Source organism: Oreochromis niloticus, linkage group LG3 (genome assembly GCF_001858045.2).
Source record: "Oreochromis niloticus isolate F11D_XX linkage group LG3, O_niloticus_UMD_NMBU, whole genome shotgun sequence".
Taxonomy (NCBI): Eukaryota; Metazoa; Chordata; class Actinopteri; order Cichliformes; family Cichlidae; genus Oreochromis; species Oreochromis niloticus.
The window spans coordinates 46,081,917-46,153,727 of record NC_031967.2 but is presented as its reverse complement, the minus strand read 5'-3'; the positions used below and the strand labels follow the sequence as shown (position 1 = coordinate 46,153,727).

Genomic DNA, 71,811 nt, shown 5'->3' with positions numbered 1-71,811 from the left:
TAACACAAAGTTAATTATTACAGAAAATAATGGTTTCTCCTATTCCAATGAATTTGGGCTTTGAGGCTGTAATTTTTAAAACCTCAATCCATTACTACTAATGCAGTTTGAGGAATCTACACATTAAAATGTTGATTGACTTATCTTCAAAATCAAAGTTTTGACCTCATGTTTCAGATGCATGATACAAAAACCAAACAAGAAAATTACAACAATAAACACACATGGAACTGATCAATTTTTTTTTGATGGGTTTTGAAGTGTTTGTACTTGTTGAACAGTCAGTTGCTTTAAACTGTGTGTTGTTGTTTTTTTTTGTTTGTTTTTTTCAATCCCATCAAATCAAAGATATCCACATCCATTTTGGCCTGATATTTATATAAAATCTGTACCAATAAAACACACATGCACACATGTACATACAGTTTATACCTTCTCCAGAATACTGTATGTACTATGGCCACAGGTTTTCATCATGGTGCTGATCAAGCACCAGTTTTGTTGTGCTGTTACACACACAGCACGCTCATTTGTTTCAATTCGTCAGTTACCACAAGACAACTTACCAGTGTGTACATAATAAGCTAATACTCCTGTGTGCTATAGACTATAGAGTATGCTGTGCAACCTATTTACTGGTTTTTGTGCACCAGTCTGCGTCTCGCAAATAATTTGTGCCGTTCCTACAGCTCCGCACCACACAGATCAGGTTGCAAAAAATGCACGTGCTCTTTGCGAGCTCGTTCCCGGCTCGTAACCAGCGTGCTCTGCTGTCAAGGGCGATCACTGGTTAATGGCAGTCATGTGACTGATGCAAGCCAGATCCTTTTATTTAGCAAAATTGTGATTAACAGTTAAATGTCATTGTTGAGGAGCACAGGCAGGACTCCACACACACACATACACACACATTAAAAAAACCCCAAAAACCCACCCCAAAATGCCTCAAGAAAGGGGCACTTGGGGCACTCATCAGGAAAGGGGCAGGTGCTCAATAACAGAAATAATAAGTGCCACGATCAATAAGGGAGGTACTGTTAAAAGGCGGGACTGATAGAATGTAGCCTGGAAGGCTGCTGGGTGGTCCTCAGCACTTAGGGCCCTGATACACTGCTCTCAACCTGTAGCAGGGTGGCCATTTTCTAGCGGGGTACACTGTTTGTATTTGTTTCCATGCCCCCATTTCTGCGGTGGCATGTGGTTCAAGTTGCATTAATCTTACCAAAGAAAAAAGAAATAAAAAGAAAAAAGAAAATATTGGAAAGCTTCATGTTTAAGTTTGATATCTTGAAATGTATTTATACACAATAACTGCCTAACATGTTATACTTCAGAATGTACCACATATCACAAAACACAAACTTTACACAATGTGACCTGGTGGCAAGCAGCGAAAAAGTATTTTGAACATCTGTGTTACAGTGCCACCATGTGGACAACCTGGAAATAATTACATTAGAAGAAAGCTCAAGACTCTTTAAGCTGCACTGACGGGACTCCGAATGAATCATCAACATCATTTCCTACTTTCTGCACTCAATATCAAACATTATCATTAGAGGTAGAAATAAAAATCAACATCTAAGAAATTAGTTTTTTCACAGTGACTCCAGTAATGGCTTTATTTATTTAAACAAGTGAACAACAACTTTCACTACCAATGTAACAGTAGTCAAACATAACATAACATATAACACATATGTATGATCCATTAACATCTACAGATTAACATGTCAGAAAACATTCTAGCTTACATGTTCCCAGTTCCTATAAACCAGTACAAAGTACAAATAAAGTAAATTTGTTTTTGTTTGCCTTCCTGCTGTACAGTAAAGGCAGTTACATCTTCTCTCATTTAACAAATGTAACAAGGCTTTTAATGTGAAACATTTGTGGGATTTGGTAACATAACAGGTCACATACTTTGGCAGTCATATATAAAAAATAAAATAAAATAAAATAAACAACGGAGACGCTGGATACATTAAAACCTGCAAATAATTCCAAAAAACACCTTTTGAACAAGTTTGTTCATTCAAAGTAATTTCAAGGGATGACCTCATGATAAAACACCATCAGTAGCTCAAAACTTTCATCAAAGCAAATCACATTTTGGTTTAATTCATATATTTTACTGTGGAGCTGCCATTTCATTTGACAAAAAACTGTCCAATTAAAGCCTTGAGAGATGTGTCTGCAACATTGATGGTATAACAGAATGATGCAGTTTCTGGCTCAAAAAATGAAGCCAGTGTGTAAATGCTTTGAACCTGCATTTTGTCTGAAGGCCACCAGATGGCAGCAGCTGTAACTATGAAAACACTTCTATAGAGGTCGGTGGAAAATGGCTCTTTGATACGACCTTTGTAAACACTTTAATGCTGAGTTCATGGGCTCATTTACACATTTTGAGCTATATTGTCATTTTTTAAAGAGCCTATTTCATTAATCATGTTCATTATATGTTTCAAAAAGGAGGATTGCCCATCCTTTATTCATTAGCTAACAACTTGTAAGTGACAAGTCATTAGTCCCTCTTTACCCCATCCAATTTTTGACAGTGAGTGAAAACACTAATGTTGCGTTTCGAAATAAAACCATAGATGATGTCAGAGTGGCTACCTCTAACTTTTATACTGTCAGTGGTGTCCAGAAAGATACTGCATTTATTTAATAAATGGAATTATTATAAAAATAAGTCAATATAGCTGAACTAGAGCCATGGTTAAGAGTGATTAAGATATTTATATTAAGATTTTTCTAAAATTATATTGGTTCCTGTTGGCCTTCATGACACATACCTTCTCCTACACTGTTTCTTTGAGGTCTGATTTCCCTCGGTGTGGGTCTTTTAGCAACGGGAGTTTCAGCTGGTCTTTGTTACATTTAATGATTTTCTCTTCTCATGATATTCTCATGATCAACATCAGGAGAATCCCGTGAAATGTAATGAGTTATCCAGGAGTGTTTTTCAGAGTTTTCTGTGTCTGCGCTAAATCACTGAAAGCTGAATGCATAACCAGGGGTCCGTTCTTCGTACCTCGCTAAGTAAGTTAGCTGGATTTGATTGTTGACGATTTCGCGTGATCTTGGATCATTCGGTTCTCCGAAGCTCATCCGGGACTTGCTGTCATAGCAACAGATCCGTAAGCGTAAACCTGCTTGGGAGCAGGCTTACTTTATGTAAACAGGATTAGATCGCGGCCACTCAGGTATGTCCGCTTCATTACGAAAGCAACAGCGATATTTCTCCACTGTTTTTCCATAAATAAATATTATCACTGTAACTAAAGATAATGCAGTATTTGATTCTTTTATTGATGTCATACAGATACATACAGGTCATTTCCTAAAAAAAAAAGGGAAATGTACTATTAATCATTCTATTTCATGTATTTGATTATTTCAGATGTAATTCATATTTTAGAGTAGTAATAGTAAATTACTTCGTGTAATCAAGATGAGAGACCACGGCTATAAAAGCGATAAATAATTAAATAATTTAAAAAAAAAGATTTTATATATATATATATATACATATATATATATATATATATATATATATCCCAACTTACTGTGCATGCTTCAGTCACCCCTTGCATGGGAACAGGTAAAAGTGATGGAGTGTTATGTGAAACTACACACAAAAAACCCACAATGTCAATAAATGTCACAGTACAAAAAGCATTTTAATTAAGGCAACAACCAAATATTTTACATTGTACAAATAGAATTATGAGCTCATTTACCAGTTATGAAGGTGCTGCTGCTACTGCACCCCGGCTGCTGGTCTAAGGAAGAGCTGCCCCCAGGGATGCCCTCAACAATGGGTCTGGTGGCATTCAACCCTAGGGCCAGCTCCTCTGCCGGGGTGTGACGAGGGGGTGCAGGACCACCACCTGTCTTTATCTGCTCTGCCCTTTTCTTGGTTGCTGTTATAAACAAACAGATTATTCCAGGGTCTCTTGTCATAGACTAAAAGCAATATAAGTGATAAATATTACCATTCTGTGGAATATTCTTATATTTCACTTTTACTTTTTCCCATGTTCTAGTGGGTCCTGTTGTGGCTCTAATGTGAAAGAGGATATAATGTAATATAATATAATATGATATAATATCATATAATATGATATAATGTAATATAATATAATAAATTACTTACGAGTTTAATTTGTCAGCAACTTTCTGCCAGCCCTCTCTCCTTGCTTTTGCAGCCTTTGCAGTGTTCCCCTGCGTTTTAATTAAACTCTGAAACTCCTGATATCCCTCAATCAAGAGTTCTTGGTCTGCTGCCGTGAAATACTGAGCGCGCTCCTTCGACATTTTCGCCGACCAATCACAGGGTTGCCAATCAATGTTTCTACTATCGATGCATAGCCCCTTTTAAGCCACCCAGTGATCTCACATTACTTCATCCAGCTATACTAATCGTCAACAACAGGTGTGTTCGGAGAACCGGATTAGCGAGCTCAAAGTTGGCGCGATGATTTGATCTTGGATGTGTCATTTGATCTTGGATGTAGTAAGCGAGGTACGAAGAACGGACCCCAGGTCTAACACAGGTTATATCCAGAGTATTGGTTTTAAATATACTCTGAGGTTTTCAATGATTCATACATATATATATATATATGTATATGTATGTATACCTCAGGCAGCAGAAACCCAAGAAAGAGGAGGAAGGCGAGGAACCATCATGGAAGGACAGGCCCCTGCACGGTATGTACCACCGGCAGATAGAGGAAGTGGCTGAAATCCAGAAATCCTACCAGTGGCTGGACAAAGCTGGACTGAAAGACAGCACAGAGGCACTAGTCATTGCAGCACAAGAACAAGCTCTGAGTACAAGATCCATAGAGGCTGGGGTCTATCACACCAGGCAAGACCCCAGGTGCAGGCTGTGTACAGATGCCCCAGAGACAATCTAGCACATAACAGCAGGGTGCAAGATGCTAGCAGGCAAGGCATACATGGAACGCCATAACCAAGTGGCCGGCATAGTGTACAGGAACATCTGTGCCGAATATGGCCTGGAAGTCCCAAGGTCAAAATGGGAGACGCCCCCAAGAGTGGTGGAGAATGACCGAGCTAAGATCCTGTGGGACTTCCAGATACAGAAGGACAAAATGGTGGTGGCTAACCAACGGGACACAGAGGTGGTAGACAAACAGAAGAAGACCGCTGTAGTGTTCCCAATGACAGCAACATCAGAAAGAAGGAACACGAGAAGCTGGAGAAATACCAAGGGCTCAGAGAAGAGCTGGAGAAGATGTGGAGGATGAAGGTGACGGTGGTCCCAGTGGTAATCGGAGCACTAGGTGCGGTGACTCCCAAGCTAGGCGAGTGGCTCCAGCAGATCCCGGGAACAACATCGGAGATCTCTGTCCAGAAGAGCGCAGTCCTGGGAACAGCTAAGATACTGCGCAGGACCCTCAAGCTCCCAGGCCTCTGGTAGAGGACCCGAGCTTGAAGGATTGACCACCCGCAGGGGCGAGTGGGGAAAGGTTTTTTTTGTTTTTATAGACTATGAACTAATAAATCACATCTGTAGGCTATTGATCATCAATAGCACCTATTTAATCAATAGAATAAATTCTATTTTGATCTGGCAACAAACTGAAATTTGCTTTAACTGCAGCAATATTATAATTTTTATGATTCTTGTACATCTTTAGCACGCATTTCTTTGATGATTTGAATGTCAGAAGTATCAAATGATGTGGCTAATGCTCCCTTTTATGTGAGCATGCACCGAGCTTGAAGCTGAAAGCCTAAGTTAACAAATAAAGTTGATAAGCACTGTAGTGAAACTCTTTATCACTCCCTAGTTCTGCTTTCATATCTTCTTACCGTCGCTCTGGTTTCCCCTTTTCATCTTATCCTTCTTGATCTTCAGGTTCATTTCTGTCTTGCTGTTTTTCTTTTGTGTGATGTTGGTTGTCTTTGTCTTTTTGTGTTTGGATCTCTGTCTCATTGTTCTCTCCTTTCATTCCTGTCTCTGATTGAAGTGTCCTCTGGTTTGCTTCTTTCTGTTGGTCTGTTTCAGGTTGTTTTGTCTTCTCTGGTGGAAACCCTGAACATGGGTTATTAAGTTGGGTCTTCTTTTTCTTTGACCTCTTTTTCTTGTTGTTTAGCTGCTTCATGTCCACATCACTCTCTGTTTCTCTTTCTTCCACAAACTGCTCTTCTTGTTCACTCTGTTGCTTCTGATCAAGGTTAAAATATATTCCCCATTCCATAGAACTTGATATTCCTGACATGAGCTCCTCTTTGTGTTTTTCTGATAGTGGTAAAAACTGAACTCCTAAATAATATTTTACTGATTCCATCATCTTCTCTCCTTCATCTTCACCTCCTTCAGCTTTCACTCTTCTTCCTGTCATTTCATTTTCTTCATCTGTCTCTTGATCTGTTGTAGACTGAGAATCTTTTTCAATATTTATAGATGGAATTATTCTCTCTTCTTCTGGCCTCTCCATATCCCCTATTAGCTCTTTTTCTATCACATGCTCATCTTGTGTTTCTTCTTCTTCTCTTCCTGTCAAGAGAATCTCACTTTCTCCTTTTTTGACTGCAACCTTGAATTCACTGTTGTCCCTTTTTGAGTAAATTACCTTTTGTTTTCTGTTCTGATCATTTCCATCCTCCATGCTTTTCTCATTTTTATCTGTTTCAATAAAAAAGCAGGTTAAACTCATTAGGTAATAAATGATGTTTTCTTTTCTCTTGTATAAGGCACAAATGGAAAAAAATATTACACAAAAACTACGACTCATGTGCAAGACTTGGTGCCATCTAGTGTCGAGGTTGCAAATTACCACTAACCTCAACTTAAGCATTTAGGACATTTACCTACAATGTCAGGTAAAAAAGTGAAACAAAATACAACAGGATGTTGTACTGATGTTGTAAACTACACTGTGTGTATATACCCTTCCTGAAGAGTTAAGAACAAGTACTACTTTTGTTATTATAACACAACACTGAACAGTTTCACAAACTGAACTCAGATTGGGACTTACTGAATTTGCGTTGTGTTCGTTTCCACACAATGAAGGCGGCAGCAAGAATCAGACAGAGGGCAACAGAGCCAATGACAGGGCCAATAACGCCGGTATTTACAGTTCGTTCGAAGCAATCACACATAAGGACACTTATGTCTGAAACAACAAAACATAGGACAACATGTCATTTATATAGAAATTACACTTCCAAATGTGATCAGACTTTTACAGACACTCATCGAGGGTATAAATGTTATCGTTGGGGGGTTTTTTCATTTCCCCAAAAAAATCATTAATTTTGACTTTATTTTCAATTTATACTTTTTGACCGGGTGAGGATTAGAGAAATTCTAAAAGTTAAAATTTTCCCTTTTTTTTCCCCAAGTGCTACTGTATGCTATTCTTTAAATTTATGTTTATTTCTATTTAAAAAAAAAAAAAAAAGAAGCTGACCACTGGTCTTTACAGGAAGTTGGCTGTAAAGGGAAACCTATAGACAACAACAGCAGAGCCTTCAACTGATGGAAGGATCATTTTGGGTTTTTTTTGTTTTTTGTTTTTATCAAATCTGAATGAGCTTTTTTTCTACTGACAATGTTCAATCAAAACATTACAAAAAAAGGTAAGTAGGCCAATTAAAAGGTACATAAAATAAATCACACTTACCATAGACAATGAGTTGAACAGTACAGTTTTTATCCAGTTCTGGAGAAAAGCACGTGTACATTCCCTCGTCAGACCACTTTACAGGGGAGATCTTTAGCCACATGAATCCATCTTTCATCTCATCAGTGAACAGAGATGTCCTGCCCTTGTAAGATGGATTTTGTAATTCAGGTCTCTCAGGCCATACATGGATGAATCTGGGGTCCAGGTCAGCTCTTGTCCACTCCACAGTCATGTTTGAAACATCACTGACTGGGCCCAGGTAACAGCGCAAAATGACGTCATCACCAATCTCTGCTCTTTCAAATGGACTAATGACCTCTGACTGACCTGAGAAGACAAAGGTTTAACTTTTATTTCACACAGAAAAGAACAACATACATCATGACTACAATGACTATGCCATGACATAATATATTCACAGTGAGTGCAGTGGATCCACTAGACTAAACTTGACTAATAAAGTCTTTTGTAGTGAGCCCATCATCACAGATAAGACACTCAATACAATAACTAGTTAAAATCAAATGTCAGGAAATGACATCAGCATCAGTGACAACTTGTACAGGAATCAAATAATCAATGCAGAGGTGTTCATGGAAGATGCTGTAATTTACTTTGAAATGAGAGTAACAGAATAAGGAGGCCCTCAGTGTGGAAACCACGAAGCATCTTGGAGTCCTGAAGAGAACAAAAAGAGGAGTTATTTAATATATCGCTCTCATAGAATATGAAACTTTATTTAAAAACCTTTTACAAGGACCTATATTCTCAAGGACCACAGTGTGTCAACAAGGTCAGAAGAAAAAATCATCTGGATTCTTGAGCCAGCTTTTCTGTGTTTTGGACCTTTTAATATTCTCACTCAAGCTCCAGGTTTTGGTTCTCAAATGTGGAGTAATCTTTGCTGCAGACTCAGCAGCTTTTTGGTATCAGATTTAAGGGTTTGTACTATGGTCAAAGTTAATTGCTAGATCCCGATGCACACTTCTTTTTATGATCTTCTTTATGAGTTTGTAATATGTAATACTGGACAACAGATTAATAGGACAGCAGTGCAGAGGGTTCAGAACTTGCCCCAGAATCCTCTGGTTTTAAATATTTCTTCAGCATTAAAGTGATCCAGTGACAGCTGTCAGTAATTCCACAGCAAACAATAACTGTTGAAAATTTATTCTGTAAACTTTATTTTTCAAATTGTAAACAAATACAGTTTAAAACAGCGGTTTGGTTGCTGCCACACTGCAACTCGGTTTAAAGCAGCAACTGAAGTGCCCATCAAAGTGACCAATCTGATTTGCCCGGGCAGGATTTCTCTGAGCACACAGAGCTGTGAGAAGACCAGCAGCACCAGTAAAAGCAGATACTGGCACGTGTGTGATGGCGTATTTGTGCGTGTAGCTACTGAGTTCTATGCACACAGAATTTATTTACGCCTGTGAAATGAAATTATTTGCCCAAATTATGTTGGGGTTTTTATGTGCGACTTATGACATAAAAATAATCCTATATTGGTTTCTCTGTGTTTAATATTCAGATTCTTACTTTTATTGGTTTGATTATTTCTTGTATAGTTGGTAATCTCTTTCTTGTTTTGGTTATGCTTCCCTTATGTTCCCCAATGTCCTCTTGTCTAGTCTTCATCTGTTAATGAATCCATGTTTTGTTCCTTTTCTGTTCCTTTACTCAAACCTCTGTTATGTCTCGCCTGTGTGAAGTAATTTTCATGTTGTTGCTTCCCCCCCCTTTTTCCTTGTGTCAAATTTGTAAGGACCTTTCCTGCTCTGTTGTGTTTTGTAATAACTTGCACTTCCCTTGTCTCATCTTTAGTGATTAGTCCCAGCTGTGTTTCACACCTGTTTGATCTCCCCTCATTGTTTCATGTGTATTTATTGTCTAGGTTTCCTTTGGTTTGTTGTTGTGTTTTTCCTGTGTGTTCGGTGTTTCTTCCTTAATTCTTAGATTAGTTAGTTCCTGGCTCCTATTTTGTCTTCGTTTTTGTATCATGATGTTTTTTTTTGTAGAGACTTCAGCAGTAAAGCTGCTTCCTAAAGTTAGGTCCTGTCTCTCTAAGTCCTGCATTTGAATCTGCAACCTGTCTGCAACATACTGATGCTGAAATGAAGCACAGTGAATGTGTTGAATCTTTCTAGCCAATTGCTTTGTCAAAAAGCAGATCATGCCCCCATTTATCAGCTCTTTGGAAGTACTGATATCTTCTGGTCATTAGATATACAACAACCCTGCTGTGATAATACATGTGGGTTACATACCAGGGGGCTATGTAAACATAATGACCCATAACCATAAGAGTCTCGCTCTCTGTCATTATGTTACACATAATCTGTGTATAACATATTGATACATAGAGTATTTTAATATAGTCTATCTATCTATCTATCTATCTATCTATGTGCATATAATCACATGATGAGGCATTATATATTGTTTTTTGGTGGCTCCATAATGTGCTTAAAATCTCCCTGCAAGCTCCTGATTATCTTCAGAATCATCTCAGATCCAGTTCACGCAAAAAACAAACAAAAAACCCCCAACAACAAAGCATCCTGCGTGATTTCAACAGCCCTGGGGCCCGTTCTTCGTACCTCGCTTACTACATCCAAGATCAAATGACACATCCAAGATCAAATCATCGCGCTAACTTTGAGCTCGCTAATCCGGGGGCGTTTATCAATATGCGTACTTGTGCGTACTTGCGTTCTCGTGTACTCGTGATACGTCATCAGTCGGAGACCAAGTACTGTTCCAATTCGAAGTACGCATCACGCCGAGAACGCGAAAAAGTCCCGGATGTGTTCTCGATCCGCCCATTTTATCGAGCATGCATCGACGTAGACTTGGGACAGCTATGTATCCCAGAATGCATTTCGTCCAAAACTCAACAGCGGACTCCCGGCACATCGTCCCCCCCCCCCCCGCTCGCGGACTTCTCACTACTCAGGTTAAAGAAACCCCAGCAGCTGTCTATAGTATTGAGTGTCCACTAGAATAGAAATAAAAGCGTTCTAACATCTCACCTGCTTGTTTTTATTAAGGTATGTACACGTATGTACATGTACACTATTTTTATTATTAGAGGTTTCACTACTGAGGTTAAAAATGATATATAAGTCACGTAGATCACTTCTAAATGTTAATGTTTGGTTTATTTCAGTGTTTTATTTGTTCCTGAGTAAACCGGTTTGGCTGTGATTAAAGTTAAGCTTCATAACATGTTACTCACAGTTACATTAGGAGGGGACGGCAGTAAAAACTCCGGACCTGTGACATCATCACGTACGCAGGTGTTCCGACTGTACAAATCACGAGTCCGTGCTCGCGTACTTGAGAATAGGGCTTTGGAGCGTGATGTCACTGGAGGTGGGCCACGCCCCTTTCCGCCATGACAGTAGGCTAGACACAGGATACAGCTTCAGCTATGGTTCGTACGTGTTGTGTTATCAGTTGCAACGTTTGATCACATGATCGTGAAGGCAAGAAGCTGGATAATGGGCTCTCTTTTCATCGTTTTTCAACCTGGAGGCAACGTGAGGGATCCCATGTATCCGATATTACTAAACAAAGACGTCAGGCTTGCATTGCAGCGGTGAGACGAGCGGATCGAGTTCTGTGCAGTCCCCAGCTTTTTGTTGGTTTGGTCTCCGCATCTTCTTTCCGGTGAGTTCTAAATTAATTCATATCACTATTAAAATGCTTTTAGTGTTATTTTCAATGTGCTGAGGTCATAGATAATGAGATAAAACATGCTAATGTGTGATGCTGCAGAACCACGTCATGTCATCATGTCGACTGAGTAGCTTATGATTTAGCATTATTGCAGGCAAACCAGTATATGAAATGGATGTAACAAATCCAGACTGGGCACCAACACTGCTCATGGGCCTTTAAAAACATACTAAATTGCTCTCATTGTACACTAATCCGCACATAACTTCCAGATGAATCACACACCTGTCATGTGCACTAATTTTATCTTACCGCCTTTGTCCTATCCCGATCTTTGCATACCTTGTCTGTGGAGTCAGCGCATACACAGCAAACCAGTTTAAGAATTATAAATCCCTGGAGGCCCACATCCAATTCACGAACGGCTGGGTGCAAGATTTGTCCATCTTTATGCCTCCACGATGCGACAACTGTACGTTGTCGTTAAGACAAAGGTAAGTTGGTTTGAACTTGATAACTTTCTAAACAACTTCCTTGTTACAGTTTTTGATTTGCACGTACAGCCAACCCATCTATATTAGCCTTGGTTCATTACAGACCTTTTATTAAAAGTGGTTTTTGTGTGTTTCAGGTACTGCACTCACAACGACTGAATGAAACTGCACTGTGACCTCGTTGTGTGGACACAGAGAGACCTGTCATACGCATCTTCCCTGATGTGGATTTCTGGGAACCACGTTTAAAGCAAGCACAAGACTTCTTTCTTAAAGTGTGTCTTCCTGAACTTGTTGGGAAATACTTCTCCAAACAACGTGCTGCTCTAAATAGCCTGTAATGTTTCATTTTGTGGTTCAAGATTGATGCCAGCTGTGTGTTGCCATGTAAATAGTTTGCATTTCATTTCTATGTACTTGCTAAGTACATGTGATAAGATCTATAATAAAAAAAACAAACATGTATACTATTCTTTTCTGTTTTATTGAAACTACTTCACACAAAGTACAATTATTTACAATGAACTACACATGCAACACAACAGCTTTATGAATACTCAACAAGAGCAAGTTTCATTTGGTGCTGGTTTGACAACCACACTGGGGCACATATTCACCAAAACACAGCAAACCTTAACAATCTTATCAAGCAGTGTTGTGTTTATTTCTGCTCTGCCCTGTTCATTGCACACACAATGCTTCGTCTGCCCTTTAGCTTCTGTGATGCTGTCTGTCCGATCACCACTGTCCACATTTACAGGTGGTACCTCAACCTCCACTTGTCCAACACAACTGCTGTCCACAGCTATGACATTGTGATTTTGTTGTTGTTCTTCTGTCAGATCTTCATTGATTACTTCTGCACGGGGCACACCTTCAGACTCTGCAGCTGCATAAAAGCCTGTAAGATAAAATTAGTGCACATGACAGGTGTGTGATTCATCTGGAAGTTATGTGCGGATTAGTGTAAAATGAGAGCAATTTAGTATGTTTTTAGAGGCCCATGAGCAGTGTTGGTGCCCAGTCTGGATTTGTTACATCCATTTCATATGCTGGTTTGTCTGCAATAATGCTAAATCATAAGCTACTCAGTCGACATGATGACATGACGTGGTTCTGCAGCATCACACATTAGCATGTTTTATCTCATTATCTATGACCTCAGCACATTGAAAATAACACTAAAAGCATTTTAATAGTGATATGAATTAATTTAGAACTCACCGGAAAGAAGATGCGGAGACCAAACCAACAAAAAGCTGGGGATTGCACAGAACTCGATCCGCTCGTCTCACCGCTGCAATGCAAGCCTGACGTCTTTGTTTAGTAATATCGGATACATGGGATCCCTCACGTTGCCTCCAGGTTGAAAAACGATGAAAAGAGAGCCCATTATCCAGCTTCTTGCCTTCACGATCGTGTGATCAAACGTTGCAACTGATAACACAACACGTACGAACCATAGCTGAAGCTGTATCCCGTGTCTAGCCTACTGTCATGGCGGAAAGGGGGCGTGGCCCACCTCCAGTGACGTCAACTCCAAAGCCCTATTGAGAAACGGCCGACGAGTCCGTGCTCGCGTTCTCGGCAGGTACGTACTCCCGTGCGTTCTCGGCGGGTACGTACTCACCGAGAACGCGAGTACGTACTCGCGTACTTGGGCATTGATAAACGGCCCGGTTCTCCGAACACACCTGTTGTTGACGATTAGTATAGCTGGATGAAGGCTGTGTCCCAATTCAGGGTCTGCACGCTTGAAGTACGCATTTCAAGTGCGATTACGTCACCGCTACGCGACGACGGCTGTCCCAATTCAAAGTGTACTTCAAATGCGTACTCCAAATGCGCCGTCGATTTCCCCAAATATCAAGCGTGGTCCGGTGCACGCTTCGTGGCCCCATATATCCCACAATCCATAGCGCGGCGGTGGGTGTGGATAATTTTGCCGCAAAATATGGCAGAAGGGAGCGGCCGAAGAGTGAACTGTCAAAAGTAAGTACTGAATATTATGTCACTTATTTATGTGCGAATGTTTAAGAACGTTAAAACATTACTGTTGGTCACATGTCGGCAAAGTTATGTGACATTAGTGATGTTTGTACTTTCAGTGGTAACTTGGTTTTAAAGCCTCTACTTCTAAATATATATATAGTTGACCTTAATCTTACAGAGAATGTGATGATTTTATGGATAATTAAAGTCAGTCATATATCCACAAACACAACAAGCTGAAAGTCAGTGATGCTGCTCGGTTTGCAGTCCTGAATATGACGGCACCAGCAGGATTCACTGCACTGTTAATGTTAGCTATGTTATATTGCTGCCTCTGTTCGGTGGTGTCGAGCCAAATGGACTTTAACGTGTGTTTGAACGAGCTGACGGTTCACTCGTTAAGCTGAAAGAAAGATGCTTTAATCACAGGAGTCACACATGTGTCCACTGGACCATCTGGGAACTCTTCTTGTTTAGCACTTGTAATAACACAAACACTAAATCCTCCTTCTCTTGTGCTGTTTTGTAGCAGTGTGTACACCTGAGACTGTCACCTGTCTGTCTGTCCTGCACTCTCTCTCTGTTTCTTTCTCTCTGGTTGTGGAATAAAAGTATGAACATGTATTTATAAGTTACACTTGTGTTTGAATCCTGCAGCTTATCACACATTTGATTTCCATGTGTGACAACTGCAAGTGTCCAGAGTGAGGACAGACTGAGGGACCCACTGCTGCACATCATCTGTGAGGCTTTGCACCCCTGATGATCCACCAGGACAAACTCAGCAGTGTGTGAGGAAGAGGAGGAGGAAGAGCCAGCAGCAGCTGACAGATGGAGAGAATAGACAGACTGTTCCCTGTTTGTGAAGGACTGCTAGGAAAGTTTAAAATAACTAATTGTCTGTCCTGAATCAGTCTTATTAGGTAATGTTCAAATAATGTTATCATCCCAGTGTTTTCAGTGTGGGAGAAAGTACTCAGGGCCTTCAAGTTACACACTATGAAAGGCAGCAACAAGTTTAATATTCAGAAACCTAAAGTATGTATCAGCAACAGAATGGAGCTAAAAATAAATGTTTGTTTCAGTTCTATGAAGCTTTGAGTATTTTGGATTAGTAGCACTGCTGTGTTTGTTGCATCATATTGCTGTAATTGTTTATATGCTTTATATATTCTGAGGTAAGTTGATCTATAGTGTTACATCATATTCTATAAGGATGTTATGTGTTTGTATAGTTTCTGCCCAGTTTGACCCATTTAGCAGAAGTCAGACTGTTTAAGGCTCTGATATCTATTCTGTATGACTTAAAGCAGTTATGATATGGTCTGATTTTCTCACCCAATAAAGGAATATTTAATATATCAGTCTGATCTTCATTCTATCAGAAACAGTTATCACAGCTCGTACATTTTTTTTTTTACACATATATGTAAGCATTGAGCCAAATTTAGTAATGCCAACATATTGAAAGAACAATGTTTGTCTCTTATATATAATACTTTTATATATACACTGTCAGAGATACTTGTCTTTGAGTGAAGATTTAAGGTGATAGGAAATATAAATAACTGCTACTTGCATCTTTGACCCAGAGTTCAAGCTCATATATATATATATATATAATATGACAATACATATAATATTGTCCATATTATATTAACATTACCACAGTGAAATGACTTTAGTCTCATGAACAATATTAGCTAATTATCATTTACTAACTAATCTTGAAATGACTGTTCAGTACAGAAATGAAGCCCAACTATCATGTTTTACAGTCCTGTGGTCTCAACTAATCAAAGTGATGTCATGACAAAAATGAATGACCAACAAAACATTTTTTCTCCTTCATTTCTGTCACACAAAGCTGTATGAAACATTTCTCGCGGTTAGTATCATGGTTGCTAGGCAACCTGAACAGCGCGACGAAGGCTAGACCGTCCCATTTCACAAGCCTCTCACTTCCGCACTTCCCGTACTTGTAGTACGCACCGTACGTAGTATGCGTAGTGTGCGTACTTCAAGCGTGCATACCCTGAATTGGGACACAGCCGAAGTAATGTGAGATAACTGGGTGGCTTAAAAGGGGCTACGCATCGATAGTAGAAACATTGATCGGCAACCCTTTGATTGGTCAGCGAAGATGTCGAAGGAGCGCGCTCAGTATTTTACGGCAGCAGAGGAAGAACTCTTGATTGAGGGATTTCAGGAGTTTCAGAGTTTAATTAAAACGCAAGGGAACACTGCAAAGGCTGCAAAAGCAAGGAGAGAGGGCTGGCAGAAAGTTGCTGACAAATTAAACTCGTAAGTAATTTATTATATTATATTACATTATATCCTCTTTCACATTAGAGCCACAACAGGACCCACTAGAACATGGGGACAAGTAAAAGTGAAATATAAGAATATTCTACAGAATGGTAATATTTATCACTTATATTGCTTTTAGTCTCTTGAAAAGAGACCCTGAAATAATCTGTTTGTTTGTTTATAACAGCAACCAAGAAAAGGGCAGAGCAAATAAAGACAGGTGGTGGTCCTGCACCCCCTCGTCACACCCCTTTTTGTACTGTGACATTTATTGACATTGTGGGTTTTTTTGTGTGTAGTTTTACATAACACTCCATCACTTTTACCTGTTCCCATGCAAGGGGTGACTGAAGCATGCACAGTAAGTTGGGAGATATATATATATATAGAGAGAGAGAGAGAGTGTGTGTGTGTGTGTGTGAGAAAGAGTGTGTTAAGTAAATAATACCCTCACGGGAGAATCGATATCTCTCTATGAGCACACTGTCGCGCTGAGCTAAAGGATCCCGTCTATCCCGCAATATACGCTGAATTCTGTAAACTCTCCTTATCAGTCTTGCACCTTCCTTGCTCGCGTACAAACGGACAGGACATGGCTGCGACAGACTTCCCAAATCCACCTTCACTTTTATAGCCGTGGTCTGTCATCTTGATTGCACGAAGTAATTTACTATTACTACTCTAAAATATGAATTACATCTGACATGATCTACTACATGTAATAGAATGATTAATAGTACATTTCCTTTTTTTTCGGAAATGACCTGTATGTATCTGTATGAAATCAATAAAAGCATCAAATGCTGCATTATCTTTAGTTACATTGCTAATATTTATTTATGGTAAAACAGTGGCGAAATATCGCTCTTGCTTTCATATAACTGCAGCGGACATACCTGAGTGGCCGCGATCTAATCCTGTTTACATAAAGTAAACCTGCTCCCGAGCAGGTTTACGCTTACGGATCTGTTGCTATGACAGCAAGTCCCAGATGAGCTTCGGAGAACCGAACGATCCAAGATCACGCGAAATCGTCAACATTCAAATCCGGCTAACTTACTTAGCGAGGTACGAAGAACGGGCCCCGGGCCCCTGATTTATCCTTGGTCACGTGGTATTCTTAAAAAACATATGGGCTTCGACACGGGCTTCATGTGGACACGTTCCTCACAGACCTCGGCGCTTCAGATCTCGAAGTGATAAATACTGCTACTAAAATTTTCTGCCAAACCGCATGTGGTGATGGGGTTGAAATAAATTCATGATACGATTTTGAGAAATGTGATGTTTATTTTCGCGGCTATCTATATCTCTGAAAAGCGCACAGTAGAAGTAATGTAAGTCACTCCAACGGGGGAAAAACTCGACGTCTCTCACTTTAAATTAAAGTTGGAGAACACGTGAAATACAACATCTGTAAAATCATCCGCATACCTGAGGTTTGTTTCTGGAATGCTCCCAGATGCGCACAGCGGTGGAAGTCAAAGGAAGAAACTGACCGGATGCTAAAGCCTCAGAAACTGTACAACACCACGGAAACGTCAATTTCTCACGGTTGCCTGGAATGTAAAAGGGTGTGGTCACGTTTCCGTCTTCTTGAAAAAAACAAAAACAAAAACAAAAAAATAAAATAACCGTAGGGGTATTGCCTGTAATTTAATAAAAGTAATCAGAGGGTCGTTTCAAACTAAGAGGTGAGAAGAAGACGCTCTATTATTGTTCTGCCAAAAGACTCTTCTGTTTAGTGTTTGTCCACATTGGGGAACTGTTAGAGTGCATTATGCTTGTAAACATGGCACAAACATATTTGACACGCGTGGGTTTGGTGATGTCTTTCTTTCTGTGACAGCGGCATGTAATAATGTCTTAAATGTGTATGAAATCGAGCCCGTTCTCACTCCCGAGGCGTAACATCCCGACAATATTGCAGGTATACAATTTGTGATCTTACGATGATGAAGCGGGGAAAACAGATCTGACCGTGACTGAATTTACACAGGAAGTACAGCCTCGGATGTCAGCCTGTGGCATTCATGCCCAAGCGTCTACTGTATCTGAGAGCACACCCCATCACAGAGCCTAACTGTCAGCTGTTCTGTGATGTGGCTGAAATTCTTGCTTCATTAGCTCAGCTGTAAACAAAAGCCTCAATGTTCTTTTTGAAACAAATGTTACTTATAAAATCTCCAGTAATAAAAGCTTTATATTCTGTGTTAACTCCTTCTGCTGCAGGTATATTACAAAAAAAAAAAAAATCATAATTCTTTATTAATCCTTGAGGAAATTATGTGATCACAGTTGATCCAAGACAGTAAGAAAATTAACTAACTGAACTAAATGAAATAATACAATATATAACAAAGTAGCTCTAGTTATATACCAGAATATTAAACAAATTAAATGTATGTGGTTGACACTGAGGTTCCCCTCTTATCACACTGATAAACTTTGTTATTTTCTCTGGAGAGGATGTGCAAATATTAAAAGTAAAACATTGTTACGTTATCACAGGTAGTTTTATGTTGCTTTTTTTACTCATAATCTTACTGTTTTTAGTATGTTAACAGATAAACAAGCGGTAAGACTTTGATTGGTCTTCAATTTTAAAAATACAGTATACATTTGTCACCACCTTTATTTCAGGTACAGGGTGCAACAGGAAGTAACAGCTGGATCGTAGCGAAACATCAAACATAAACCCCACTGAAAACACTACGATCCTTAAACAAACACAAATCACAAATCCTAGAGTCCTGATGCTTCTACACTTCTACACAGCAGGATTTTGTCTTATCGAGGTAACTTTAGAGGTAATCTTGGGTCTTCAAAACTTTAAAGATGTTTCACTTGTTATACTTTTTAACTTGTGTTTCTCAATCTGTTCTAACCCAGAAAATATCGTCATCATTCCTGGGAGAAGTGTGTGTGATAGTAGGAAGGTCTAAAGTTATTATTATTTATAGTTGATCTTTTTGTGCAGGTTACAATACAAGTGCTTTACAATAGAAACAGGAAAATTAAGACATGATTAAATAAAAAGTACCACATATGTCAGCTGGTTGAGGGCACTAATTATACAGGAATAAAAGGGAATACAATAACAAAGTTACTAAGAACAGATATAGCTAAAGTACATAGATAAAAAATTGAGGCAAATATAAAAATAGGGACACTTACTAGATGGAAAAGCTAGGTTAAATAAATGAGTTTTTAAACGGTATTTAGAAGATAAAGGGGAGTCTGACGCACAGATAGCGATGAGAAGGTTGTTCCACAGGTTAGGTGCAACCAGGGCAAAAGCACGGTCACCCCTAGATTTAAGTCTAGATCTAGGCTGAACCAAGAGTAATTGGGCTCAAGACCTGAGGGCTCGCCCAGGGACATATGGACTAAGGAGATCAGCAAGATAGCTAGGGGCTAAAGGTTAAACAGGTTGGTTTCATCTGTGAGTCTGTTTGTGAAGTGAATGTGCTTCTGTAACTCTTCCTCAAACCTGAACATTGTTTGTCAATGCAGCATCAACAATGACCAATGAAAACTCAGTTCTAGTAATATCTACACATGTATGTAGCAGCAGCATCAACACACTGAGTCAATGAATGTCAGACTGATTAGATGCATTTCCTGCAAGTCTTGCATATATATATTTTTTTAAATTTAGTAGTCACCACCAGTAGGAGTGCCTGTATACTTTAGTGGGTACAGCTGGTCTTTGCCTCGTCTCAGCATCCTTTACAGAGTGAGGGCTCAGAATGATTGGCAGCAGAGAGAACAAGATACATCATCCATTTTTCTTCCTCTATGAAGAGAAGAAATGCTGTCAGTAAGAGTAAAAACAAACCTGAACCTGTCACATTAATGATTCACGGCTTTAAAGAAAGTAATGTGAATGTAACGAGGAGCACAGACTGTCAGTATGATTAAAAACAGCCAATCATGTTATTTGTCAGATCAATCCATTAAATAATGTTCCAAAAGTATCTCAGTTAAGTAGCAGTGAAGCCTAGCAGCTGTAGACAGCTGTCTGTGCTCACATCTACCTCGTGTCAATGCAAAGATTAAGTTCAAAGTTTTGGTGCTCATACAAACACAAATGAATGTTTCCTTGGACTCTCTCTCCTCCAGAAATATGGTGTCCTGCATTTCTAATCTGTCTTTAACTGCACCTCTGTTTTTGAGTCTCTCAGTGTCTGTGGACTGATTATATTAAGTAAAAGCAGCTGAGAGTCCCTTTAAAATGTCAAAAACTAAAGTTATTATTTATAACTTGCCTCATTTAAATGTTTTCATTTGAACTGTTCAGACGTCTGAGTAAATAAAGCTTTGTGGTTTACCTCGAGGAATCATACAAGGCTCTGTCTCATTGTGATTGTCTGGCTGCCCTCAAGCCCACATTAAAGACAAGAGTGCCATCACTCCAGTAACTCTCCATCAATCCAGTCAGTACTTCTACAGAAGAAATAAAAAATCACAGTAAATTTATACAAGCTAAAGTGTCCTTCTCTCAGTAAGATCAGAGCTTTTATTTAGATAAATTACCTGCTGGGAGTCAGTGCCTCCAACCCATGTTTGTGAATTTTCCTCTGCAGAGCTCACATGATGTTCTGAATGTGTTCATAATCTGCAGCTTTGTTTACCGATGCAACATTTGTTTTCATGGACATAAAGTTTCTCTACAGCACAGATAGACAGAAAGACAAATAAAGAAAGACAGTAGTAAAGACACTGCTACCTGACAGCTTGAACGTGGAGGTCATTCTTCACATTTGTAATGTTTGGAGCTTTGTTGAGGAGTTCACTGGTGGTAACTACTTGTAGTGCCACCAGCAGGTCACAGCTTTTAGTTATGTCCTGAAACATGTTTTAAACAGAGCTGTGATAGGCTGGCAGCCTGCTCAGGGTGTATCCTCAGTGTTAGCTCAGATACACAATAACATACAGTGTGGCTTATAAAGACACTATGAATGAAAAGAGGGGAGGGAAGGAGAAGTGCTCAGTGCTTCATGGGAAGCCTGAACCTAGACCAGTATAACTAATGGATGGATCAGGTCACATGATACAGCCGTAAGCATGGATCAAATGTTGTCCCTACTTCATTTTTATTGCATCAAGCATGTAAAAAGCTCAAAAATTTCCCACACAGACTGAAATCTAAAACCAAAGGTGTGTTTCTACTTTCTGTTTTAAAATCTGATCAACAGAACTGGAATGTGCATCTAGCAGGACGTGCACAGGCACGAGTCGACTGCCTGAAGCTACTAAAATGGAAAAAAAAGAAAAAAACTCAGTTTTATGTGTTAGCCTGGTGTGTGAAAGTCCACAGAAGGAAAGCAGTGTCAACATTTTTTGAGTGCGGCAGGGTGGAAACAATGACCTTTGAACTCTCCTCAGTTTTCAGGACAAGAAACAGCAGAATGGTGGAAAAGTGAAAACAATGAAAGCTGAGAAATATTAGTAATGTTATAATGATGTGTCATCGTAAGGCCCCCATCCTCACTTCTCTCTGCATATTTACATTGACTCTGGTCACATCAGCCTGTGTGTGAAGTGTTTTACTCTTTCAGTTTGTTTGCCTGCAAGGAGAACAGCCGATTTGAGTTATTATTAATTCAATTCAATTCAATTTTATTTATATAGCGCCAAATCACAACAAAAGTCGCCTCAAGGCGCTTTATATTGTACAGTAGATAGCACAATAATAAATACAGAGAAAAACCCAACAATCATATGACCCCCTATGAGCAAGCACTTTGGTGACAGTGGGAAGGAAAAACTCCCTTTTAACAGGAAGAAACCTCCGGCAGAACCAGGCTCAGGGAGGGGCGGGGCCATCTGCTGCGACCGGTTGGGGTGAGAGAAGGAAAACAGGATAAAGACATGCTGTGGAAGAGAGACAGAGATTAATAACAGATATGATTCGATGCAGAGAGGTCAATTAACACACAGTGAGTGAGAAATGTGACTGGAAGGGAAAAACTCAATGCATCATGGGAATTCCCTGGCAGCCTACGTCTATTGCAGCATAACTAAGGGAGGATTCAGGGTCACCTGGTCCAGCCCTAACTATATGCTTTAGCAAAAAGGAAAGTTTTAAGCCTAATCTTGAAAGTAGAGGTAGTGTCTGTCTCCTGAATCCAAACTATTAGAAGTACTTACTCCTGCATCCATGCTTATAATGTTCTTAAACAGCTTGAACACTCTCAGGGCATAAACACAGTCAGCATCTTTGTGGAGATGATGCAATATGAATATGATGAATATGAGCTGCAGTAAATGATTAAAAAGATTAAGTCAGGTTAGTTTTATTAATTTGACACAATCTCATATGTAAGGGTTCAAACCTTCGGTTTTGTTTTAAAGGAATATTAAAGCATTTTATTAGTTTTTGAATATATGAGTCTCTAGATATAATGTTTTATATTTTTTTTGTCCAAATTCATCTTTTTTGTGTTATAAAATCTGTCAGGATGATTTTATGGATATCATAATTTTACAGTTTTACAACCTGAAGGCTGATTTGAGACCAGTTCTCCTATCATTGTAGTTCAGAATCAATGGAGTCTTTTTTTGTGGTGTGCAAATGTTGTTTTTAAGTGTTGAAAGAAAACTCACAGAGCATCACAGAAAGTTTCTCTCAGTAAGATCAGAGCTGTTATTAAGATAGTTTACCTGCAGGCAGTCAGCACCTCTGATCCATGTCTGTGTGTTTTGTTAGTTATTGCTGTAATTGTCTCTTGAATTTGGTGATAATGCTCATCAATGTGCAAGTCCTCTCAACTGTTATACAGGATTTGTTATCAAGTTTCATTGTGGTGGAAATTGAAAGACTAAAGACTGATTGTGGATGTAGGACAGCAGGAAACTGCAGTTGGGGAAAAAATGTGACCACCTGAAGTGAATGTTTGGACCAAAGGGAGTGATAATGGAGAGGCTACTTCACTGCTCAAACATGGAAGTCACTCTTAAATCTAACTTAAAGAAATTCATAATGTCTTCGCCATACTATCCTGCATGTTTCCAGCTTTATTCTCCGTGATGGAAAATTCAACTTGGTAAATGATTAGTGATTGGACAACGCTGAATTAAATATAATAGTGTTCACTGATCAATCTGTATCTGCTCTACTGAATTCAAATGGTGACTGTGAGTTAACAAAAGATCCAGGAACAGACCCCAAGACCCCAAACTGATCTCTGACTGAACTCAGACAGCAGAAATGGGTGATGGGTATCGCTGGGTTTGGAGTTACTTTTTACTTATTTATTTTTACTTTTAATTTGTAAATGTTCACTTTTGTATTTGCAGTCTGTAGGTTCTCAGTCACCCAGATTGTGGCAGTGATCAGGGCTTAAAAAGTAGGCAGCTGGAAAGAACCGAAAATAATCCAGTTGCTTGCTTTTCAAGACCTAAACTTTATTACTATAAAACGTTATTATTTCTTAAACCATATCTCATGCCACTGAGCCACTGTCAGTGCTGATGAACCCAGAGAGAAACCTTCAGAGTACATTATTTATCTGCAGGAATAATTTTCTGTGTGAGCACTGATGAAGCCAACATCTGAGGGTTTTAACTCAGAGGTTCAGGCTGCCACTCTGAAATAAAGAAACCATCACACTGTGTACCCATCAAAACTACAAGACTCTGTGTTACATGACTGCATTCTCTACATCATTAGCTTATTATTAGCAGATTAGAAAAGTTATAAAAACAGCTTCTGTCCGGGCTCAGTCTTATTGATCCCTGATGTAGTTCATGTGCATTATTTACACTCTTTAAACTGTAATGAGAGAAAAACTGCTGAGTGGGGCATCAGCCCGTGATGTCATAAACTGATCAGAGTTAGAAACCAAACTGAAATAAGTAAATCGACTCTGACAACTAACAAGAACTGAGGAAAAACAAAAAAGTGGATCCCTCTTTCAGTAAAAGAACAGTTTATGTTCTTTTAAACAATTTTTGAGTGATTTTTTTGTACATTCATTTTTAATGCAGGTTAAACAAAGATTAAAAAACAGTAATTGATGTTTTGTTATTATTATATCACTTAACAAAGTCACAGAGCATATGCAGAATAGAAGAACACTGTGTGAACACAAGACACATACTAAATAAATAATACATTTATTTAACATGAGCTGATCTTTTTGCTACTAAATGTTAATCGACCTCCATCATATCCTCCATATCTTAATCATTTTCTTCCAGACATTCTTGTGGTTCTGTTTGAACTGGCAGCTTCTGCTGATCTTTGGCCCATTGAATGGTTTCATACAGTTGTGATGTTGCTGCACTGAGCTGCATCATCGACCTCCATATGATCATCATTTTGTTTTTTCACATACTTTTTCTGCTTTTTTTTCTCTTATGCTTGCTTGCTCTTCTTTCTTCCTGAACCTTCCCTTTCTTGACTGGCAGAGTGCAGACCTCCTGCAGACTTAGTTCATTAGGACGATTTCTACACTTGTTATTCTCTTGATCAACATCAGATGCTTCTTCCATCGGCTCCTCCTCTTGTTTTCCTTCCACACAGTCGAATCCTCTCTCTGTGAGACTGACAGATTCTTCCGGCTGCTCTTTTTCATTTACGTTCACTTGTTGCTCCGCCTGCAGCTCTCCTTCATGTGGGAGTTGTAGTTTTTCTCTCTCCTTGTCCTTCCTGTTTGTTTCCTCAGATTTGAGCCCTTCATTAACCTCCAGCTCCTCTCCCTGAGCCCTTTGTTTCCTCTCTGCTCCTCTCAGTTTCTCTGGCTGCTCTCTGATTCCTTCCCAGCTCGTGTTTTGTCTTGTATTTTCAGATCTGTGTTCAGAGTAACTTTGCTGCTGACTGATGAAATCCTGCTCTCTGTCTGACCCCTCTGTTCCTCTCTTTGTCTCTCTGGTTTACTCTCTCGAACTTTTTTATTATTTGATTCTTCCTCACTGTTTTTTCTTCTGTGTGATGTTGGTTTTCATTATCTTTCCTTATTTTAAGTTCTATCTCATCTTTCTCTCTTTCCCTTCGTGTCTCTGATTGAAGCCTCCTCTGGTTTTCCTCTCTCTGTTGTTCTGCCTCCAGTTTTTCTCTCTGTGTCTCCTTCTGTGCCATAAACACAGAATCTAGATTATTTCCTTCATCACTGTTTTCCTCTGCTCTCTGTTTCTCAGTGTCTGACTCTTTCATGTCTACATTTCTCTGCATCTGTCTTTTTTCTACAAGCTGTTTTTGTTGTGTCTCTTTTTCTCTCCGTGGTTCCTGATCACTGCTCAGATGAAAACTAAAATCAAAGGACTTCTTTTCCAAATACTATCGGCTCTTTGAGTTTTTCTCTAAGGGATAAAAACTGAAGTCCTGAATATTTTTTCCTGCTTCCATCTTCTTCTTTCTTCCTCCTTCAGCCCTGTTAGATAACACCTCCCACTCCATGCAGGCCACCCTGACAACTGAGCAGCTCCCTCAGTGACAGGCTGCTAATCCTACGATGTGAAAAGGAGAGATTTTGGAGGTCTTTCCTTCCAGTTGCTGTCAGTAAATGTACAACAGCAGTGAATGCACACATTTAAAAACACACCACAGATGCACACGCTGGGCTCTGCACATAACCATAAACAACCCCAAAGTGGATTTGGTTGTCACAAAAAGTGCTGATGGTTAATTGGTTTTTGTTACAGTTAATTTAAATATCTCCATTTTGAGCTTTGATTTAACAGCAATTTAAGTTGTTTCAGTGATCAGCAATTCATGCAGGAGCAAAAAGCCTGACAACCAACAACGGTCTATCATATATAAAATATATATTCAAAGCAATGGGAGGTCTAATGTTATCTGTGCATTTTATTTCAAAAAAAGACCTTCTTCAGTCACTTGTCACTGTTTATGCATACTGCCTTGTAGTGTTATAATGTGAAATGACACCTGACACTGTCCTGGTATTCAGTGGATGTTGTACTGCATAATGAATGATTTCTTGTAGCTGACTGGAGATAAGCTGTAGTAAAATAAGTACGTCTTCAGCTCTCTTACAGACACTGTTTGTGAGGAACAATTAAAAAACAAAACACATGCACGCTTAAAATACTATCAGCACGTTCATTTTATTCTTTCTTCCTTAGAGTCTGATTTTGATTTCTCTGAGCCCTCGTACACACACATACACACACACACACACACACACACACACTTTATATGTAACTTGTTCAACTCAGTAACATCAGTGCTGTTAGTGAGCTGTTACTGATAGTAGTGAGTTGTAGCTAGTATAACAGACTAGAAAACTAATCACATCTGCTATTGAGTCACAAACTTTTGCAGCTCTTACAACTTTAGCAGCAAAATTATATATTTTTTATAACTTTTGTAAATCTTTTTATTTTTAATCTTTTTTAAGTTACAAGTATGAAATTATATAGCAAACTCTGCTTTTTTTGTGAGTCTGCATGGAGCCTGAAGCAGAAAGCCTGAGTTGATAAGCACTGTGATGATTCTCATTATCACCTACTGTGGTTTCAGTGGGTGATAACACCAAGTGAGCCTGATATACTCAACTTGCTTCATTGTATAGCCTTACTTAGTCATGATGGTCTGTGCTAGACTGACAGATTCCTCAACCTCTTCTCATTACTTTATTTATATCCAGATGTTGCTCCATCCTCTACTGTATTTCTTACTTTGAGGTCCTTCTTTCTCTTTGTTCTTCCTGTGTTTTTCATTAATGCTGATTTCTGTAATTGTTTCCATTTTGTAATCCATCTCCACTTTAATATCCCTGCTGATTGACGGTATTGTGTCTCTTCCTGGCCCCTCGGTTTCTCTGCTTTTATTTCTGTCTCCTTACTCTCTCTCTGGTTTCCCCTTTTCCTTCTTCCTCCTCAGGTTTATTTCTGTCTTGCTGTTTTTCTTTTGTGTGATGTTGGTTGTCTTTTTGTGTTAGAATCTTCATCTCATTGTTCTCTCCTTTCATTCCTGTCTCTGATTGAAGTGCCCCCTGTTTTTCCTCTTTCTGTTGATCTATTTCCAGCGGTTTCATTTTCTGTGGTGAAATCCCTAAGGGCAGATTAACTTAGGTCTTATTTTTCTTTGACCTCTTTTTCTTGTTGTTTAGCTGCTTCATGTCCACATCACTTTCTGTTTCTCTTTCTTCTACAAACTGCTCTTCTTGTTCTCTCTCTGCCTTCTGATCAAGATTAAAATATATTCCCAGTTCCATAGAACTTGATTTTCCTGACATCAGCTCCTCTTTGTGTTTTTCTGATAGTGGTAATAACTGAACCACTGACTCCATCATCTTCTCTCCTTCATCTTTACCTCCTTCAGCTTTCACTCTTCTTCCTGTTATTTCATCTTCTTCATGTGTTTTTTTTTATCTGTTGTAGACTGAGAATCATTTTCAATACTTTTCAATACTGTCTCTCTTTCTGGCCTCTCCATATCCCCTATTAGCTCTGTTTCTGTCACATGCTGATCTCGTGTTTCTTGCTCTTCTTCTTCTCTTCCTGTCATGAACATCTCACTTTCTCCTTTTTCGACTGCAACCTTGAATTCACTGTTGTCCTTTTTTGAGTAAATCACCTTTTTTTTTCTGTTCTGATCGGATCCATCCTCCATGCTTTTCTCCTTTTTGTCTGTTTCTGTATAGAACCAGGTGAAACTCATTAGGTAATAAATTGTGTTTTCTTGATTCTTGTATCATTTATAAAAGGCAGAAATGAAAAAAACGTCCTAAAAATTACACATTACAATACACATTGAAAATTTAAATAAATACTAAAATGACCCATGTGCAAGACCTATAAACTAAACTGTGTGCATATACCCTTCCTGAGGATTTCAGAGCAACTACTACTTCTGTTATTATAACACTACACTGAACAATTTCAGAAACTGAACTCAGTTTGGAACTTACTGAATTTGCCTTGTGTTCGTTTCCACACAACGAAGGCGGCAGCAATACTTAGACAGAGGGCAACAGAGCCAATAACACCGAACTTTACAATTGGTTTGAATGATTTAGCAGACATAGGGACACCTTTGCCTGAAACCACAAAACACAGGACAACATTTCATTTATATAGAAATTACACTTCCAACTGTGATCAAATTTTTACATACACTCATCAAGGGTATAAATGTTATCATTGGGGTTTTAGTTCATTTTCAAAAAAATCATGACATTTGACTTTAATTTCGATTTACACTTTTTTATTATGTCAGGATTAGAGAAATTCTAAACATCTAAACAAACTCTAAACATCACATACATTCTGAAATTCTTTGTAGCTTACCACCATTAAAAAAGGTTTTGGACTTTTTCCCTTTTTTTTCAAGAGCTAATGTATGCTATTCTTTAAATTTCTGTTTATTTCTATTAAGAAAAATTGAGTTTTTATGTAATTAATTTGCAAAAACATGGGTAGGACTCAAAGTAATCGTCATAGTGTTGAAGCTTTAAATCCTAAAAATGCTAACAGATATTTTCTTCCTATGTTTTAAAATTGTTGCATCTTTCATTATCTTGTTATTTTGTACTATTTTATAACCAGTCAGTAATGTTAATAGGCTAGTTTATACATAAAAGGCTGTGCCATCTTTAGTATAAGGTCCCAATATGGTTTACAGCTCTAGAAAGAGAGTTTCTCAACTTTTTTCCTTCAAAAAAACCTAACAAATACAAAAATAAGAAAAAAGTAAAAAAGTAAAAGTAATGGTTGCTGACCACTGGTCTTTACAAGAAGTTGGCTGTAAAAGGAAACTTACAGACAATGAGCGGGTCAACAACAGCAGAGCATTCAATTAATGGAGGGATCATTTGTTTTGGCTTTGGGTTTTTTTAGATCAAGTCTAACTGAGCGTTCTTTCTACTGACAATGTTCAACAAAACAAAAACAAAACAAAAAAAACAATGCAAAAACAGGTAAGTAGGCCAATAAAAAATACACAAATAAATTTCACTTACTAAAGACAATGAGTGGAACAGTACAGTTTTTATCCAGTTCTGGAGAAAAGCATGTGTATATTCCCTCGTCAGACCTCTTTACATTGGGGATTTCTAGCCAAATGTATCCATGTTTCAGTTCATCAGTGAACAGAGATGTCCTGCCCTTGTAAGATGGATTTTGTAATTCAGGTCTCTCAGGCCATACATGGATGAATCTGGGGTCCAGGTCAGCTCTTGTCCACTCCACAGTCACGTTTGAAACGTCACTGACTGGGCCCAGGTAACAGTGCAAAATGACGTCATCACCAATCCATGCTGTCTCAAATAGACTAATGACCTTGGACTGACCTGAGAAGACAAAGGTTTGACTTTTATTTCACACAGAAAAGAACAGCATACATCATGACAATTACTATGCTATGAAGTAGTGTATTCACAGTGAGTGCAGTGGACTCAGTAGACTAAACTTGACTAATAAAGTCTTTTGTAGTCGAGACCATCATCAAAGATAAGGCTCTCAGTAACTGGTTAAAATCAAATGTCAGGAAATGACATCAGCATCAGTGACACCTTGTACATGAATCAAACAATCAATGCAGAGGTGTTCATGGAAGTGAAGATCAGGAATGCTGTAATTTATCTTTAAATGAGAGTATCAGAATAAGGAGGCCAGCAGCGTGGAAACCATGAAGCATCTTGGAGTCCTGAAAAGAACAAAAAAGGTCTTATTTAATCATTTAATTAATTTAATGTTTATTTAATATAACATTCTCATAGAATATGAAACTTAATTATTTAAAAACCATTTACAACGGCCTATATTCTCAGGACCACAATATTTCAACAATGTCAGAAGAAAAAATTGTTAAGGTTCAAAATATGTTGAGAGAGGAATCCAAAAATAACCACAGATCCGGTCCGGTGTGCAATTAGACGGCATTTTAATGAACACATGTGTGAGTCCGAACGCTGTGCAGATTTCAGCGTCGAACTGAACTTACAATATTTAGACAAAGGTTTTATAGGGTTGGCAGTCTTCCTGTTACCAGGCAGACTCAAACAAAGCATACGTCACTCCAAAACCACAATGACTTTTAACATAGAACATCATCTTCGCCTCGACGGCAGATGCTTCCTGTCTCCATCCTCGCTGTCGCTTATCTCTGGGACATCTGGTCCACGTTCTGCACAAAATGTCACTCATGCAGGCACAACTTTGCAGTCGCGAGCAAAACATGATTCACTCTCACCTACTAACTGAGTCTATCTAATTTGTGTGTGCGTGCACGTGCGGGGGCGCGTGCGTGCTGTGTACTGCGTACGTGTCATGACCTCTCTTACTATATGTGTCTGTATGTGTGTCTCGCCCTTAAATGCTCTCACCTCTCACCCGTTGCACTTCTGACCTTTCACCAGAACAGAGGCTCATCCTTACATATAATAACCTAACTGGAACTATATATGTAATCTACTGAATAAATGTTTTAATCAAAAGCCTCTACTAAAAGCTTAATACAGTTTCATATCCTACTCACAGTACTTGCATTCAGAGTCTGCTTTCCGTTTCACTTCTGCAAAAGCATGCCTTGCAGACGCATTTCCTGTCAGCCTGCAGTCAGCTTCTCACCCACTGAAGACTTCAGTATAAGAATACAAAAACATTCAAAAACCTTTAAATTATAAATTCAACTCCACAGTTTGAAGTGGTTATAACAACCTGTAATAAAGACTAATATAATACCCATATATTTGAACATCTGAATGCCTCTGAATGCAACATCACTATTAACATGAAATGGTAATGATGATTATAAAAATAGCAGCAAATAATAGCAGTAAAATATTTCTATTCTCAATAAAATAAATCTGGACTCTTGAGCCAGCATTTCTGTGTTTTGGACTTTTTTAATAGTCTCACTCTAGCTTCAAGTTTTGGTTCTCAGATAGTCAGATGTGGAGTTATATTTGCTGCTTAGCAGCTTTTTGGTGTCAGATTTAAAGGTTTGTAATATGGTCAAAGTTATAATTGCTAGATCCCGATGCACACGTCTTTTCCTGATCCTCTTTATGAGTTTGTGATATGTATGTAATACTGGACAACAGATTAATGGGACAGCAGTGCAGAGTTTTCAGAACTCACATTAGGACCCCCCCCCCCCCGCCTCATTAATGGGTGGCTTCATTATGTGCATAGAATCAAGCTCCTGATAATCTTTAGAATCATCTCATTTCTAGTTCACGTCAAAAAACAAAACAGAGCAACATCGTGCCCGATTTTCAGCCCCGATTTATCCTTGGCCAGGTGATATTCTGAAAAAAACACGGGCTTCATTTGGACACGCCCCCTTTGTTCCTCACAGCCCTGGGGCTTTATATCCCGACGTGATAAATACTGCTACTAAAATATTCTACCAATGAGGGTGAAATAAATTCATGATACGATTTTGATCAATGTGATATTTATTTTCGCGGCTATCTATAACTCCTAAAAGCGTACAGTAGCAGTAATGTAAGTCACTCCAACGGGGGGAAAAACTTGACGACGCTCACTTTAAATAAAGTTGGAGAACACGTGAAATACAACACCTGTAAAATCATCCACATACCTGAGGTTTGGTTCTGAAATGCTCCCAGATGTTCACAGCGGTCGGAGTCAAAGGGAGAAACTTCCCGGTTACCTGGACTGCTAAAAGCCTCACAAATTGCGCAACATCACGGAAACATCAACTTCTCACGGTTACCTAGAAAGTAAAAGGGTGTGGTCACGTTTTCGTCTTTTTGAAAAAACAAAAAGAACAAAACGGGTTATTAAAATAGCCATAGGGCTATTGCCTGTAATTAGAAAAACAACAACTTTAGATAGAAAGATAAATAAATAAATTAGTGGAGGAAATTTCAGTTTTGATAGATTTTACTGTGCAAAAGATTAGTTTCCTCCGGGTGTTATTTTCATTGCTGTCTTTTTCAATAACAGTAATCAGAAGATGGCTTAAGACTAAGAGGTGAGAAGAAGACGTTGATATCGTTCCCTCGCTGTTCTGCCAAAAGACTAATGTGGCCTTTTAAATGTTTGTCCTGTTAGGGTGCAACATGCTTGAAAGACATGGCACAAACATATTTGACATGTGTGGGCTTGGTGATACCTTTCCTTCTGTGACAGTAGTGTGTCATATATAATGGGGTGACCAACCGTCCTCTTTTTTGCACTTGTTTACTTGTAAAAGCCTATATGACATTTTTTATTTCACCATTCATTTACTGCACAGAGGAGGCACCGTTTAAATAAGTTAATGTTTTCTCTGAGCAAACAGTATTATTAGAGGTGCTCATGACTGGGCCAAGTGTCCTCTTTTTTTGGAAATCAAACTATGGTCACTCTAATATATAAGGTCCCAAATGTGTATAACATAATATTGTAGGTATACAATTTGGGGTCTTATAATGATGCAGGAAAAAAAGAAGAAAGTTTGACTGTGACACATAGTTTGAATAATAGTGTTGTTTTTTTTTATTGTGAAGACAGGATTTTTTATCTTTCCAAAATAAAATTGTATTGTTCTTAAATCATTCTTCAGTCTCATTTTATCAAATACTAAAGAGGAAGTCTAGTTTCTGTTTGTATCACTTGTTGCTTCAGTTCACATCAGGTAACTGACCTTCTTTAGCCATCATTAATTTTAATAATAAAATTCATTATGGTAAATCAGTTGTGTCTTATATATTCTGCTTTTCTTCTTGACTGCACTCAAGTGTTCAGTACAACATGTCGTCATTCACACACACAGATTCACACAAGCACATTTTTCTACATCCAAGTGCTTTCTAACATTTTCACATCCAGAGTAACTCCAGTTTCAATATCTTGTTCAAAGATACGTTGAGCAGCCAGGGATCACACAACCAACCCTTAAATTAGAAGGTGACCTGCTGAGCCACAGCCACTCCCTACATGTGTGAGGTGTACAAGATGACAAAAAGCTCCTGTGACAGGTTGAACTTGCTGAATGTATATAGGAAATAGAGCCTCTGCTGTCAGACCGTGGCATTCATGCACAAGCATCCACTGTATCAGAGGGCACACCCCATCACAGAGCCTAACTGTGAGCTGTTTTGTGTTATGTGGCTGAAAATCCTGCTTCATTAGCTCAGCTGGAAATAACAGCCTCAATGTTCTTTTTTAAACAAAATATTACTTGTAAACTCTCCAGTAATAAAAGGTTTTAATTCTGTGTTAGTTTCTTCTGGTGCAGGTATATAAAAAAAATAGAATCAGAAAAATTATGTGGAAATTATGTGATCACAGTTGCTTCATCATCATTCCCGGAAGAGGTGTGTGTGATAGTGGGAGTGTCCAAGGTATTATTTTTGTTTTGTTTTGTTTGGTGCAGGTTAAAAAGTTGGTTTCATCAGTGACTCTGTTTGTGAAGTGAATGTACTCCTTCACTCTTTCTCAAACCTGAACATTGTTTGTCAATGCAGCATCAATAATGACCAACACAACTGAAAAAAAGAAGCTTGTTTTACTCAGCTGGTGGACTTTGATGACACTTATGATATCAAACTTTTCCTAACCGATAATAAGTGGTGTAACTTCATGAATGATGAGGCTCATTTACTTTGCTGAATATTTTACTACCACGAAATTTGGGGCAGAAATTCACAGTCACTGAAAAATAAAGAGAATATTTTTCAGCATAAAAACTGTTTTCGTCATATGTCTCATCAATTGCTTGCTAGGTTCCCATAAAAATTGGCACAAAAATTTAAATATTGTCTTTATCTTTCTCTGGGTGGAAACAATGACCTTTGAACTCTCCTCAGTTATCAGTACAAGAAACAGCAGCATGGTGGAAAAGTGAAAACAATGAAAGGTGAGAAATATTAGTAATGTTATGATGATATGTCATCGTAAGGCCCCCATCCTCACTTCTCTCTGCATATTTACACTGACTCATGCATACACACACCATGAATAAGAATAAAGATCTTGTATGGTTTTCCTCACAAGTTTATATGTAAGGGTCCAAACTTTCTCCAGTTTTGCAGGCTGCTGATATGAGAGCAGTTCTCCTATTAGTGTAGTTCAGAATCCATGGAGTCTTTTTTTGTGGTGTGCGAATGTTGTTTTAATGTGTTGAAAGAAAACTCACAGAGCATCACAGAAAGTTTCTCTCCGTAAGGTCACATCTGTTATTAAGATAGTTTACCTGAGGCAGTCAGCACCTCTGATCCATGTCTCTGTGTTTTGTTAGTTATTCTTGTAATGATCTCCTGAACAGCTTTATTCTCTTTGATGGAAAATTTAACTTGGTAAATTATTAGTGATTGGACAACGCTGAATAAAAATGTAATATTGTTCACTTATCAGTTTGTATCAAATGGTGACTGAGAGTTAACAAAGGTCCAGGAACAGACACCAATACCCCAAACTGATGTCAGACTGATCTGAGACAGACAGCAGAAATGGGCAAGGTGTATCACTGGTTTTAGGTTACTTTTTTAAATTTATTTTTGCTTGCTTATGAGATCATAGACAGATCAGACCTAGAAACCAAACGGAAACAAGTAAACTGACTCTGAAAACTAACAAGAACTGAGAATCTTATTATAATAGTAATAATAGTAATAATAATAATAATAATAATAATAATAAAAGTCCATCTCAGATTGTTAAATGTATCAGCTTGATCTCATAAAGTCAGAGTACATGGAGAATAATAGAAGACACACATATTACTGTCAAATATGTTTTTAATGCATTTTGATGCAAGTTTCAAATTGACGTTCCTTTTGCAACAGTGTTTTTAAAATTTATTCAACATGAGCTTATCTTTTTGTTCTTCTGTAAATACTGAAAACTGAAGTCCTGAATGTTAATCCACCTCCATCTGCAGCTCCAGATCTTCATCATTTTCATTTAGACATTTTTGTTGTTCTGTTTGCAGTGGCGGTTTCTGCTGATCTTTGGGACATTTAATGGTTTATACAGTTTTGCTGTAAGCTGCATCATCAACCTTCATTTGATTATCATTTTCATTTTTTTCACAGCTTTTGAAATTCTGATGCTTGCTTGCTCTTCTTTCTTATGAACTTTCACTTTCTTGGAGGGCACAGTGCAGACCTCCTGAAGTTTCTGTTCATTTGAACGATTTCTACTCCTGTCATTCTTTTGATCAGCATCACATGTTGGATTAGTCTCCTCGTCCTGTTTTTCTTCCAGACAGTGGACTCCTCTCTCTGTGAGACTGACAGATTCCTCCAGCAGCTCTCTTTGATTTACATTCACTTGTTGCTCTGCCTGCAGCTCTCCTTCATGTGGGAGTTGTAGTTTTTCTCTCTCCTTGTCCTTCCTGTTTGCTTCATCAGCTTGGACCCATTGGTTAACGCCCAGCTCCCCACTCTCCACTCCCTGTGTTTTTTCTACAAGCTGCCCTTGTGTCTCTTTTTGTCTCCATGGTTCCTGATCAGTGTACAAAGGTAAGGGGAAATTAGAGGACTTTTCTTCTCCTAATAACATGGGCTCCTCTTTGGGTTCTTCAACCTCCAGCTGATCCTCGAGATCTTCATCATTTTCTTTCAGAAATTCTTGTGGTTCTGTTTGAACTGGCAGCCTTAGCTGATGGTTGGCCCATTCAGTGTTTTTATTCAGTTGTGCTGTTGCTGCATTTTGATTGTGAGCAAAATCATCAACCTCCATAAACTCATCATTTTGTTTGTTCTCGTACTTTTGTACCTTTTGCAAATTTTGATGATGCCCTTCTTGAATTTCCTCTTTCTTGACTGGTAATGTGCAGACCTCCTGTGGTTTTATTTCTTGTGTGTGTTTTCTCTACTCTGGATGTTGAGTCGATCAACATCACATGGTTGATCAGTCTCCATCAGCTCCTCCTCCTGTTTTTCTTGCAGACAGACGACTCCTCTCTCTGTGAGACTGACAGATTCCTCCAGCTGCTCTTTTTCATTTACGTTCACTTGTCGCTCTGCCTGCAGCTCTCCTTCATGTGGGAGTTGTAGTTTTTGTCTCTTCTTGTCCTTCCTGTTTGTTTCCTCATATGTGAGCCCTTCATTAACCTCCAGCTCCTTTCCCTGAGCTCTTTCTTTCCTCTCTGCTCCTCTCAGTTTCTCTGGCTGCTCTCTGATGTCTTCTCGGCTCTGTTGAGATGTTTCGTCTGGTTGTTTCTCGTGGTTTTGTCCTCGTGTTTTGTCTTGTATTTTCAGATCTGTATTCAGTGGAACTTTGCTGCTGACTGATGAAATCCTGCTCTCTGTCTGACCCCTCTGTTCCTCTGTTTTCCTCTCTGTCATTCCCATGTTGTCCCTCTGGTTTTCCTCTCTCTGTCGTTCTGGCTCCAGTTTTTCTCTCTGTGTCTCCTTCTGTGCCATAAACACAGAATATAGATTATTTCCATCATCTCTGTTTTCCTCTGCTCTCTTTTTCTCAGTGTCTGACTTTTTCATGTCCACATTTCTCTCCATCTGTCTTTTTTCTACAAGCTGCTCTTGTTGTGTCTCTTTTTCTCTCTGTGGTTCCTGATCACTGCTCAGATGTGAAGTTAAAAACTTTACATCTGAAATCAAGGACGTAAAGGAACTAAGCTGTAAGGACTTTCCTTCCTTTACTAACACTATCGACTTTTTGAGTTTTTCTCTAAGTGGTACTAAACAAAGTTCTATACAATCTTTTTCTGCTTCCTTCTTTTTCTCTCCTTCACCTTCAGCTCCCTCGGCTTTTATTCCTCTTCCTGTCATCTCCTCTTCATTTGTTTGTTGTTCTGCTGTAGACTGAGACACATTTTCAGCCATAATAAACTGATTTATCCTGTCATCACCTGTGCTGCCTGTTTGTATTTCATCTTCATTTCTCTGTTCTCCTCTGATGTCCACATTATGTATTTCATATCTTCCTCTCCTGCTCTGTTCTTCACGTGTTTCTTGTTTCATTTCAAACTGAGACCCAGTTTCAGCCACAGCAGATGTTTTTGTTCCTGAACTGTCGGCATCCAGTTCTTTGCTCTGTTTCTTTTTGGTTTTTTTCTTGATCATTTTCTTCTGTTTCTTTTTCCTCTTTTTCTCTCCACTGTTGTCCACATCGCCCTCTTCGTCTCTTCCTTGTACTTCATTTGTTTGTTGTTCTGTTGTAGACTGAGACACTTTTTCAGCCATAACATCCTGATTTATCCTGTCATCATCTGTGCTTCTCAAATGTATTTCATCTTTATTTCTCTGCTCTCCTCTCATGTTCATATTTTGCTCTTCTTCTCGTCCTCTCCTGCTCTGCTGTTCAGGTGTTTTTTCTTTCATTTCCAATTCAGGCTCTTTTTTAGTGATGACAGACAAACTCATCCTCTCCTCTTCTGGACTCTTGGTGTCCTGCCTGTGCTCCGTTTCTTTCTCATAATCACCTTTTTGTATTTCTCTTTCCTCATTTAACTTTTTCTCTCCACTGTTGTCCACATCATGCTCTTCTTCTCTTCCTGTCACGTCCTGTTCTTCATGTGTTTCTTGTTCTATTGTAATCAAAGACTCTCTGTCATTAGATGGATTTATTCTTTCTTCTTGTGGACTCTTGATGTCCTTCATTCGCTCTGTTTCTAAAACAAGCTGATCTTGTTTGATTTCTCTTTTATCTTCATGTATTTGCGCTTCTCTTCTGTCCACATCATCATCTTCTTCTTTTCCACTCATGAGTGGTTCACTTTCTCCTTTTAACCCAATTTCAGCTCCGTCCTCCTCACTCTTCTTCTTTTCTGTATGTATAAAGAAGCAGGAGAAACTGATGAACAATATGAAACACAGTTCTTCTTGCTGTTTGTAAAAGGATAAAACTGAAGAAACTTACAATCTCAGAATTTTTAGAAATTTATATTAAGCTACAGCTCTTTTGCACACATCTCTTTCACACCTCCATATTTTGTCTCCTTTCTGTCTTCATTTATTTATTTGCACTATTTGTATTTATATGTTCTATTTCTATTGTATATATTAATCAGCATCTGTGGGAGGACAGCAAAGAAAGAATTACATTGCACAATGAAATGGCTTTTTTCTCTTGTGACACATGACAATAAACACCTTGAATCTTGAATCTTGAATTACCTGAATAAATGAGCAGTGTGTAGGGTTTAGTGGCATCTAGTGGTGAGTTTACAGATTACAACCAAGTGCTTACAAGTGCACAGATACAGCAACAGACACCACATGTGAACATTTCAACTAATTTGCATTCTTATTGTAAATCTCATGGACATGATGGTACACTAACAAAAAATGAGCGCGTGCAGACATTTGTTCACAGCCTCCAGCTCTGTCTGTGACGACCAAACCTATGCTTCTTGGATCAAGAGAAACCTCTCAGACTAAATGATGTGGAAAATACTGACTTCTGTTTCAGGTTCATAGGACATCCTGAAAGTCATGGCTAAGAAAACACAAACTTATTTATTTTAACCTTCATTTAACCAGGAAGATCCCATTGTGATTAAACCTTTTTTTCAGGGGAGACCTGGCCAAGATAGGCAGCAGCGAGTGTCTCACAGTTACTGAAAGTACTCAATTAAACACAGGCAGCAACAACACACATGCAAAAAAAAAAAAAATCAGTTAGAATAACAATCAATCAAACACCCCGCAAAGAGCCAATATTTGGTTTGTTCAATCTGGGATCATTTAGAAACATGTGGTTTTTGGTTTTTCAGTGTTTTGCACTGTTTATTGTGCCCTTTTATTTATTTTCAACCCATGCATGCTGTTCATAGCACCACATGTTTGATTTCATACAGGTAGTAGAGTCCACCTGATGTTCTTCCTGATGCAATCCCAATGGGATTTTTGTCTCTTCCCAGGATCAAATCAGGGATCTTTCACTCACTAGGCAAACATTTTATGCATCTGCTTCAAAAGTATTCTTTTACTACAACAAGTAGGCATATTTCATGGGAAGAAGAAGACTTCATACCGAGACTATATAGTGATATATATTGACTTTAGAGAGCAGAAATAGGCACATGGAATCTGAAAATGTTGTGCAGAGTTTCACGTTAGGCGAGGAAGCTCATTTATTTAGTGCTGATGGTAATGAGCAAAAATATGTCACTATATGAAAATAAATACTATAATGTATTAGTATATCAAAATACATGTTGGTGGAGTTTGACTTCCTCTACTACAGAAACATGTCAACGCAACACAGATGACTGTGTGGAAGTGAAGCCATTCAAGGGTTAAGAAAATATTTGCACTGTTCAGGTGATTCTACACTAATGAAACCATAATTAGAAATTTTATTTTCAGTTTGTGCCAGTAGATCCCTTTAAATCCAACACACTAGACCTTAAAATGATTAAAAGGGATTTGAATTGATTGTTGAGAAAAACAATCAAATAAATAATTTATGAGGCTCATTAATTATTATTTTAACAAATGATGGGGAAACTTACTGCATTTGGCTCGTCTCTTCTTCCAGACAACAAAGGAAACGGCAAGAATCAGAATGAGCACAACGAGAGCACCGATGACCACAGCAATGATATTTGGGTCATTAGTTGGATTACTGGGAGGACTGGAAGGACTGATGACAATGAAGAAATCGTCTGAAATAACAACAGCATGTAGAGTAGTTCATATATCATTTGAACAAAAATATCCAGCTATTGAAGGGAATTCACATCATTACTTCACATATGAGCTTTACCTGGAACATGTATGTGTGTCTCTCTGCTCTGGTTGGTGTTCCTCTGTTGGACTCTGCAGGTGATGTTGTTGCTGTGTCTCTTCTCCACAGTCACTCTGCTGCTGACAGTATAGAGGTCATCAGGACCTCTGAGGGTCTCTGTAGGTCCAGCAGAGAGGAGGTTTCCCTCACCGTCCAACCACAGCAGCTCAGGCTCTGGATACCAGCCTGCAGACTCACACTGTAACACCACCCTGCTGCTGATGGTGCTGTTAATCCATGCAGCAGGTGAAGAGGCAGCACCTGGAAAACAGAACAGTGACAAAACAATGACTTGAAAAGTTTTTTGTTTTTTTTTTTCATTTTAGTTCATTAAGTGTCAGATTACAGGCGTGAGAGCTGATCATACTTCTTACATCAACTTTTTGCTCAATGAATGGTAATGTTGGTTTAGTGGTTGTTAAAAAAACACTTTGAATATGGTCAGGAGGTGCACAAGAAGAATCCCCTAAAAGGACTATGAGCCAAAACAAGTACACTGTAGACTGATACTGTAGAGGTTTGTGAGTCAGCTTAAAGCAGGTTCTATTTTACTTTAATTTAACTATTTTAAAAAAAACTAAAACATTTGAACTGATAATATTTTCACTTACCAACAACAAGCTGAACTGTAGTGTATCTGTCCAACTCTGGAACAAAACACCTGTACGTTCCCTCATCAGACAGTTTGACTTTGGAGATTTTCAGTGAAATGTTTCCATTCTTCAGTTCATCTGTGAACAGAGACGTTCTGCTGGTGTAGGATGGATGTTTTTTAGACTCCAGGTCCACACCATGCCGCGACAGGAGGACAAATCGGGGATCTAAGTCAGCTCTCGCCCACTCCACAGCCAAACCAAAAGCATCCATAACAGGGTCGAGGTTACACGGCAAAATGATGTCATCACCAATCAAAGCCACTACTGGCTGAAGAGGACCGATAACCTCTGACTGACCTGAAGAGAAGAAGGTTTCATTTGGTAAATGAAGTAAACAACAGGAGTAAACACTAAATACATGTGCCTGAAACAGCTGAATTGTATTCACACCAGATTAAGATTAGATTTTTCACAGTTTAAGAAATTAAAATGTTTCCAGTCCTAACCCCTTACAAGGGCCAATATGCGTTAACTCATTAATGCATATTGGCCAAATTATTTTCCCCAATAATTATCATTATTGGGAAAGTGTGAAAGTGTGATTTCCACTTGAAATATATATATATATGTGTGTGTGTGTGTATATATATATATATATATATATAAAAAAAACACCCAGCACGCCCCTGCGGGCGGTTTATCCTTCAAGCTCGGGTCCTCTACCAGAGGCCTGGGAGCTTGAGGGTCCTGCGCAGTATCTTAGCTGTTCCCAGGACTGCGCTCTTCTGGACAGAGATCTCCGATGTTGTTCCCGGGATCTGCTGGAGCCACTCGCCTAGCTTGGGAGTCACCGCACCTAGTGCTCCGATTACCACGGGGACCACCGTTACCTTCACCCTCCACATCCTCTCGAGCTCTCCTCTGAGCCCTTGGTATTTCTCCAGCTTCTCGTGTTCCTTCTTATATATATATATATATGTATATATATATATATATGGAGAGAGAGAGAGAGAGAGAGAGGCTGTGGTCTATCACACCAGGCAAGACCCCAGGTAAGTCCTGAGGTCAAAATGGGAGAGTGACCGAGTTAAGATCCTGTGGGACTTCCAGATACAGACAGACAAAATGGTGGTGGCTAACCAACCGGACAAAGTGGTGGTAAACAAACAGAAGAAGACGGCTGTAATTCTAATTCAAATTTTATTTGTCACACACACAACCATACACAGCATGGCATGAGATGAAATGCTTATAGTTGACCATTAAATGACAGTATTTTTACAGTAAGATATACAAATTTACAGGTTATTACAAAATTTACAGATTTAACTTAGAAATTTACACTAAAAAATGTGCAAATAACAGTTTACATAAGAGATTATTGGTCAAAAGAGATTATAAATTATAGGAAGTGTGCAAGAAGAAAAACCAGAGTGAGTGTGGTGATGTGATGTGTGTCGGAGAGTCCTGTCCTACACCTGGTTCAGGGCCCGAATAACCTGGGGGAAGAAACTCCTCCTCATTCTTTCTATTTTGGCCTTGAGGGAGCAGAAGCGCATCCCAGACCTCAACAGTGAGAAGAGTCCATTGTTGGGATGGGAGAGGTCCATCATAATCATCCTAGCTTTGGTCTTGCACCGTTTGGTGTATAGATGGACAGCAGGTCAGGAAGCTCTGATTGAATGATGCGTTCGACCGAGCGCACCACTCTTTGCAGATCTCGTCTGTTCTGCTTGGTGCTGTTCCCAAACCAGGTGCAGATGTTTGCCTTCAGGACGCTCTCGATGGTGCAGGAGTAAAAGTTCTTGAGCGCCCTCAGTGGCAGATGGAAGTCTCTGAGTCTTCTGAGGAAGAAGAGACGCTGACGGGCTGATCTCAGTGAATACCGGTGCTAGCTGGTCAGCGCAGGCTCTCAGGACCCAACCAGGGATTGCATCTGGTCCTGCTGCCTTCCTGGTGTTCACCCTCCTGAAGGTGTTCCTCACGGCATGGTCTGTGATGATGAAGACGTTGTCTTCACTGGTGCACTCCGGGCGCGCCCAACCATTTGTTGTTTTAATTGCTGCCGTAAAACCTGTTCAGCTCATCAGCTAGTGAAGCGTCGGCATTCATCACTGATGAAGCTGGTTGTTTATAGTCCGTTATTGTCCACAGTCCCTTCCACAGGCTCCTAGAGTCACACTGTCATAGCTGTGAATCTAGTTTTTCCCCGTAGCTCTGCTTTGTCTTTCTGTGCACATTCTAAGACGCAGCCTTGTTTAGGTCCATATTACTGGAAACGAGCCCTTCATTGTAGGCAGCAGTGCGTGATCTCAGAGCGTTACTGATGTTTTTAACCACCTACGGCCTCTGGTTGGGAAACGTTCGGATGATATGGTAAATGGCCTGTATTTATATATGATAGTTCTTTCTGCTGTGTCGTCCGCTAGTTTCCTGATAAATCCCACAACCGCTTCTGTAAACATGTTGATGTCATCAGAGCTGCGCTGAAACATGTCCCAGTCTACATCATCCAGTGTGTCCTGCAGCGCGGTCACTGATTGGTACGTCCAGCAAACGACCTCCCTCCTGATTGGTGCTTGCTGCTTTAGCCTTTGTTTGTAAGCAGGCATGAGGAAGATGGCGGCATGGTCCGATTTTCCAAATGCCGGCAGAGGCTGAGCCTTGTAGCAGTTCTTGAAAGGGGTGTAGCAGTGGTCTAATGCCCTAGTGCCCCTGGTGGGGCAGTTGATGTGCTGGTGAAGGTTGTGAAATGTCAGTTTGAGATTTACTCTGTTAAAATCTCCCATAACAATGAATGCGGCATCTTGGTGAAGTGCTTGTTGATGTGTGAGAGCCTCATGTAGCTCACATAAGGCAGTGTCCGAGTCCGCGTGAGGCGGAATATAAACAGTGCAGGCAATGACCACAGTGAATTCCCGAGGGAGATAGAAAGGGCGACATTTAACAATCAAAAGATCCAGATTGGGCGAGCAGGAGCGTGTGAGTGGGGAGATGCTCGCACTGTCGCACCATCTGTTGATCACCATCAAACACACTCCGCCACCTCTTTTCTTCTCCGACTCCGTTGTCCTGTCCATGCGGTAAACCAAAAAGAATCCCGCTGACTGCACGGCGTGGTGCGGTATCGCTGGGTTCAGCCAATTCTCGGTGAAGCAGAGGAGGTTGCAGTCCCGAAAGTCTCTCTGGAACTTAATTCTGGCTCTGAGGTCATCAAGCTTGTTCTCGGTGGATTCAACATTAGCTAGCAGGATACTGGGCATGGGTGTGCAGTGTACGTGAGCCCGTAACCTGTTCCTGATGCAGAATATTGATGGATTTCTCCACAGTGTTCTATTTTTCATTTTTGTGGTGTAAGTGGTGGAGGCAAGATTTTTTTTTTCCATGAGGCCCAAAATGGGTCCCGGTGGAACCCCTGAGTACATATTATCATGACACAAATTGCTTCTTTTTTTTTTTTTCACTTTGACGGTCAAGGTGAAACATAAATCACAAAATTGTAACAACAGTATAATATTGCAACAGATTACTAAATTTTAGAATCCCTTGCTGATGACTGCTGTTACAAAATATTAATTTCGGTATTGCTCACGTGCATCCAATTTCATACTGGACACAAGTAAAAGTAGCTCTCAAAGAGGAGTAGTGGAGCTATTAGCACACCAGGAGGACCTCAAAGTTTGTGTATATAAATCACTGTTGTAGAATTTTAATAACACTGATGAGTTCTACCTCTGTTACACGAAAGTGTTTCACTTACCTCTGCATGAGTGTATCAGAGCAAAAAGAGCAGCTGCGTGGAAAACCTGGATGCTGCATCGATCAAACAGAACCATAAAGGTTCGTCCATCTCTCACATGGAGCATGGTGCTATTCTGAAAGTAGAAATGAAACAACATTGTTTAAACAGGTAAAACCTGTTTAACAGATGGAGAAAACATCATTTTATCAGCTTAATCATCATAAGTAGTCTAAGTTGGAGTTTAAACTGACATTATCATAAGTAATGTTGATCAGTATACAGTATAATGCTGCATAATGTGTTGTCGTGAAACGTGGAAAGAGAGAAGTCCCCCAGGCTGCACTTTTCTATCACAGCTGAGGGGATAAAAGGACTTGACTCACAGTCTTATGTGTTAAAAATGGTTAGAGTGTTAAAACAGAGCTTTTTGCTGTCTGCTAGTAAGTAGATCATCTTTATTCTTAATCAAATGTATAAGCCTGATCAATATGTTAGCAGAAATGTAGTCTGAGTAGTGAAAATGTCTGTTCTAATGTCTAGATTTGTGTGTGTAGATGAGATCCATTATCAACCTTTTTATTCATGTCTGAGTTTGAGAAGATAAGAACTGTGTCGTCACACAGAATCATGAATCATGTGTGATTTTGCTGATAGTTAATTATGCTGAATACTGATGAGAACATAATGCAAAAATATAAATATGGTTCAGTTTGGTGAAATGTTTAATAAGATTAAAAGTTAAAAAAAAAAGAGTGATTTGAATGCAGACTTGACAAAGCATTAATTGGGATACCTGGATGTGTCTGGGTCAGTGGTGGAAACACCAGCAGAGGTGCCAAGGGGTGTTTGGCCACAGTGAACTTACAATTTGACTTGGATCTGACTCTATTTCTGCTCGTCATCACCGTGTTAGATTATAATTATGAGAAGGATTTGGACTTCCATGATTTTCCAGGTGGACTGCAGATTCTCACGACTTCCAAGGTTTTCCCTGTGGATTATAAATTTGAGTAGATGTGGGTATCAAGAAATTCTGCTCTTCAGATTATTTCCATCAATACTGAGTATTTAAGTGGAACACATCTTCAGTGCTGGAAGTGCCACCATCCTTTCTCCCCTCAAAGATAAGAACAAAATCAGCATCAGCTGAGTGGGTGGGTTAATTAAATAAGTATATTCTTTTTATTTTTTGTTTTTGCTTTGCTCCTACCAAGCTGTTTTAATAAACTCTTTTGTGATTAAACTCTAAACTGTGGAGTTCCCCTTTGAACCCATTGTGAAACAATAAAGGTATAAATCTGAGTATTAATCTATATTAGTCCAAATAGGTCAAATAGTTTGCTCTAGCCTTTCCAAGTAACATCTTTGCTTGGAGACTTCCAGGCTTCTAAAATCATCTCAGATTCACAGAGACCTGCATTATCTACTGGGTAAGACTCATAGGGTCAGAGAAGACTTTGTTATCAGAGAGCCAAAATCACTTTCCTCTATAGCGATTTTTTGGGCTTACCGATCGACAGAGTCAGCTAAATAGTTTGCATTAAGTTTTGTTTGTTTATGTTAAAAAAACTAATTTATCACCTAGGTTGACCGGGCCTCAGCAATGCATGGCAGAACAATTACACATAATGACATAAAAACATTTTATTTTAATGTCAAATAGTTTTTCACTTTTGAACACACACACTGTTGTCAGGTTTTTGTTTTTTGTTGTTGTTGTTGTTGTCAGAAAAAATTAGCTTTCAAAAATTTGTCCAAGCAGTTGTTAAAAAACATTGCCTTGTTTCAGTGTCTTATTTAAGACTATCATTTTTTTTTTTAAGTATTATTAAAGACTCAAGGTCTAGATTTTTGCAAAACGTTAGGCCCTCAGTGAGATCTCAAAACTGTTTTCAACAAGATGGAATTTTGCAAAAATATGACTGATTCAATTTATAATCTAAAGATTTGAGAGAATGGGTGCCCCCTACTGGAAGCTAAGATACAATTAAAATTTCAGGGACAATTAAACCGTAATCACGGTGAGAAGGTAAATCGAAGCGGAACTTGCGACTGGTTTGAGTTCAGACATCAACAGAATAAATGCAAAATAAATAAATAAGAATAAAAATACACGTCTTCCCTGTGACTGTACTGCAATCTTACATAAGTTTAGTTTCACTTTCATGTGCAATAAAAGAACGACGTGGTCGACAACAGATCTAGACTAAAACATGTTTGTTTTTAATATATAACAATCTGAAAAGCGGAATAAAGCTTTGTTAAATCATCATTCGTGATTATATGACGTCACTGACATTAGAGGGCATTTAAAAAAGGACCCAAATGATCACAAACTACACCAATATGAGAAATTCTCCGAAAGTAACCTGGTTGTAATCCTGTTAATATGTAAACTAATGAAAGCACCATTAATGATTTTCGATAGAAATTCAAAACTAGCTATAATTTTGAAACTATTCAAGTAGAGGAGACAACGCCACTCCCACAGGACAAAAATTCCACCGCTGTTATTTATATATTATTCATACACACTGTCAGAAGCAGTATCTTTTCATATACACATACCTGCCGCCTGTTTCTGAAAATCCCCAACCTGATATATAACATCGAAGTCAAGAGAAGTTGGAGAAAAGATGACAACTTCCGGTCACCTAGATAATAAGGCATGTTTCCTGTCTGCAGGTGTCGTTTCTTAGAACGATGAACATCCGGATGAGACTCACTGTTACTTTAAACTGTAATATGTTCATGTTTTTAAATTTGTTGCATTTAATTTGCAAAATTAAGACTTTAAACAGCTCTAAAAATCTTTTTTTTTTTTTGAAGACGTTTCCTATGACAGACGTTTCTTTCTGTCATAGGTTGCATGTTTCATAATTGTCCACATGGTGGCACTATAAGATTGCAGTTGCTCGCTGGTTTTGCTGTTGAAAGAGAGTTTTTCTTTCTTTCTTCCCACTGGCCCCAAGCACTTGCTCAACGGAGGTCATGTGATTGTTGGGATTCTATCACTATTATTTTGCCTTCCTATATAAAGCACCTTGATAATACTCTTATTGTGATGAGGTGCTGTGTAAGTATGAATGAATTCAACTGAGTTCAATGGTTAGACTCAACCTGCTTTCTGGGTTTGGGCATAATTAATGTTGAGCTTAGTGAACTCCATTTCTGTGCGAGGTAAATTCAGTGATTGAAAATGTCTTAAAATGCTTACGTTGTCACTGCAGTCACCTGGAAATAATTGTGTTTTCTAGAAAAAGACCTTTAATTCTGTAGTGATAGCACATTGTTTCAGCAGCTTTAATTACCAAACATAAATAGCTTCTTCTTTTTTTCTTTTAGAGAGGCTCGTTTCAGTTGGTTTCAGAGTTGATTTACAAATTTTAGTTAATTTTCATTAGTGTGTTGCATTATTTTGATAGCTTATGTATTTAAGCTTGAAAACTTTAAGTTTACAATTAGATTTTTTTTTTTCTAGTGTGTCAAATCACAACAAAAATAGCATCATAGTGCTTTATCTTGTGGGCAAAGACACTACAATAATACAGGGAAACAGTCAGATAACTAGGAGCCCTTTGAGCAAGCACCTTGTGACTGTGGGAAGGAAAAACTCGCTTTTAACAGGGCAAAACGTCCAGCAGAACCAGGCTCAGTGAGGGACAGTCATCTGTCATGCAACTAATGTTTATATGCAGATTTGTGAGTGAGTGAACAAATGTGAGTAGAAATACTCCAATACTGCATCAAGGGAAGCCCTAACTACATGCTTTTTAAAGGAAAGTTTAAGCTCAAGCTAGAAACCTTTATGGTTTTTGATTTAATTGTTTATTAAAGGGCAGCTGTAATCATACATTGGGTTGCCATGACTTTCACGGGTGAAGTAACACCTCAAACACTTTGGTCTCTGTCTGACCAAACTACCTTAGTCGTGAGAATCATTCAAAGCTGAGCATTCCTCCTGCAGGTCTGACCCAACATCAGTGCTGTGCTGATTGGTCCAACAGACCGTGCGTGGGTGTTACAGCCCTGGCCGGCTGGATATTTGATCTGTGCTGTGTCTTTAAGAATCTACAGGTCCTTCCTGATTGGAGAGCTGGCAGCGGCTGACTGGTCCCCTGATCATGTGGCTAGCATGCCACCAGCAGTTGTTGGCGGCAGCAGACCTGACTCAGGCTTCCAAATCCTGTGTTACTTGTGTGTGTGGTTCCTGAGGATAACAGAGTTGTGTATATAGTGTGTAAATCAGTTCACTTGTAAATAGACACTGAAACAGAAGGGGTGAGCGGCCTTATTATTTCCTGTATCGTTCTCTCCTGTTTATTTCAGTTAGGTAGTTAGGTGTAGCACTTTCTTTCGTTAGGTTTTTGTTTCACCTAGGGTTTTAGATAGCACCTCCTTTCCTGACTTAGCTTGTTTTATTTGTTATTTGTCCATTGTTCACCCGGGAGTTAAGTTTTCAGCGTAATCACAAATAAACCACCGTTCACTAAAAAAATTTGGCTTCTGGGTATGGTTTTGGGGACCATGGTCTGGTCCCCAAAACCAAGCCAAATATTTGTCACATTCCTGTACCCCTAGACCTGGGCGTAACAGTGGGACACTAGTAGCTGTGCTGAAAAGCCAGTTGATCTGGAAATGGTTACCTAGCTAAACGTTTCAACAAGTGGTATATGCAACCTGTTTGAAAGGAAATAATGAAGACACAGGTGAGGAGAGAGGAGGCGGTGAAGAGCTTCCTGTTACTGCAATAGACAGAGATGAGCACTGGTTCAGACACAAACTTGAATCAGAGACTCTTAATGCGTCTAAAGTGTATATTGTTACACACTGATGCTGTCATCTCGGAGACACTGAGCCAGATTCTCACACACACTTCTTACACTCTCTCATACTGACACTTATAGGCTGACCAAACAAACCGATTTATCACTCAAAGTTATTAAGAACATCGGACAGTCACTTTCTTTTTCTTCCCTCAGATGGTGCACAAGGTCACAATACTAAAGACCAAAATACAAGCAAACAGTTTCAAAGGAGCTTTTATGGTGCAGTGAATGAGGCCAGGACTGGTAAAGTTTAAAAACTGAACTAAGTACTGTTGGCATATTCTAACCATATGAATACCTACCTCATCAACATTTTTAGTTTTATTTTTTTCTTAAGCTTTTATTCCTGTTGCTTAAAAACACAAGAAGAATTTAAATTGCACTGATTGTTTATTTCGGTATCACTCTAACCTAAAAAATATAATACTGGAAGCTGGTTCCACAGAAGAGGGGCCTGAAAACTAAAGGCTATCCATCCCATTCTACTGTCTAATACTCAAGGAACAACAAGTAAGTCTGCAGTCTGAGAGCGATGAGCCCTAACGGGGTGATATGGTAATATAAGGTCTGAGCGGCCTAAAAGCTGAAGTAGAAATACACAGTATTTTTCACATAATATTAGCTTTAATAAATTAATTAAACTGACTTATTGTTAAGTATGCAAAGTTCATAAAGCTGTTTAATTTGATTTCAGTTCACTAAAATGTTTTTGAACTTGAAGTTGAATTTTAGTTTATAATCTAGCTAATGCTTATGCAAATGGCTCTAGAAAGGGTCATTTGCATTTTCTTTTTTAACCATCACTGTAATTGAGTTTTTACTAAATGCTTGATGAAATGAGAAGGTGAGGGGTTAAAATTTTTCCAAACCTAAAGATAAAAATGTTTTTACATTCTGTTATTATTATTGTTTTTGTTGTTGCTCTCACTCTTATTATTATTGAATTATTCATGCAAGCTCCTGTCCATTATCCAAGTAGATACAAAAGCACAGTGACTGTGTCACAAAAAGCTGAAAAGCAAAGACCAGGACTCTGACATAAAACTAAATTAATCATTAAAAAAGTTTAATCTTCAATATTTAGTAATACATTGTGTACAAAAGTATTTCCAATACATTTCACCACATGGTCACTAAAATATTTGATTTTGGAGCAAAGACAGGTGAGCAGACCAGCACTGTCTATGTGCATGTGCATGGCCATGCTGCTAAAAAGACAGCAAACAAATTCTGACATAAAACTACACAAAAATACAACAACATAATTATTTTTAATCATGATGGATATTCAAGACAGCAGGACACTCAAAGAAATTTTGAGTCATCCATTCTTAGTTCAAGCTGTAATCACTGTGGTCACAAAAATAAACTGAAAGATGTGTTTAAATTTTAATCATAGAGTTTATATCTCTAATTTCAGCTCAGGAAATTAAAGTTATTTAAAGTTAAATAGCTCCTGAACTTTCTGTGGTACTCATGTGGTTTGCTAACACAGGTGCTTGAACAGGCTGAAACTCCATCCTGCTTTTGTGAGGTATAACTGTCATTTTCCAGTTCCTCCACCGCATGCTCACTGTTTTTCTTCAGTCACTGTCTCTTTTTTACTTGAGCTGCTTTCCTTGTGTCTCTTCTTCCTCTCTGTGGCTCCTGATCAGAGTACAAAAGGAAAGAGAAATCAAAGGGCCTTTGATTGCCTTGTTTGATCAGTCTCCATTGGCTCCTCCTCCTGTTTTTCTTCCAGACAGTCGACTCCTCTCTCTGTGAGACTGACAGATTCCTCCAGCAGCTCTCTTTGATTTACATTCACTTGTTGCTCTGCCTGCAGCTCTCCTTCATGTGGGGGTTGCAGTTTTTCTCTCTCCTTGTCCTTCCTGTTTGTTTCATCAGCTTGGACCCATTGGTTAACCCCCAGCTCCCCACTCTCCATTCCCTGTGTTTTTTCTACAAGTTGCCCTTGTGTCTCTTTTTGTCTCCATGGTTCCTGATCAGTGTACAAAGGTAAGGGGAAATTAGAGGACTTTTCTTCTCCTAATAACATGGACTCCTCTTTGGGTTCTTTAGGGTGGGAATGTTCTTCAACCTCCATCTGATCCTCGAGATCTTCATCATTTTCTTTCAGAAATTCTTGTGGTTCTGTTTGAACTGGCAGCCTCTGCTGATGGTTGGCCCATTCAATGTTTTTATTCAGTTGTGCTGTTGCTGCATTTTGATTGTGAGCAAAATCATCAACCTCCATAAACTCATCATTCTGTTTGTTCTCATACTTTTGTACCTTTTTCAAATTTTGATGATGCCCTTCTTGAATTTCCTCTTTCTTAACTGGTAATGTGCAGACCTCCTGTGGTTTAATTTCTTGTGTGTTTTCTCTACTCTGGATGTTGTGTCGATCAACATCACATGGTTGATCAGTCTCCATCGGCTCCTCCTCCTGTTTTCCTTCCACACAGTCGACTCCTCTCTCTGTGAGACTGACAGATTCCTCCAGCTGCTCTTTTTCATTTACGTTCACTTGTCGCTCTGCCTGCAGCTCTCCTTCATGTGGGAGTTGTAGTTTTTCTCTCTTCTTGTCCTTCCTGTTTGTTTCCTCAGATTTGAGCCCTTCATTAACCTCCAGCTCCTTTCCCTGAGCTCCTTCTTTCCTCTCTGCTCCTCTCAGTTTCTCTGGCTGCTCTCTGATGTCTTCTCGGCTCTGCTGAGATGTTTCGTCTGGTTGTTTCTCGTGGTTTTGTCCTCGTGTTTTGTCTTGTATTTTCAGATCTGTATTCAGTGGAACTTTGCTGCTGACTGATGAAATCCTGCTCTCTGTCTGACCCCTCTGTTCCTCTCTTTCCTCTCTGTCATTCCCATGTTGTCCCTCTGGTTTTCCCCTCTCTGTCGTTCTGCCTCCAGTTTTTCTCTCTGTGTCTCCTTCTGTGCCATAAACACAGAATATAGATTATTTCCTTCATCTCTGTTTTCCTCTGCTCTCTTTTTCTCAGTGTCTGACTTTTTCATGTCCACATTTCTCTCCATCTGTCTTTTTTCTACAAGCTGCTCTTGTTGTGTCTCTTTTTCTCTCTGTGGTTCCTGACCACTGCTCAGATGTGAAGTTAAAAACTTTACATCTGAAATCAAGGACGTAAAGGAACTAAGCTGTAAGGACTTTCCTTCCTTTACTAACACTATCGACTTTTTGAGTTTTTCTCTAAGTGGTACTAAACAAAGTTCTATACAATCTTTTTCTGCTTCCTTCTTTTTCTCTCTTTCACCTTCAGCTCCCTCGGCTTTTATTCCTCTTCCTGTCATCTCCTCTTCATTTGTTTCTTGTTCTGCTGTAGACTGAGACACATTTTCAGTCATAATAAACTGATTTATCCTGTCATCACCTGTGCTGCCTGTTTGTATTTCATCTTCATTTCTCTGTTCTCCTCTGATGTCCACATTATGTATTTCATATCTTCCTCTCCTGCTCTGTTCTTCATGTGTTTCTTGTTTCATTTCAAACTGAGGCCCAGTTTCAGGCACAGCAGATGTTTTTGTTCCTGAACTGTCGGCATCTAGTTCTTTGCTCTGTTTCTTTTTGGTTTTTTTCTTGATCATTTTCTTCTGTTTCTTTTTCCTCTTTTTCTCTCCACTGTTGTCCACATCGCCCTCTTCTTCTCGTCCTTGTACTTCATTTGTTTGTTGTTCTGTTGTAGACTGAGACACTTTTTCAGCCATAACATCCTGATTTATCCTGTCATCATCTGTGCTTCTCAAATTTATTTCATCTTTATTTCTCTGCTCTCCTCTCATGTTCATATTTTGCTCTTCTTCTCGTCCTCTCCTGCTCTGTTCTTCAGGTGTTTTTTCTTTCATTTCTAATTCAGGCTCTTTTTTAGTGATGACAGACGAACTCATCCTCTCCTCTTCTGGACTCTTGGTGTCCTGCCTGTGCTCTGTTTCTTTCTCATAATCACCTTTTTGTATTTCTCTTTCCTCATTTAACTTTTTCTCTCCACTGTTGTCCACATCATGCTCTTCTTCTCTTCCTGTCACGTCCTGTTCTTCATGTGTTTCTTGTTCTATTGTAATCAAAGACTCTCTGTCATTAGATGGATTTATTCTTTCTTCTTGTGGACTCTTGATGTACTTTATTCGCTCTGTTTCTAAAACAAGCTGATCTTGTTTGATTTCTCTTTTATCTTCATGTATTTGCGCTTCTCTTCTGTCCACATCATCATCTTCTTCTTCTTTTCCACTCATGAGTGGTTCACTTTCTCCTTTTAACCCAATTTCAGCTCCGTCCTCCTCACTCTTCTTCTTTTCTGTATGTATAAAGAAGCAGGAGAAACTGATGAACAATATGAAACACAGTTCTTCTTGCTGTTTGTAAAAGGATAAAACTGAAGAAACTTACAATCTCAGAATTTTTAGAAATTTATATTAAGCTACAGCTGTTTTGCACACATCTCTGTTTCACACCTCCGTATTTTGTCTCCTTTCTGTCCTCATTTATTTATTTGCACTATTTGTATTTATATGTTCTATTTCTATTGTATATATTAATCAGCATCTGTGGGAGGACAGCAAAGAAAGAATTTCATTGCACAGTGAAATGGCTTTTTTCTCTTGTGACACATGACAATAAACACCTTGAATCTTGAATCTTGAATTACCTGAATAAATGAGCAGTGTGTAGGGTTTAGTGGCATCTAGTGGTGAGTTTACAGATTACAACCAAGTGCTTACAAGTGCACAGATACAGCAACAGACACCACATGTGAACATTTCAACTAATTTGCATTCTTATTGTAAATCTCATGGACATGATGGTACACTAACAAAAAATGAGGGCGTGCAGACATTTGTTCACAGCCTCCAGCTCTGTCTGTGACGACCAAACCTATGCTTCTTGGATCAAGAGAAACCTGTCAGACTAAAAGATGTGGAAAATACTGACTTCTGTTTCAGGTTCATAGGACATCCTGAAAGTCATGGCTAAGAAAACACAAACTTATTTTTTTAACCTTCATTTAACCAGGAAGATCCCATTGTGATTAAACCTTTTTTTCAGGGGAGACCTGGCCAAGATAGGCAGCAGCGAGTGTCTCACAGTTACCGAAAGTACTCAATTAAACACAGGCAGCAACAACACACATGCAAAAAAAAAAATCAGTTAGAATAACAATCAATCAAACACCCTGCAAAGAGCCAATATTTGGTTTGTTCAATCTGGGATCATTTGTGGTTTTTGGTTTTTCAGTGTTTTGCACTGTTTATTGTGCCCTTTTATTTATTTTCAACCCATGCATGCTGTTCATAGCACCACATGTTTGATTTCATACAGGTAGTAGAGTCCACCTGATGTTCTTCCTGATGCAATCCCAATGGGATTTTTGTCTCTTCCCAGGATCAAATCAGGGATCTTTCACTCACTAGGCAAACATTTTATGCATCTGCTTCAAAAGTATTCTTTTACTACAACAAGTAGGCATATTTCATGGGAAGAAGAAGACTTCATACCGAGACTATATAGTGATATATATTGACTTTAGAGAGCAGAAATAGGCACATGGAATCTGAAAATGTTGTGCAGAGTTTCACGTTAGGCGAGGAATCTCATTTATTTAGTGCTGATGGTAATGAGCAAAAATATGTCACTATGAAAATAAATACTATAATGTATTAGTATATCAAAATACATGTTGGTGGAGTTTGACTTCCTCTACTACAGAAACATGTCAACGCAACAAAGATGACTGTGTGGAAGTGGAGCCATTCAAGGGTTAAGAAAATATTCGCACTGTTCAGGTGATTCTACACTAATGAAACCATAATTAGAAATATTATTTTCAATTTGTGCCAGTAGATCCCTTTAAATCCAAAACACTAGACCTTAAAATGATTAAAGGGGATTTGAATTGATTGTTGAGAAAAACAATCAAATGATTTATGAGGCTCATTAATTATTATTTTAACAAATGATGGGGGAACTTACTGCATTTGGCTCGTCTCTTCTTCCAGACAACAAAGGAAACAGCAAGAATCAGAATGAGCACAACGAGAGCACCGATGACCACAGCAATGATATTTGGGTCATTAGTTGGATTACTGGGAGGACTGATGACAATGAAGAAATCATCTGAAATAACAACAGCATGTAGAGTAGTTCATATATCATTTGACCAAAAATATCCAGCTATTGAAGGGAATTCACATCATTACTTCACATATGAGCTTTACCTGGAACATGTATGTGTGTCTCTCTGCTCTGGTTGGTGTTCCTCTGTTGGACTCTGCAGGTGATGTTGTTGCTGTGTCTCTTCTCCACAGTCACTCTGCTGCTGACAGTATAGAGGTCATCAGGACCTCTGAGGGTCTCTGTAGGTCCAGCAGAGAGGAGGTTTCCCTCACCGTCCAACCACAGCAGCTCAGGCTCTGGATACCAGCCTGCAGACTCACACTGTAACACCACCCTGCTGCTGCTGATGGTGCTGTTAATCCATGCAGCAGATGAAGAGGCAGCACCTAGAAAACAGAACAGTGACAAAACAATGACTTGAAGATTTATTTATTTTTTCATTTTAGTTCATTAAGTGTCAGATTACAGGTGTGACAGCTGATCATACTTCTTACATCAACTTTTTGCTCAATGAATGGTAATGTTGATTTAGTGGTTGTTAAAAAACACTTTGAATATGGTCTGGAGGTGCACAAGAAGAATCCCCTAAAAGGACTATGAGCCAAAACAAGTACACTGTAGACTGATACTGTAGAGGTTTGTGAGTCAGCTTAAAGCAGGTTCTATTTTACTTTAATTAAACTATTTAAAAAAAAACTAAAACATTTGAACTGATAATATTTTCACTTACCAACAACAAGCTGAACTGTAGTGTATCTGTCCAACTCTGGAACAAAACATCTGTACGTTCCCTCATCAGACAGTTTGACTTTGGAGATTTTCAGTGAAATGTTTCCATTCTTCAGTTCATCTGTGAACAGAGACGTTCTGCTGGTGTAGGATGGATGTTTTTTAGACTCCATGTCGACACTGTCACGCCACACAAGGACAAATCTGGGGTCTAAGTCAGGTCTCGCCCACTCCACAGTCATTTCAGTAGCATCCATTACAGGGTCCAGGTTACACGGCAAAAGGATGTCATGACCAATCAAAGCCACTACTGGCTGAAGAGGACTGATAACCTCTGACTGACCTGAAGAGAAGAAGGTTTCATTTAGTAAATGAAGTAAAAGACAGGAGTAAAGACTAAATACATGTGCCTGAAACAGTTGAATTGTATCTGGACCAGGTCGTCAATAAATTTAGACCAGGGTTTCTACAATTTTCAATAAGTAATTTTCAGGATATTTCCAGAAGAGACATATTTAAAGACTTAATTTACATCCTGCTTACTAAGTGCTGGTAACAACTGTGTGAAAAACCAATGATTCTCTTTTAAAGACCAAGGTTATTCATACATGCTCTGTATTTTATTATATTTCATTAAAGAATAAGGAATTAAATTATAATAATGGAGAGAGAATGAATTGTGTGACTGGTTTATGTTCAGATTTGAATCATTTATTTAGTGTTTTTTTGAAGAATCATGACCAAATGAGCAGACGCCCCATTTTGAGTGACTAAAAAAGTGACTAATAATTAATTGACTATTATCTTAAATTAAAAGACTACTACTAGACCTTATAACTATCCGAAGGAGAAAAAAACAGATTTTTCAAAATAAACTGCTAATTGCTTTTCATTTTAGAAACTGTTTAACTGCATACATCTGTGGGAAAAAAAGAAAAAACTTTTATTGTATATTAAAATTGAACATAGCCAGTTTTCTAGAGGGTGCAAGATGCTAGCTGGCAGGGCATACATGGAACGTCATAACCAACTGGTTGGCATAGCATACAGAAACAAGACACAGTAGTGGTAGACAAACAAAAGAAGATGGCGGTAGTGATAGATGTAGCAGTTCCAAATGACAGCAACATCAGGAGGGAGGAACACGAGAAACTTGAGAAGTACCAAGGGCTCAGAGAAGAGCTGTAGAAGATGTGGAAGGTGAGGGTAACAGTGGTCCCAGTGGTAATCGGACCCTCCAGAGGAGAGCAGTCCTAGGAACAGCTAAGATACTGGACAGGACCCTCAAGCTTGAAGGACATACATATATGTATATATATATACATACATATATGTATATATATCTACCAAGATATATCTACCAAGGAGATGCTCTGTCCCCACTGCTGTTCTGCATAGGCCTGAACGCCCTCAGTGAGATCATTAACAAGACTGGCTACGGATACCGACTACGGAACGGAGCGGTTGTCAGCCACCTCCTGTACATGGATGACATCAAGCTGTATGCCAAGAGTGAACGAGACATCGATTCACTGATCCACACTACCAGGATATACAGCAATGACATTGGGATGTCATTCGGGCTGGAGAAGTGTAGTCGGATGATAACAAAGAGAGGGAAGGTAGCAGTCAGCAGAACTGAGGTGATCGAACTACCAGAAGGCAACAAGTAAGAACAAGATCTGGGCCATCAACACCTACGCCCTGCCCGTGATCAGCTACCCTGCTGGGGTAATAGGCTGGCCAAAGGAGGAGATAGAAACCACTGACATAAAGACAAGAATGCTCCTGACCATGCATGGAGGGTTTCACCCCAAGTCCAGCACCCTGAGGCTGTACGCTAAGCGGAAAGAAGGAGGCCGGGGACCGGAAAGTGTCAGCACCACAGTCCAGGATGAGGCAACAAACATCCACAAATACATCACGAAGATGGCCCCAACTGACAGCGTGCTCAGTGAATACCTCAGGCAGCAGAAACCCAAGAAAGAGGAGGGAGACAAGGAACCATCATGGAAGGACAGGCCCCTGCATGGTATGTACCACCGGCAGATAGAGGAGGTGGCTGATATCCAGAAATCCTACCAGTGGCTGGACAAAGCTGGACTGAAAGACAGCACAGAGGCACTAATCATGGCAGCACAAGAACAAGCTCTGAGTACAAGATCCATAGAGGCTGGGGTCTATCACACCAGGCAAGACCCCAGGTGCAGGCTGTGTAAAGATGCCCCAGAGACAATCCAGCACATAACAGCAGGGTGCAAGATGCTAGCAGGCAAGGCATACATGGAACGCCATAACCAAGTGGCCGGCATAGTGTACAGGAACATCTGTGCCGAGTATAACCTGGAAGTCCCGAGGTCAAAATGGGAGATGCCCCCAAGGGTGATGGAGAATGACCGAGCTAAGATCCTGTGGGACTTCCAGATGCAGACGGACAAAATGGTGGTGGCTAACCAACCGGACATAGTGGTGGTAGACAAACAGAAGAAGACGGCCGTAGTGATCGATGTAGCGGTTCCCAATGACAGCAACATCAGGAAGAAGGAACACGAGAAGCTGGAGAAATAACAAGGGCTCAGAGAAGAGCTCGAGAGGATGTGGAGGGTGAAGGTAACGGTGGCCCCCGTGGTAATCGGAGCACTAGGTGCGGTGACTCCCAAGCTAGGTGAGTGGCTCCAGCAGATCCCGGGAACAACAGCGGAGATCTCTGTCCAGAAGAGCGCAGTCCTGGGAACAGCTAAGATACTGCACATGACCCTCAAGCTCCCAGGCCTCTGGTAGAGGACCCGAGCTTGAAAGGATAAACCGCCCGCAGGGGCGTGCTTTGTGTTATAGATATATACATATATATATATAAATAAAACTATATATATATATATATATATATATATATATATATACATACATATATATATATGTATATATGTATCTATCTCTCTCTCTCTAGATAGATAGATAGATAGATAGATAGATAGTAGGGGTGCAACGATACACAAAATTCACGGTTCGGTTCGATACTTTGGTGTCAGGGTTCAATATTTTTCGATACAAAAAATGTTCATGCCTTTTTAATTTGCCATTTATTAAAATTATAAATATATATTTTAACTCAAAAGTACAGTTTTTAAATGTAATGTTGCTGAAACAACAAAATAATTGAAAAAAAAATTATCTGATCAAGAAATCACTCATCTTTGGAAAAGAGAGTTTATTACAGAGAAATGTCTCTTTCCAAAATAAAAGCTATACTATACCCTTCTTCTGGGCTATATTCTCAGCAGCATATTAAACATATCAGGTCCCCATAACGAGAATCATGTGCTAACGGCTGTCTAAATGACTCGGGTAAAGTTTCTAGCATGCGTGCTTGTTGTTTTTGTCTGCTTCCACTTGTCTTTGCACTAGGATGATGTCGGTGCAAATGTGCAGTCATATTCATTGTGTTCCCACTAGTGCTGTCAGCGTTAATCTTGTTAAAATGACATTAACGCCATAACGCCGCAAATCTCCGTTAACGACTTACCGCGGATCGCCCCGTGCGTGAGGCTGGACAGCGTCAACACGTTAACAAGCTAACTGCGCTAACGCACTAGTTCCCACCAATGTAATTGAGCATTGCGTGGCACATCCGACATACTGTTTTACTTTTGTCCATCACGTGCTTACCATCAGGGTCATGCTTCACATGAAAACCAAAATAGTTCCAAACGCCAGATCTGAATGAGGGTGGGGGAGGTTCAGTTTGGGCTAGCATTGAGGCAGTTGCCATGTTGCAACGAGCTTAGCTTCTGTCTGGCTAGCTTGCGCTGTGCTCAGTGGATCTGCGCTCGACAGTGCAGCCTAGCAGTGTTGCCAACTCCTCAGTAAGGAAAATCGCTATTGGTTGTCCTAAAAGTCGCTAGAAGTCGCTAAATGACGTCATCACCTAATTTGCATAATTTGTCATGCTAATATAATTGTAACCTACGTTGTTGGAGAGAGAAATAACATCGTGGAAGAGACATAAAGTGAGTAAAAAACGTCCTAAATGCATTTAGAGTTTATTTAGAACTACAAATTAAATTTCTTTTAGCAATTATTGTTTTTTTTAATGTCACAATTCCAACCCTGCTCCTTTACCCGGGCTTGGACTGGCAAAAGTGATCCGAAATAGGCACTCTGGTGGAGTTACTTTGTGTTTGTGTGTGTTTATAAGTAGTTTTAAACCTTGTGATCCACAAAACAGCATAAGAGTAAAAGAGTAAAAGAAGAACTGACTGCGTTACAGCACCCGCTGCTTGATGAGAGTAAAAGCGATACGCGCTTTCACGTCTTTTTTTAGCGACTTTTTAAAGAAAAAAAGTCGCTAGGGGGTCTGAAAACTCGCTAAATATAGCGACAAAGTCGCTAAGTTGGCAACACTGCAGCCTAGGCGGAGTAGTCGAATGCAGATCCACTGAGCGCTCAACACAGACAGCATCGTCAGAAGAAAAGTTGATAAAATAAATTAAAAAATTTGTATTGTTCGATACAGATGCGTACTGAACCGAAAGCAGTTTATCGAACGGTTCAGTATTGTTGCACCCCTAATAGATAGATAGATAGATAGATAGATTTGATACACTTTGCATTAAAGGGTTAAAGGAGCATGTAGTAGATGCAGTGGGGGAAATCAGCACTCTGATGGTTTCTTTGTTCTTTGTGGTGCAAATGAAGATAGATTCCACATTAAACTATGACACCATCATTGTCACTGCTGCATTCAAGATAAATAAGCAATCTTTTTGTTAAAAAAATGAGCTGTGCAGGCCAAGTGTTGTCATACGTTTTATTCACGCGCTGCTCCTAAATACATTTCTACTGCAGGTCTCTTTTTAGTCACAAATGTGGGTGAAACGGTTGTGTTTACCTGGTGGTGTCTGAGCGCTACAGAGCTGTTTGGTAACAAAGCATCAAAGCAAACCATTAGCTTTTAGGATTTTTCTATAATCAAAATATTCAAATTACTCAATCAATTGTTGCAGCCCTAGTTACAACATTATCATACTGCAGTTGATCTTCAATTTTTTGAGTCATTTTTTTATGTAAAAGTGTGCTGATGACTAATGTTCTAAAATGAATTTCAGTATTACTGATGTGCATCCACATTCAGACCGGACACAGTTTCATTATTAGCCCAGTAGGTTGACCTAAAACTTTGTGTGAGTAAAACACTGTTGTAGAAGTTCACAATAGAGATTAATTCTACCTCTGTTAAGGTCTAAGGAGAAATAAAAGCTCTTGGCTCTTTTAAAGGGAGAGTACCCAGCCACTGGTACAGATATGTAGACGACACCTGGGTCAAAATCAAAACCCAAGAAGTGGAATCCTTCACTGCGCACATTAACGCCGTGGATAAAAAACATCAAGTTCACCAGGGAAGACACAAAGGATAACTGTTTGGCATTCCTGGTCTGCGCTGTGCACATTGAAGAGACTGGAAACCTCAACACTGAAGTTTACTGGAAGCCCACACACACGGACCAGTACCTCCTTTTTGACTCTCATCACCCTCTATAACACAAACTTGGAGTAATTAGGACCCTACACCACCGGGCAGAACATGTTCCCTCTAAGCCTGAAGGGAAAAAGAAGGAACACACACATGTAAAGGAAGCACTGAAAACATGTGGTTATCCTAACTGGGCGTTCATAAAGTCAGCAAAGAGCCACAGAAAAGAAGATCAGACACCAGCGAGGGAGGATAAGAAAGACAAACGCAACAACATCGTCATCCCCTTCTGATCCCGGTGTATCAGATAAACGAGAGTCTTCTCCAAACACGACATCCCAGTGCATTTCAGACCCAGCAACACACTCAGACAGAAACCGGTTCATCCCAAAGACAAAACTTCTAAACACAAACTTAGCAATGTGGTGTATGCTGTACAGTGCAGCGAAAAATGCCCAGACCTCTACATCGGAGAGACCAAACAGCCACTTCACAAGCGCATGGCACAACATAGAAGAGCCACCTCCACGGGACAAGACTCAGCAGTCCATCTGCATCTAAAGGATAAAGGTCACTCTTTCGAGGATGCCAATGTTCACATTTTGGACAGAGAGGACAGATGGTTTGAAAGAGGAGTGAAAGAGGCCATTTACGTCCACTGTGAGCGACCATCTTTGAACAGAGGCGGTGGTTTACGACACCAACTGTCTGCCATCTACAGTCATGGCCAAAAGTTTTGAGAATGACACAAATATTAGTTTTCACAAAGTTTGCTGCCAAACTGCTTTACATGCATTACATGACATTTATGCAAAGAGTCAGTATTTGCAGTGTTGGCCCTTCTTTTTCAGGACCTCTGCAATTCGACTGGGCATGCTCTCAATCAACTTCTGGGCCAAATCCTGACTGATAGCAACCCATTCTGTCATCATCACTTGTCAGAATTAGTGGGTTTTTGTTTGTCCACCCGCCTCTTAAAGATTGACCACAAGTTCTCAATGGGATTAAGATCTGGGGAGTTTCCAGGCCATGGACCCAAAATTTCAACGTTTTGGTCCCTGACCCACTTAGTTATCACTTTTGCCTTATGGTACGGTGCTCCATCGTGCTGGAAAAGGCATTGTTCTTCACCAAACTGTTGTTGGATTGTTGGAAGAAGTTTCTGTTGGAGGTTGTTTTGGTACCATTCTTTATCCATGGCTGTGTTTGGGGGCAGAATTGTGAGTGAGCCCTAATATTTGTGTCATTCTCAAGACTTTTGGCCATGACTGTATAATCCAGTTTTGAGATCCCTTCCCAGACGCCTTAACGCCCACTCACAGCCTGGGCCATCTGACCTCAGGAACTCACATGATAGGGTGGGGCTAGGTTTCACAATGAGCTCACCCGAAACCCTGGCTGATTGTGACCTACACCCGTTTTCACACCTTGGCTCATGTGATTAGGTGGAGGATCATTAGGGGGTCCATTGTCTCTCTGGGGGGGACACTGCCACAGGGTTTAAATCTGGGACTCTCCACCATTTGACCCTAGAAGTGAAGAAGCTTCTTGGATAGAGGTGAAACATCTTCAAGCAACTTAAAGAAGTTCAGATGTTTTTCTTTCCAAGCTCCTTAGACTACAATGACTTGGATGACTGAGAACCTTCACAGACCTACCTCTGTTAAGGTTTATGTGTTACACAATTACTCTCATGTGTTTCACCTACCACTACATGAGTGTGTCAGGGCAAAGACAACAGCTATTTGGAAAACCAGGACGCTGCATTGGTCGCACAGAACCATAAAGGATTGTCCGGCTCTCACATGGAGCATGGTGCAATTCTGAAAATAGAAATGAAAAAGCATTGTGAGGAAAATGTTTCCAGAACTAAAAACCTGTTTAACAGATGCAGAGAACATCATTTTATCAGCGTAATCATCATCAGAGGTGTAACTTGGAGTCTGAGTTTCAAAGTGAGATCGGAAGTAACATGGATCAATACACAGTATAATGCTGTATAATGTGTGTTAGGTCTGCTAATTCATAATCTGACATATAAAAAAATTAAATGTGGATTTCTGACAAAATCATATCATACTTCATGTCAGGTTTTGTATTTTTTTTTACATTCATCACAAACAGGACAAGGCCTGTGGTGATTTGACATAAAATTTCATTTTAATGTTAACAAGGTTTTTGCAGCTGCTAACACGCACACACACAACATGTTTTTTTCCAGAAGAGTTTTATGTTTTGCATGTTTTAGTTTTGATAAAATGTTAGGTTTCAAGAATCCAAGCAGTTATAAAAAATCTGTCAGAAAAAGAAACACGAAGCTTTCACCACCAAGATGAAGACTTTTTAAGGTTTTGCCCAGGAAAGACTCATTCAAAAAATTATTTTAGGATTTTGAGAGAATGAGCGTTAGCGTCCCCTGCTGGATGTGATGACACAGTTCCAAGTTAACCTGCAGCGAAATAATTCATTCAGAGGGAGTATGAATCGAAGCGGAAATTTCGATTGTTTTTTGTTCAGATATCAAACATTACACTAACTCTTAGAAAGAAAAAAAAAAGACACTTCTTTCCTGTGTGATATCCGTGTCCTTTCTGCTGCAGTCTGAACTGAGTTTAGTTTCACTTTCATTTATAATAAAAGAGCGGAGAACGGTGGAGAACAGATTTATACCGACACGTTTATTTCAAATATTAGATCATTTGAAAAGCAGGTTTAAAGGTTTGTTAAGTCACCATTCATACAAATATTAAAACTCGATGGCGCACTTGTACGATCATTTCGAAAGCGAAGGAGATTACGCCATTCCCACGGGACAAACTCCACAAATTTAATTTATGTGAACACAGAAGATTTCTGTTTTAAGAGCAAAATACCCAATATAGATAAAGCATCTGTTGAAGCATCTTCATACCTGTTTGTGAACGTCCTCTGCGTGATGTCAAGAAAAAGGGAAGGAAAAAGCTCCTTCGGGTCACCTGCAGAATACGGAGTGTTTCCTGCTTGGAGTTGTCTTTTTTTTTTTTTTTTTTTTTTTTTTTAGGTTTAACGTCACCGTTGCCTTAAGCTGTAATATATGCCGTATGATCTATGTTTGCTTGTTATGTTTATTTTGCTAAATGAAGACTTTAATCAGCTTCAAGAAATGATAGCTAGACTTGAATAAATAAATGAGTAAATAATAAGACATTTTTCATCGGTCATAGTTCATCACTTGGCGTGCTTCATCTTTGTCCGCATGGTGGCACTACACGATTACAGGTGAACACAAGGTTTATTCTAGATGAACAGAACTACTATTTTTTTTTTTTTTCATCTGACTTTGACCCTAATGCACTAGAGCAGGTTTTGGCACCCCACGGCTTCAGAAATGCATGTGGCTTTTTCAACCCCCTGCTGCAGCTCCCTATGAGCATGAAAAATAAATAACTTAATTTAAATGAATTTTTATTGTACTTCATTAGTTTTTAAAATGTAATTCAAAATTCATAACCTCAGATGTGTGACAACTTGCTAATGTAACCATTGTGTTCTTGCGTTGTGTCTGACAATGAAAGGCAAAAAGAAAGACCTCCAAGTAAACAACTTGTCCGCTCCAGCTCCTATAACCAAATATAAACAGCTGGGACAAGAGTTAGCTCAACCCACTGCAACTTTAAGGCTATAAGACTTATCTGTTATTGCTAGTTAATTGTAGAAAAGGGGAGAGGCCAAATGGGTACCCCAAATTTATAGGGTTGCACCAAAAAAGAAGAAAAGGGTGAGGAGGGGCTCTAACTGATAATGATGATAACTACAGGCTTGGAGGTCCTAAAAGTCAGGTATACCAGGAACAGTTTGAGGTTTAGAACACATTTTGTGTAATTATAAGAATATATCATTTATGACTTGGTTACACCGACATGAGCTTTTCATGTGATGAAATGATGACAGCAAACAAAAGCAGACAGTGTTTTTGGTTAGCTGCAGGTAAAACATTTAAGTTTGGCTTTTTTTTTCCATAAATACGAAAAGGACACAAACAGAATTTGAGCATCTTAGTTGAAAGTAATCTTCAACCCAATGGTCTTTTTTTCAAAATTAAAATACAATTTTGCTTTCTCTGTAGCAGTTCATTGATTTCACAAATGCAATACACTACAGTTTTTATACACAGCATACAGGTTAAAAAAAAAGAACTTGATGGACTTAATTTCTATGCTAATATTAGATAGTGATGATGGAGGGGGATTTGTCTCACTCAGGAGTGAATAAGTATCACAGGAGTGACTGTGGACAAGAGACACATCAAAAGTTTCACCTGTAGGCTCCAAATAAATAACATCAGTGAGAGCAGAGAGACACAAACACATTTCAGGTAAATCTAATGTAAGTTCATTGAGACCAGTGTTGGGTAAGTTACTTTAAAAAAGTAATTAATTACTAATTACTAATTACTTAGTCAATATTGTATTTAAAATACTTATCTAATTACTGTGTCAGAAAAGTAACTTAATTACTAAATAAGTAATTTAACAAAATACTTCTTAAAAATCCCTATAAACCTTGAGTGGGCAAACAATAGAAACTAAACTCTTTAAATAATAAATAATTTTTTTAAAAGACGGAGACTCTACAGTACGCAGCGGTAGCATCTCTTCCACAGTGTAGCCTGCAATCATTTTTTAAGCTCACCTTCAGACGCTTTCTGTGCTGCTGAAGTAAAATCAAGTTTTGCCTGCTTAGCAGGAGTTGCCGCGGTGTTATCCATGGATGATGAACAAGGATCACTCAGAAGTGTTCGTCTATGCTCTGTGTCAGGCGCTTCAGTACACTGTTCCACAAAATAGTAATCTTACTGTATATTTTACAGTTTTGTACTGTCTTTCTAGAATATCATTAAATTTAGAATTGCCACATTCATTGACCTTGTTTAGGTAATTTATAGGTAATAGGTAAGAAGCTCCTTAGTCTACGATGACCTGGATGACTGAGAACACTGGGGGTATAGACATTGCAAAGCAACTTTTTTTTTCAGAGCAATTTTCCTCTGATGGGCCTCTGAATTTTGGGTTCGGGTCTGGGTTGCTGCCCTCGTGACCAGGCCCCGGATAAGTGGAAGAAGATAGATTGATGGACGGATGGGCCTCTGAATTTTCAGGATATGAGTCTTGGAAGCTTGCATGCTTTGTGTTATGGTGACACCTCAGATTATATTCTTAAACAACAGCGACACTTGTTGCAAATGAGGCACCCAGAAACAGCATTTCTAAAAGCTGACACTATAAAAACATACTTATCAGTCCATTCTTCATTAAAGCTTTGGTTCTCTACATCGGGTTTCCAATTTCACTACCTGGTTTCATGGCGTCTGTTATTTAAATATTGACAAGTGTGGTATCCACAGAAATACCTGTAACACAGCTAAAAGCTCACAAAACTATTTCCATGACCACCAAACACAGCTAAAACAACAAACAATTACAGAGCAGGTGAAAAAATTCTGTTAAAAGATGTAAACACAAACTGTGGATTCCCCCATTCACCCGATGGCATGTCAATGGAGAAACAATGTGGTTTTAGATCAGTTTCCCGTTATAAATTGTTATTCTCTGCCTTATTCGCTTGTTTACACACCGACACATTATCTACCAGCCTACAGTTGTGTAGAGTGTGGCCGTGCCATTTTTTATTTTTTGTTTTGCAAAAATGATCTATGACAAGAAAGCCTAATTTCTGCTGTCCAGTACCTAAGAAATGTCAGGTTCCACAGATGGTGTCAAGCTGTGGCAAATTGCAAATTGCATAGCTGTGTTACTAATAAAACACCTGTTTCACTTTAGCAGCATCTATCTTTACACAGGTTATATCTATGTTTTTATTCATGGTTTTCTTCAGTTTTTGGTGTCCTGAAGCATATTTTCAAATACGCATATTTTCATAAAAATCCTTGATATTTTTGCGTGTTTTGTCCTCACTTACTTTGACATTGTAGCATCTAATATGATACAACTAATGGCCTAATAATTCTCAGCTTTTTTTTTTTTTGAAGTCAAGATGGTTTACACATGGTTTGCATTTGTAAGAAATAAGCAATTCATTTTGGACAGGTCATTTTCAAGCAGGACCCTCAGAAACCCTCTGGGGTTTAAAAGGTTAAGTGACATGTTTTATCCTTGAAATATATTCAAACAGGTTTTCTCGTGTCAAGACTCTACAAACTACAGCATTGTAGGTGTCAGTGATGCATAGCTTGATGCCTCGAAATATGTAGCCTAAGTATTGCAGCTGCCCTCTAGTGGCTTGCTGCAGTACAGGTGTGAGTCTGCTAGCAGTGACAAAGGCTAAGGAATAACATAAATAGGGAGACAGACATAAATACACAGAGGGTTAACGAGGGAAGTGGGAGCACACGGGGAACACAGGTGACACTGATAATCATAACAAGACACGGCAGGAGTGAACGCAACACTGACGGGAGACTGACAAAGTAAAACAGGAAGTACAGAGGTTCAGACAGGAGGAGAGAGAGACAGGAGAGCACGGGGAAAGCACAGGCATAGCGGGCTGGGGAGACATGGAATGAAACACAAGGAGGGGAAACGAGGGCTCACAGATACACAGAGGGGCACACAGGGGGTAAAAGTCACAAGGGGAAATCAAATAAGAAACAACTTAACAGAGCAACCCAGGAACCATGGCCTAAATAAAGAACAAAATACAAAAATACATGAAAACTAAGAATGCTGGGCCAACATGGCCCAGGATCATGACAGAATTTCAGTCAAAGTCAAGTTTCATGGTAACATACATATACAAATATGTACCACTCATTATCAATTAGGAAAAAGCTGATATCTGAACTTGATCAAAATGTAAAAGCTGTAATGTGAAACAAAAATTTGTTTTTTTGTGAGACAAATTTCTATTTTTCAGGTGTTACCTCTTATTAGCTTAATAGGCCTTGATAAAGCCATGAGTGGAGTGCACTACATCTATCAAATGTTTACATCCAATTAAAATATTTTTACTGCACTTTTCTAAAATACAATATTTCATACTTTTGATGTTCTTGCTTCGGTGTATCTGAATGTTTGACTGGTGTCACACATGCAGTGGGTGAATGCATTTTTCTTCCTCAGGGTCAGCATCTACACCCGTCATAAAGGTGATGTCAATTGTCAGCAGCAGGGTGGTGTTACAGTGTGAGTCTGCAGGCTGGTATCCAGAGCCTGAGCTGCTGTGGTTGGACAGTGAGGGAAAGCTCCTCTCTGCTGGACCTACAGAGACCCTCAGAGGTCCTGATGACCTCTATACTGTCAGCAGCAGAGTGACTGTGGAGAAGAGACACAGCAACAACATCACCTGCAGAGTCCAACAGAGGAACACCAACCAGAGCAGAGAGACACACATACGTGTTCCAGGTAAAACTCATAAATGAGGTAATGATGTGAATTCCCTTCAATAGCTGGGCAGTTTTGGTCAAATGATATTTTAACTACTCTACATGCTGTTGTTATTTCATATGATTTCTTCATGCTCTTGTTGTGCTCATTTTGATTCCTACTGTTGTCTTTGTTGTGTGGAAGAAGAAACAAGCCAATTACAGTAAATTCCTTCTTTTTCTACTTTTTGAATAATGAATATTTACGGGTTTAATGCCCTATTTTTTTCTTCTTTTTCTTATACAATGAATGAAATAATCAGAGTTTATATTTTGTTATTTTTGTGCTGATTTTCTCTTACATCTAAAAGGTTTATAAGGTCCAGTGTGTAGGATTTAAAGGGATCTACTGGCACAAATGGAAAATAATTTTCTTAATTATGGTTTCATTCATGCATAGCTGAATCACCTGAACTGTGTTTTCTTAATCCTTGAATGGCTCCACTTCCACAGATTCCTCTGTGCTGCGTTGTCATGTTTCTGTACTCCACCAACATCTGTAGTATATAGTATTTTTTTTTCATAGTGTAACATTTTTGCTTTTTTTCACTTTTTAAATTAGCTTCCTTGCAGAGGAAAAATGGGGCACATTCAATCTGAAAATGATGTGCAATGGTTTCCCAAGTTAATATGAAACATCATTTTCAGTTTGAATGTGTCCCATTATTGCTTAATAAAAGGAACGAGTGGTGCTATAGTGTAGATACAAAGTGTTGTTTTGCCTACTTGTGGTAAAAGAATACTTTTAAAAAAGATACATAATTTCATGTAATAAATAAAAGATCCGTTTCTTGATCCTGGGAAAGCATCAGGAATGGCATTTAGTAGAAAACTCTGCTAAATCAACATGTGATGTAGTGGTTTTCCCTTGTTAATAAGAAAGTAGCCAAAAGTCTTTTTACTGTGAAGCTATGATGTGTGAAAAAGAGCAGTAAAAACTACAAAACAATGAAAATCAAAACACAACATGTTTCTAAAAGATCCCAGAATGAACAAACCAAACACTGGCTCTGTACTCTACACAGGGTGTTTGGGGTTTTTATCTTTATATGACTTTTAGGCTGTCCTTTGCACCTGAAATGTGCCTGAGGGGGTCCACTTGTTCCAAGAAACAAAACTTTTAACATCATAGACTGAGCTCAAGGCCAGTCAAATGTCAAATGTCACCTTATTTGTAATTGCACCATCTTGCGTATGAGATGTTACAATAACTAAGAATACATCATTCAAGTGGAAGATTGAAAAAGGGAAAGAAGGGCAATGGGGATGACTACTCATATGCGGTATCTACCGGTGCAAGCCTAGCACTTTGCTGTAATCTGTAAACTCACCATTAGATGACATTACATCCAACCCTTTGCTAATTTAGTCAGGCAACTAAAAAAAAAATGGGTGTAATTTAAATTTCATTGCTTTTATGCTAATATACAAAGCAACAAAAACACTTTTTCATATTGTTCTTCATCAGTTTCTCCTGCTTCTTTATATGTACAGAAAACAATAAGAAGAGTGAGGAGGATGGAGCTGAAGAGGACGGGAAGAAGAAGAAGATCAACTCTAATGATGATAACAGTTGAAGGAGGTGGAAGGAGAAAGTGAAGCACTCATGACAGGAAGAGAGGAAGGGGACGATGTAGACAGCAGAGAAGAACAGAGACATGAAGATGAAAGAGAAACTAAACTAAATGAGTTTGCTTTAGAAACAGAGCAAAGAAGCAACACCGACAGTCCACAAGAAAAGAGAATGAATCCATCTACTGCTACTGAAAAAAGAGTCTTTGTGTCATGGGCTGGGTCGTTTGACCCGGTGTTTGAGTTTTATGTATTTTGTATCCATTTTTGATCTAGTTAATTTCTAGGTGGCTATTTGGTCCTTTATTTCTTAGTTGTTTCTGTCATCTCCCCCAATACTCAGTCTCCCTGATTCGTGCGTCTACCTGTCATGTTTCATGTCTGTGTGGTTATGTTAAGTTCATGTCATGATTTATCTTCATGTCTCTGTGTTTCCTGTTTTATTTTGAAAGAGTCTGGTGTTCTTTGTTCACTGCATTTAGGTTTACTCTCCCCTGTGCTGTAATTATGTTTCATTCTAGTCAGCTGTGTTCTCATGTGTCTCCACTTCCCCTGATCACCTCATGTGTGTATTTAGTCCTCAGTCTTGCTGTGTTTAGTGTCACGTCATCTGTGTTCTCACCTCCATGGTTTCACGGTCAGTCTATGCAGTGATCATCATAGTCTCTGAGTCTTCTTAGTTTGTCACAGTATTAGTTTTCCCAGTTTAGTTATAGTCTAGTTTAGTCACGCTATCTCTGCTTTGTTTGTACACTTTGTCTTCAGCCATAATAAAGGCTCGCTTTCTGTTAAGTTCACTCCCGTCTACTCACTTGTGTACGCATCACACACACCACTGCACGGCCTGTCTCCGCAGACCGTGACACTTTGTTTGCAATAGCAAAAGAAACACAGGAACAACAGGAAGAGGAGGATGTGGACAACAGTGGAGAGAAAAACTTTAACGAGGAAGGAGAAACACAACAAGATGATCATGAGACAAAAACAGAGCAAACAACTGACAACGAAAGGCCAAAAGAGGAGAGCGGGAGGTGGTGTGTCATTACTTAAAAAGAGCCTCAGTTTGAAATTAAACAAGGAACACATGAAGAACAGAGCAGGAGAGGAAGACATGAAACACATAATGTGGACATCAGAGGAGAACAGAGAAATAAAGATGATATAAAAACTAGGAGCACAGGTGATGACAGGATAAATCAGATTATTATGACTGAAAAAGTGTCTCAGTCTACAACAGAACAAGAAACAGATGAAGAAGAGGAGACGACAGGAAGAGGGATGAAGGTGAAAGAGAGAAAAAGAAGAAAACGGGAAAAAATGATTTAAACCTTCAGTTTTATCACTTAGAGACAAACGCGAAAGAGTCCATAGTGTTTGGAAAAGAATCAAAGTAAATGTGGACATGGAAAAGTCAGACTCTGAGAAAAGAGAGCAGAGGAAAACAGTGATGAAGTAAATAATCTATATTCTGTGTTTATGGCACAGAAGGAGACACAGAGAGAAAAACTGGAGGCAGAACAACAGAGAGAGGAAAACCAGAGGAGGCTTCAATCAGAGACACGAAGGTAA

The 71,811-nt window shown here is 39.2% G+C and overlaps 4 protein-coding genes and 1 long non-coding RNA gene across 5 annotated transcripts; 1 reads left to right on the top strand and 4 right to left on the bottom strand.

The window, feature by feature from the left end:
- Positions 1-5,458: 5,458 nt before the first annotated feature.
- On the bottom strand, positions 5,459-7,120 carry LOC106096556 (uncharacterized protein DDB_G0283697-like). Its single transcript, XM_013264482.3, has 2 exons — positions 7,026-7,120; positions 5,459-6,670 (listed from the first exon to the last, which is right to left on the bottom strand). Exon 2 carries the CDS (start codon positions 6,651-6,653, stop codon positions 5,880-5,882), a length of 774 nt encoding a protein of 257 aa, XP_013119936.1. The 5' UTR covers positions 6,654-6,670; positions 7,026-7,120; the 3' UTR covers positions 5,459-5,879.
- Positions 7,121-11,301: 4,181 nt separating this feature from the next.
- Positions 11,302-12,031, top strand: LOC112843103 (uncharacterized). The gene is made up of 3 exons (XR_003215229.1): positions 11,302-11,351; positions 11,720-11,854; positions 11,992-12,031. It is a non-coding gene; the product is annotated as an uncharacterized LOC112843103 (long non-coding RNA).
- Positions 12,032-34,803: 22,772 nt separating this feature from the next.
- On the bottom strand, positions 34,804-51,881 carry LOC109199460 (uncharacterized). Its single transcript, XM_019354834.1, has 2 exons — positions 50,993-51,881; positions 34,804-35,593 (listed from the first exon to the last, which is right to left on the bottom strand). Exons 1-2 carry the CDS (start codon positions 51,362-51,364, stop codon positions 35,087-35,089), a joined length of 879 nt encoding a protein of 292 aa, XP_019210379.1. The 5' UTR covers positions 51,365-51,881; the 3' UTR covers positions 34,804-35,086.
- On the bottom strand, positions 35,723-45,110 carry LOC100695076 (glutamic acid-rich protein). Its single transcript, XM_019354826.2, has 6 exons — positions 44,913-45,110; positions 44,138-44,252; positions 40,393-40,734; positions 39,761-40,042; positions 39,507-39,659; positions 35,723-37,817 (listed from the first exon to the last, which is right to left on the bottom strand). Exons 2-6 carry the CDS (start codon positions 44,241-44,243, stop codon positions 35,878-35,880), a joined length of 2,823 nt encoding a protein of 940 aa, XP_019210371.2. The 5' UTR covers positions 44,244-44,252; positions 44,913-45,110; the 3' UTR covers positions 35,723-35,877.
- Positions 51,882-52,046: 165 nt separating the features above from the next.
- LOC102082047 (butyrophilin subfamily 1 member A1) lies at positions 52,047-64,267 on the bottom strand. Its single transcript, XM_025905097.1, has 7 exons — positions 64,162-64,267; positions 62,959-63,073; positions 55,782-56,123; positions 55,153-55,437; positions 54,908-55,051; positions 53,143-53,234; positions 52,047-52,052 (listed from the first exon to the last, which is right to left on the bottom strand). The coding sequence occupies exons 2-7, from the start codon at positions 63,062-63,064 to the stop codon at positions 52,047-52,049; spliced, it is 975 nt and encodes a 324-aa protein (XP_025760882.1). The 5' UTR covers positions 63,065-63,073; positions 64,162-64,267.
- Positions 64,268-71,811: the final 7,544 nt, after the last annotated feature.

Bases quoted from the DNA above. Each gene is read 5' to 3' on its own strand.
- LOC106096556 (XM_013264482.3), bottom strand. From the start codon at position 6,653: ATGGAGGATGGAAATGATCAGAACAGAAAACAAAAGGTAATTTACTCA.
- LOC100695076 (XM_019354826.2), bottom strand. From the start codon at position 44,243: ATGCTCCATGTGAGAGATGGACGAACCTTTATGGTTCTGTTTGATCGA. The intron at 40,043-40,392 runs GTAAGTGAAAAT...TCTGTTTTCCAG, and splicing joins TACAGTTCAGCTTGTTGTTG to GTGCTGCCTCTTCACCTGCT. The intron at 37,818-39,506 runs GTAAGTTTCCCC...TTATACATACAG, and splicing joins GAAGAGACGAGCCAAATGCA to AAAAGAAGAAGAGTGAGGAG.
- LOC109199460 (XM_019354834.1), bottom strand. From the start codon at position 51,364: ATGGAGACTGATCAACCATGTGATGTTGATCGACACAACATCCAGAGT. The intron at 35,594-50,992 runs GAGTCCATGTTA...GAACCCAAAGAG, and splicing joins ACCCTAAAGAACCCAAAGAG to GAGCCCATGTTATTAGGAGA.
- LOC102082047 (XM_025905097.1), bottom strand. From the start codon at position 63,064: ATGCTCCATGTGAGAGCCGGACAATCCTTTATGGTTCTGTGCGACCAA. The intron at 56,124-62,958 runs GTAGGTGAAACA...TCTTCTCTTCAG, and splicing joins CCTGACACACTCATGTAGTG to GTCAGTCAGAGGTTATCAGT. The intron at 55,052-55,152 runs GTAAAGCTCATA...TTGTTATTTCAG, and splicing joins GACACACATACATGTTCCAG to ATGATTTCTTCATTGTCATC.